Consider the following 59839-nt stretch of genomic DNA (forward strand, 5'->3'; position numbering starts at 1 on the left):
ATCCCCTGATTCTAGGTCCCCCCACGCAAGGGACTGAATATCATCCCTTACCAACAGGGCCACCCCACCCCCTCTGCCCGTCAGTCTGTCCTTACGATAGCACTTGTAGCCTTGAATATTCATTTTCCAGGTCCTGTCCCCTTGAAGCCACGTCTCAGTTATCCCCACAATATCGTATCTGCAAATTTCCAAAAGAGCCTCAAGCTCATCCATCTTATTTCTAATGCTTCGTGCATTCATGTATAGTATTTTAAATTTGTTACTGTCCTCACCCTTCCCATCAACACGTGCCCCAATCTCTGCATAAGGGGAGGCCTGCTTCCCTCTGGGACACCCTCGTCATTAGAGAACACATAGTTGGTGCAACTATAGTTATGCCCTTGGAGAGATATGTGCAACATTGTACCTCTCTTCAGCATCAGTCTGAGGAATACTGACAGGGATCAGCAGCCAAGGCACAAGAGGATAACTCTTCTCTCCCAGCAGATTCCACGTGGTTGATTCTACATGGTTGATGCTTCCTCAGTTCCAAGATGACGGTGAGATTTCAGGTTGCATTTCGAATGAATATGTTCACCACTCCTCATAAGCCCTTACAATTCCTCTCTGTCACCTCTCTGTGCCTACAGCTTCCCACCATTTCGGTTGATCCCCTCCATATCATAATTAATTTCCTTTATTGCCCCCCTTTTCCCTCGAGCCCATAATTATCCAGGGCCCATGCTCTCCTGACCCTGTAGCCTGCAATGATTGAGGCCACTTGCAACCTCACTTTCCCCCAGTATGAGACAGCAAGCACATCCAACCATGCTGTGCTAAGTGCAATCCTACCTCCTCCAGCTCTCCTCTTTGACTCTGATCTTACCTTCAGAGAGCCATTACTGCCAAACACATCGCCGTACATGAGATACCCATAGCAAAATAACATCTGCATTCTCCCTTTGACTCTCCCTTTTCCAGCCCAAATAGATAATCACCTATTCCCAGACAGACAGTGCCCCAATCTGATGTACGGGCAGTGCTCCCACCCCTGGAGAGATAATGTTTCACACCCATGCTGACAGTACCCCAATCCACAGGCAGACAGTTCCTCACTCATGGACAAACAGTGGTCCACCCTTACCCCAAAGAACTTCCCAGCTCTTCGCTGTTTACACTCTCACATGGTCATGAGCCACAGGCAACCACTCTCCCTTAAGCATTTGGAGTGGACCATGATCCTTGGATACACTCGGCCCTTTCCCCTTTGCTGCTTCCACTGTACTCAGAGACCTTAGAATACTGTACTTTTATGAGGACACAGCAGCACATACTTAACCTGAAGCTTGGAAGGTACATGCTTGTTACATATGGTCAGGTATCTGAAATGACAGTTTTCTCATTTGGGCAGAGGTTCATTGAGAAGGTTGGCAGAATCCAGTGAGTTGAGCTTTTAATGACATGCTAATTTATGCAAATATTTCTTCTTGAGACCAGCAGCCATGACTATCACTCAACTTTTGAGGTCAAAGACCTTCATTGCTAAAAGTTACCTTGATGGTGAGAGTTTGTTTTTTTGACACTTACCTGATTTTGACACTTGCCTACCATTCTTCTCACTTCCTCCAGGAGTGGATAATCTCACCCTATGTTTACTTACATTTATAATTAAAGGCACCGTAAATAAAATCAAAGAGATGATGCCAGTGCTTTCTGGTTAGCTCTCAGCAGAAATATTGTGGACAATTTAGCTTATTCTTCAGGACGGGTGTAAAAGGATTTCAAGAGGGATTCAGAGGATATTTGCTAGGATATTACAAGGATGCAAGATTTCAGAATATGACAACAAGCCAAAACAAATGAGGAATGTTCCCCTTGAAATGAAAGAGTAAGAGAATGTGTAATCAAGGTTATGAAGATAACGAGAGGTTACACAAGGTGAAAAGAAAAGGAACTATTCTCTCTGGTGAGAGGGTCAACAACTAGAAGTCTCTGTCAAGTTAACAAAACAATCTAAAGAGCAATCATAAAATGTTTTTCACTCCAGAATGGTTGGAATCTTGGTTTACCTCAAAGAAGTGATAGAAGCTAACTCCATAATAGAAAGCTGGAAGGATATTTGAGGATGAGCTACCTACAATGTTACAGTGAAAAAACAAGACCAAGTAAGACTGATTTTCTTAAGAGCTAACACAGGGCACAATGGACTTAAAGCTTCGATGATGCTAAAATATTTTTTGATCATAATCCTCTCTTTCTCGCACCAGTGCCCTGCATATTTTCTTCTGTTCTGTTTCAGTTATATTTTTCTTCTCAACATAATGAACAGTGACATTTTTGCATCATCTCAATGATATGATTCTTATCATTGGCTTTAAATTGATTTTCAGTTATTTCTAGTTCACATAGAATGAAAAGGAATCGCAGTGAGGAGACAGATTCTTCAACTGGGGCTATCTATTCAAAAACTATAACTTTTTATAACCCATTTCACAATTCTCCGGTTAAGTGATGAAGTCAGTGACTGAAGGTTGGAGTTTGTAGATGAAGCTGGCATTGTCGTTGAAGTTGAATACAATGCCTTCAGTCTTCACAATACTCAGATGGAGGAACATTCTGCTCATCCATGACTGGATGTTCAACAAGCAATTAGCAACAGTAAAAGGGTGAGGAGAGATAATGGTGAGGCATTGCTGGTGGTTGTCAGTGTGTATTTTGAGACTGACAGTGTTGATGAAGCATGGTGCTGGAAAAAGCACAGCAGGTCAGACAGCATCTGAGGAGCAAGAGTGAGACTAATACCTAACCAGATTCAAGAAATAGAGTCAGGGAATGGGTCTGGGTGGGTTACTCTTTGGAGGGTTGTTGGGCTGAAGGGCATGTTTCCACACTGTAGGGATTCTATGATTCTAAGAAAGAGCATCAAAAGAAGCCCTCATTCAAGCATTGATGATTCAACTTCCAATCAGCACTTCAATTTCCACGTAACAATGCCACCATTTTGTTTTACGTTTAAAAATAAGAAACTCTAACACTAAGAATATTTCATCATTGTTCCTACATATCTTTGCAGTTGTTCATTCAGTTAGCTTCTTGTATGTTATTAGATCCATCCTCAGAGGATGTCAGTGCACCACTGAGTTAATATTTTCATGTATAGAACACCTACAGTGGAAATAGAGGCCACTTGGCCCATTCCTGCTGAAGAGTATCACAAGCCCCCTCCCCACCCTATCCCCATAACCCTGCATTTCTTATGGCTAATCCACCTCGCCTGCACACTATGGACAATTCAGCATGGCCAATCCACCTAACGTTCACATATTTGGACTGTGAGAGGAAACTGGAGCATCCACAGGAAACCCAAACAGACACTTGGGAAATATGCAACCTCCACACAGTTACCTGAGACTGGAATCAAACCCAGGTCCCTGGCGCTATGAGGCTGCAGTGCTAACCACTGTCCACCCCAGTAGTTTGATTAGCATTTCTTTCCATATTTTGTTTTTGTTGTTAATACAATCCACTGTCTCTGATACTTGGTAATATGTAACTCACATCCCAACATGTGGTTCTTCTGTTGCGTTTGTCCTTTATTCAATGAGGAGTATAATCCTCTCTCTTTTCCCTTCAGTAACTTCAAGATGCGAATAGGAACATGTTCCACTGAGGAAATTTCACGACAGTACATCTATTACAAAAAAGAAATCAACGATGGGTTACAGAATAACCGTGGGAATGCATCAAAATAATCACAAAATAAATAAATGATTTAAAATGTGATTAACTCCTCTTTTAATTGCAAAGAAATGATTCAGAGTTCAGCTGCATTCTTGACTGGGCATTAGCAATGGAATCTGCTCCTGTTATTCACAATGATACTTGGAGGCTTTGGAAGATAAGCTTTAAAAATTTATCTCCGCCTTATTCACAATTCATGCCACATGATTTGTCTAATTATTGCTTAAAGCTGAATGATTCATCAATTTCACCACTTTTACTAAAACAGTGCGATAAATGGATTTTGATTAAATTCTGCACAATGGTACCTTGGTGGATTTGGGGATGTGACTACACTAGCCCTTCTTGGAACCAAAGAATTTCAATCATGAGGGAGATGTCATTTAATTTTATCATGCCTTCTTATCTTATCTGTGATGGCTCAGTAGTATTACCACTGGACTACTAATCCAGCGACCCAGATAATGTTCTGGGGACCTGGGTTCAAATCCTGCCATGGCAGAGAGTGAAATTCAATAAAAAATTGGAATTAAGAGTCTAATGAAGACCACGCAACCATTGCCAATTGTTGGAAAAATCCATTTGAACAAGAATGCCCCTCAGGGAAGGAAGCTGCCATCCTTTACTGGTCTGACCTACATATGACTCCAGACCCCCAACAATTTGGTTGACTGTTAACTGCCCTCTGGGCAATAAATGCTGGCCTATCCAATGACACCCTCATCCTGTGAATAAATTTTTAAAAATTCAATTAGTATCCATAACAAATATGATCTGTCAATGACAAGAAATGCTGTTTTATTCAATTATTTTGAAAAATAAATGTTCTACCTGTAATATATTCTTGTGTTTGCTTCTTAAACAAGATTAATTGATCAAAATATAAGTTTTTATAGGATGAAATGCCAGAAAAATTAAAATGAACTGAGACCTAATTGTTGATAACGAATCTACAATTATCATTCTTCATCCATCAAGTTTCAGCATCAATTGTGTTTTGTCAGTAACTGGACACTGTCACCTGGTAATAAATCTGATAGATTTACACTCCAGCTCTTAAATACATGTTTAAAAAAAACCTCTTACTTAAATTCATCACTCTCATTGGGTGACGTGCTCATTTTTATTTATTGTTATCTATGGATGTATATTTTCTGCTTTGATATTTCTCTGAACAAGCTTCATGGCAGTAGATTGAGACTTTGCTGAGACCCTAAGACAATACTTGATCAATCCAAATTTCTTCCATTATTCATTGTCTACATCCTAGAATAAGTGAATAAGCTCGAACTGTCATTGTGACAAATGACCTAATGGCTGCATCTTGTGTGGGAATTCTTTGGTGATAGGAACCATCCCTTTTTGTCTAGAATCCCCATTAGCCGCTCCTTCCAATGTGCCCATTGCTTTAGAGGGCTGGTCTAGGTTACTCATAGCAAATCATGAAGAAATTAAAGTACTGAATAAGCCTCCTCTCCATATTAATTCTACCTTTGGATTCAAACTATAATTTTTTGAACAGTCATGCAGTTTTGATTCAAGTCAATTATTACCAATGGCATAAAGGGATCAATATGCTTCTGCTAAATAATAAATGTGTTTGTAATTTACATTCTAAACAAGCACTTGAAAAGAATTAGTTCTAAACACAGAAGTTGAATCAGCAGCAGTTTAATTGGACTGAAAATGAATTGTGATCAGAGTGGTACTGGAAAAGCACAGCAGGTCAGGCAGCATCCGAGGAGCAGGAAAATCGATGTTTCGGGCAAAAGCACTTCATCAGGAATAGAGGCAGGAAGCCTCCAGAGTGGAGAGATTTTAAAAAATGAATTGCTACAACTGTGCTTTCAAAATATTTTGTTTGTGTAAAAGCTGAATTGTTTAAGAAGTTAAATGAAAAAGATCATCTGTCAATTTCCAAAGGTAGACATTGACAGCATCATTTTCTGCTCCTGGCTTCATGTCACCATACAGACTGCAGGTGTTAGACTCAAAACAGCAGTCGAACCATTTTTGGGCAGTGACATTGACAATATGGGAGTAAATGTTGTGGTACCATAGTTATAAAAAGTCAGCAATACTGGGGAATATCTAAAAGGAAATGACATTTAATAGGGGCAGTTCCCACCATTGAAAGGCATGATTGAATCTGAAACAACTCCATGCAGTCTAGTATCCGCTCACCAAGTCACCGTTTATTTAAAGGTGCATAGTATTTGACACTGATCAAGCTCCCTCACAGCCAAGTCTAAGAGTGAGCAGACCCTCTAGCATTCCTGTTTATATCTGCCCTAGATTCATGTCATTATGTTCAGCATCATTTGTGACTTCTCAGACACCTGATATAGTCTGCAGGAAGACCCACACAACATCCAGGCTACGGCTGACAAGGGGCAAGTAACATTTGTGTCACCAGTGCCAGGATAACAGCCATACAAATATTGTAGTTATAACAGAAGGTCAGAGTCTAGGGTTTTTGCAGCAAGTAACTCACCTCCTGTCTACCTAAAGCCTTCAAGATAAAAGTTAGGAGTGTGATGGAATGTTCCCCACCTGCCTGGATGAACGTCCAACAATACACATGAAATTCGACAGAATCAGCGACAAAGAAAAGCACTTGATTCTCACTTTAACCACCACAATCAACATTCTTCCTTTTTCATTACTGACCCATAGAAGAAAGGGAAGCAAATGCATGGGAATGACACCACCTAGAAGTTCCTCTCCACGCCACACACCATTCCTTCACTGTCACTGGATCAAAATCCTGGAAATCCCTACCAAACAGCACTGTGGATGTACCCAAGGCATGCAGCATCACAAGAAGGCAGCTCACCACTGTATCCTCAAGAGAATTTAGGGATGGGCAGTAAATGTTGGCTTCGTCAGCATCACAGATAAAATACATTCCAAAGCAAAACTTTGCTCTAGGATTGAGGGCAAGAAATTTATTAACAGGTTGAGGGAGATGACAGAGAGAGAGAGTTCAACCTCATCTTGTATTCTTGTCTCTAAAACTAAGAGGCAATTTTCAATCAAGAAGTATTCACAACTCAAGCCCTCACTTCTTTTCAAAGACTTACAGAAATATAATGATGTATCGTGCAATGAGGATATTAAAAGACGAGATAAATTATTTAATGGTTAACAATACGTAACATTTCAGCATCTACAATACAGCATCTAATGAACTAGCATTATTCCAAGAATTACAGGTAATTTAGGAATGCATACTTTCTTTCATTAGCTATCTAATATTTTGTTTCATAATGTTAACTATGTTTTGTTCATTAGAAAATGAAATTATCACAGATAACAAATGTCACTGAATCAGAAGGTTATCCAGCAGACTTCCCTATTTTTAAAGACCAGAAAACATCTTTTGGAAGGCAAACATTCAATAACATCTAGAGAGAAGTCTTTTCTCATACAGGTTGCCATTGTTTCATTGGCTACAAAGAATGGTGGCATGTTTTGCATTAAATTCACTTTTGTAGCAAGGATTAATGGTTGGCAGTTTCAGGAAGATAGAGAAACTGCACGTCCAGTCACATTGCACCTATCCTTCTTATAGAGGTCACATCTACCTCCAAAAGGGATTCCAATGGTCCAAAAATGTGAATCTTTGCCCCTTACACCAGATCCTTAGCCATGCACCTAAGGTTGCACCTGTCCTGGTGGGGAGATTTGCTTATGCTATTCCGAAGGCTTTAAACAGGTAATGGATGGGGGTGTGGGACCCAAGATATAGTGATTAAAGAGATAAGTCTGAGGCTGGTATGGTAGATAAAGGGATCAAGTCAAGGCTGGCAAGAGCAAGGTAGGACTGATAAATTAAACTGCATTTACTGCAATGCAAGAGACCCTGGTAAATCTCTTCTGAACTCTTTCCAGCTTGATAATATCCTTCCTATAACTAGGTGGCCAGAACTGGACACAGTATTCCAGAAGAGGCCTCACCAATGTTCTGTACAAACTCAACATGACTTCCCAACTCCAATACTTAAAGGACTGAGCAATGCAGGCAAGTGTGTTACTCACCTTTTTAACCACCATGCCTATATGTGTCACAAACTTCAAAAAACTATGTACCTGAACCCCTAGGTCCAGAATTTTCAGAATAGTCCAAGTTCCTGGACCTCTCATACATTTGTGAGGCACCACTCTGAAAGCATTTGGCTCCGTTACTGAGGAAAATATTTAGTCTGTCCTCATCTGCTACTTTGCTTACTTTCAACCAAATATGAAACCTTTGTTAACAAAAAAAACTACAGATGCTGGAAAGCTAAAACAAAAACAGACATTGCTGGAGAAACTCTGCAGGTCTGACAGCATCTGTGAAGAGAAAGCAGAGTCAACATTTTGGATCCAATGGCCCTTCTTCAGAACTGATTGTAGCTAGGAAAAAGGTCGGTATATATCTGAAGAAAGGGTAAGGGAGGGAAGGAGAAGGAGTAAATGACTGGTGGAGATGGAGCCCAGAGAGAGAGAACAGCAGTTGGGCAGACAAGGAATAGATAATAGGCAAAAGTGAGGACTGCAGATGCTGGAATCCAGAGTTTAGTTCAGAGTGGTGCTGGAAAAGCACAGCAGGTCAGGAAGCATCCGAGGAGCAGGAAAATCAACATTTCAGGCAAAAGCCCTTCATCAGGAATAGATAATGGTGAGCTGGAAAAGAAAGAAGAGCTGGTAAATGGGACCATTAGAGGGCGACACTGGGTTGGGTGTGATGAAAGTCGCCCATGTAACATCAAGGGTGTGCGGGGGTTAGGTTAAGGACATGAGAGAAGATGCTCAGGCCCTAAAATTACTGAACTTGATATTCAGTTCTAAAGGCTGCAAGTGGAAAATGAGATCGTGTTCTTCCATTCACTCCAAGCTTCACTGGAGACTGCAGCAAGCCTGAGACAGAGATGTTGGCCAGGGAACAGGGTGAAGTTTTGAAGAGGCAGGAAGTGGAAATTTAGGATCATTTTTAGGCACAAAGTGTACGTGTTCTGCAAAGCAGTCACCCAGTCTGTGTTACATCCTTCCAGTGTGAACAGTGAATACAGTTGCCGAGATTGACTGCAATGCAGATAAAGCGCTGCTTCACCTGGAATGTGTATTTGGGCCCTTGCATACTGAGGAGGGCGGAGGTAAACAGGCAGTTTTGATTAGATTAAATCAGATTAGATTACTTACAGTGTGGAAACAGGCCCTTCGGCCCAACAAGTCCACACCGACCATCCAAAGAGCAACCCTACACCTAACACTACAGGCAATTTAGCCTGGCCAATTCACCTAACCTGCACACCTTTGGACTGTGGGAGGAAACTGGAGCACCCGGAAGAAACCCACGCAGACACGGGGAGAATGTGCAAACTCCACACAGACGGGAGGCAGGAATTGAACCCAGGTCCCTGGAGCTGTGAGGCAGCAGAGCTGACCACTGTGCCACTGTTTTACGCTTTCTGCCATTGTATGGGAAGGTGCTGTGGGAATATGGGAGTGGAGGAGAGAACCAAGGTGTACTGGAGGCAACAATCCTTGTGGAAGGCCGACCAGGGAGTGGAGGGGAGTATGTGTCTGGTGGTGGCATCCGATGGAGGTAACAGGAATGGTGGCTAATTATCCTTTGGATGTGAATTCTGGTACAATGGGAAGTGAGGACCGGGGAAGATGCTATCTGTATTGTATGAGGGAAGAGGGGGGTGAGGGCCAAATTGTGAGAGATGGGTCAGATGCACCTGAGGCTCCTGTCAACCACAGCGGTGGGGAATTCTAGGTTGAGGAAGAAGGTGGACATTTGTGAATTGTCCAGCAAATATTGGCATCATCAGAATGGTAGCAATCGAGGAACTAGGAGAATGGAATAGAGGCATGTAGGCGGCACGGTGACACAGTGGTTAGCACTGCTGCCTCACAACGCCTGAGACCCGGGTTCAATTCCCGCCTCAGGCGACTGACTGTGTGGAGTTTGCACGTTCTCCCCGTGTTTGCGTGGGTTTCCTCTGGGTGCTCCGGTTTCCTCCCACAGTCCAAAGATGTGCAGGGTCAGGTGAATTCGCCATGCTAAATTGCCCGTAGTGTTAGGTAAGGGGTAAATGTAGGGGTATGGGTGGGTTACGCTTCGGCGAGTAGGTGTGGACTTGTTGGGCCGAAGGCCTGTTTCCACACTGTAATGTAATCTAATCTAGTGTCCAGGGATATCTACGCTTGGTGGGTTAACTCTGGTGAATGCAGGGTAAGGGGGTGGGTCTGGGAGGGATGCTCTTCAGAGGGCCAGTGTTGACTTGATGGGCCAAATGGCCTGCTTCCACACTTTAGGGATCCCTTCATAATGGGTGCCCATGGCCACACCCTTGACCTCAAGAAAGTGAGGGGAGTTAAAAGCAAAGTTATTCATTGTGAGGACAAGCTCAGCCGGCTGGAGGATGGTGGTTAGATTAGATTACTTACAGTGTGGAAACAGGCCCTTCGGCCCAACAGGTCCACACCGACCCGCAACCCATCCAGACCCATTCCCCTACATTTACCCCTTCACCTAACACTATGGCAATTTAGCTTGGCCAATTCACCTAACCTGCACATTTTTGGACTGTGGGAGGAAACCGGAGCACCCGGAAAAAACCCACGCAGACACTGGGAGAATGTGCAAACTCCACACAGTCAGTCGCCTGAGGCGGGAATTGAACCTGGGTCTCTGGCGCTGTGAGGCAGCAGTTCTAACTGCTGTGCCACCGTGCCACCCGTGGTTGATGGGTTTGCTTCAGGCCTTTTTTTCCAGGAAGAAGTGGCGAGCCCTGAGACCACTCTGATGGGGGAGTGATGGTAAAGCGGAGGTGGCTAGAATCCCCACAAACTAGAAATTCTGAAACACACATGAAGTATCAGAGGAATCAGTGATGTAAGTGGGAAGGTCCCGGACAAGGGGAGGAAAAAAATCGAGTTGAGGTAGTTGAAGAGATGAGTTCTGTGGAGCAGGAGTAGGCCGAAACATAGCGTCATGGAGTCACTGAGATGTACAGCACGGAAACAGACCCTTCATCCAACTCGTCCATACCAACCAGATATCCTAGCCTAATCTAGTCCCATTTGCCAGCATTTGGCCCATATCTCTGTAATCCCTTCCCATTCATATACCCATCCAGATGCTTTTTAAATGTTGCAATTATACCGTCCTCTACCACTTCCTCTGGCAGCTCATTCCATACATACACCGCCCTTTGCGTGAAAACGTTGCCCTTAGGTTCCTATTAAGTCTTTCCCCTCTCACCCTAAATCAATGCCCTCTAGTTCTGGACTCCCTCAGCCAAGGGAAAAGACCTTGTATATTTACCCTATCCATGCCCCTCATGATTTTATGAACATCTATAAGGTCACCCCTCAAACTCCGATACTCCAAGGAAAAGCACCCCAGCCTATGCGGCCTCTCCCTATAGCTCAAAACCTCCAACCTGGCAACATTCTTGTAAATCTTTTCTGAACCCTTTCAAGTTTCATAACATCCTTCCATAGGAGGGAGATCAGAATTGCACACAATCTTTGAAAAGTTGTGGAATTTGGGAAGAAGCAGGCTGTATGGGGTTAGGGAACTATAAACTTAGATACTGTGGGATTGAAATCACCAGTTCTCACCATAATAAATTTTTGTTCATTATTACACCAGTCCTCTTGCTAAGTTTGAATTTTCTCTTTGTCACAAACTGTCTTCTGTACCATTTTTTCATAATGCACTGTGCTGACTCACGGCATGTGTTAATATGACATGCACACACAAAACATTCTCTCAAATTATTCAAACTTCCTCAAAATCAATATTAAGAGTTTTTAAAAAGTCTCAACATTTGAGCACTCATTCTTTAATTTCTCAAATTAATTTTTAAAAAATTGTCTCTCTTTCAGTTCCTGACCTGACTGTTTGCATTGTTTGAATTTGTTTCTGTGTAGAAGACTGGAATATTATAAAAGTGAGCTGTCATTATTGTTACTTCCTCTCCCTCCACCAGGTTCTAACTTTCCATTTCTCGCCATCTACCCTGCCACAGTTTTCCGTGCCCTTACCATCGATGACTGCAATGTTTGATTCTTTGTACCTCATGAAATAAGACCTTCAAAGGGCTTGGAAAACACTTACTGAACAAAACATGAAGCTGATTTAGAAGCGCAAGGATGCCCTTAGAGTCATAGAGTCATAGAGATGTACAGCATGGAAACAGACCCTTCAGTCCAACCCATCCATGCCAACCAGATATCCCAACCCAATCTAGTCCCACCTGCCAGCACCCGGCCCGTATTCCTTCAAACTCTTCCTATTCATATACCCATCCAAATGCCTTTTAAATGTTGCAATTGTACCAGCCTCCACCACATTCTCTGGCAGCTCATTCCATACCCGTACCACCCTCTGCATGAAAACGTTGCCCCTTAGGTCCCTTTTATATCTTTCCCCTCTCCCCCTAAACCTATGCCCTCTAGTTCTGGACTCCCCCACCTCAGGGAAAAGACTTTGTCTATTTATCCTATCCCTGTCCCTCATAATTTTGTAAGCCTCTACAAGGTCACCCCTCAGCCTCCGACGCTCCACAAAGGTAAACAACCCCAGCCTGTTCTGCTTCTCCCCATAGCTCAAATCCTCCAACCCTGGCAACATCCTTGTAAATCTTTTCAGAACCCTTTCAAGTTTCACAATGTCCTTATTTCCTGTAACTAAAAAAAAGAATAGGCAAGTGTTGCAAGAATGGGGGACAATTGCTGTCTGTGATTGGCGACTGTCAGCTCAGTCTGTCTGTTCTGTAGCTGATATGTTGATGCCTGCAAGCTCCAAGTCTTGCACATTGATTTTGTCTGCTTGTGTTTAGTGAGTGTAGCAGCAAGTGAGGCTGCGCAACCAGAGGTTGGCAGCGTGACAACACCAACTTGCGTTTTTGTCATGCACATTCACATTGACAATAAAACTGAGGGCATAGCAGTGTGTGGTTTTTCCAGTGGATAAGGCAAAAATTAGTCATTGATCAAAAGTAACTTCACAGAACAGTGACAATCTGTTTAGAGATGTTATGACACAACTGTGGAATAGGAAGGACTTGAACTCAGGCCTTTTTAGACCAAAGGTAGCAGCACTACCACTGTGCCAGGAAACTCCCACTTAGTACATAAAATATCCTCGTTATACCAGTTAAACCTGACCTCTAACATTAACTTTTTCTTCCTTTTTACATGAGGCACTGAAATTAGATATCACAGGTGTTGGTGCAAACCAGCAACATACTCAGAGCCCTTCTGTTGAATTCTTATTTCCTGGTCGGGGTGTTAAAAAGTGGCTATATCTTAGGAGGCGGAATCGTCAGGCCTGGAAAAATAATTTGCCGACATGAGATCAAATCTCACAATCGAACACATTGAAACAAATAAATCCCCCGATCAGGTGCATCCCAGAACTTTGTGGGAAGCTAGGGAGATGATTGCTTGGCCTAGTGCTGAGATATTTCTATCATCAATTGACATGGATGATGTGCTGGAAGACAGTAGCGTGGGTAATACAGTGCTATTATTTAATAAAGGTGGCAAGGAAAACCAGGGAGGTATAGACGAGTGTGCCTGATGTCAGAGATAGATAAGTTGATGGCAGAGGATTCCAAGGGACATGATTTACACATATTTGGAAATGCAAAGCCTGATTTGAGACAGTCAAAATGGCTTTGTTCATGGGAAACCAGATCTCATAACTTTACTGAGATTTTTGAAGAAGGGATCACATGGAATCCAGGGAGAGCTAGTCACTTGGAGTTAGAAGATTGAGGGTGGTGGTGGAGGGTTGTCTTTTGGACTGAAGACCTGTGACCAGCGGCATGCTGCAAGGATTGGTGCTGGGGCCACTGTCTTTTGTCATTTATATAAATGTTTTGGATGTGAATATTAGTGTATGGTTAGTAAGTTTGCAGATGACACCAAAATTGGTGGACAGCAAAGAAGGTTATCTTGGTACCTTGACCAGGCTGGGTACCTTCATTTTAATTAATTGCCCCAGAGGATTGTGGAGGCCAGTAGCATATTAACACAGTGATAGTTAGAGTATTGATTGCCAAGAGGATCAAAGGCTACGGTGAGAAAGCGGGAAAATTGAGTTGAGATACCTAGTAGCCTTGATTGAACAGCAGAGCAGACTCGATGGGCCGAATTGTCTAATTTCTGCTCCTATGTGTAATGGTCGTATGATCTTATGGGCCGATGAGCCAAGGAGTGGCAGATGGTGCTTTATTTAGGTAAACGTGAGGTGCTGTATTTTGGTAAGGCAAATCAGGGCAGGACACATAAAGTCCTGGCGAGTGTTGCTGAACAAAGAGTGCAGGCTCATAGCTCCTTGAAACTAGAGTCACAGTTAGACAGAATAGTGAAGAAGGTATTTGATATGCTTGCCTTTATTGGTCGATGCATTGATAATAGGAGTTGGGAAGTCATGTTGCCTTTGTACAGGACATTGGTTAGGCCACTTTTGGAATACTGCATTCAATTCTGGTCTCCCTAGGAAAGATTATGTTAAAATTGAAAGGATTCAGAAAAGATTTCTAAGGATGTTGCCAGGGTTGGAGGGTTTGAGCTACAGGGAGAGGCTGAATAGGCTGGGGCTGTTTTCCCTGGAGCATCAGAGGCTGAGGGTTGACCTTATTGAGGTTTGTAAAATCATGAGGGGCGTGGATTGGGCAAATAGCCAAGGCCTTTGTCTCAGGATAGGAGAATCCAAAACTGGAGGCATAGGTTAAAGGTGAGAGAGGAAAGATTTAAAAGAGTCCTAAGGGGCAACCTTTTCATACAGAGAGTGGTGCATGTATAAAATAAACTGCCAGAGAAAGTGGTGGAGGCTGGTACAATTACGGTATTTAAAAGGCATCTGGATGGGTATCTGAATAGGAAAGGTTTAGAAGGAAATGGGCCAAGTGTTGGCAAATGGGACAAGATTAATTTTGGATATTTGATCAGCATGGACAAGTTGAACCGATTTGTTTCCGTGCTGCACATCTCTATGACTCTAAATAAAAGCTGACATCACTGCTGGGAAAATAAATGGATTGTTTTAAAACCAGATCTGACGATCTTCCATCCTTCAAAGAAAGAAAGAATCCTGTCCTGACCTACACATTTACACCCATAGCAACGTGGTTGCCTCTTAACTGCTCTCTGTAGTGCTTGAGCAATCTTATCATTTATATTCCGGAAGGCACATAACCTCTGCAAAGATTTATTCCATTTCAAAAACAATTATCCAATTAAACGTCCTAATTGGCTACCTGCTGCAGCTAGGAAGTCAGCCATCACTGCTGGGATATCGTCTTACAGAATAATATCTGGAGGTTGGATCATGGAACAGACGCAGCCCACTCTGGACTAATTGCATTGCATTAATGTTGCACCCCTGTTTCTGAAATGAGAGACTTGGAAAAGCTAGCCCAGACTGTATGATCCCACTTGTTGGGAAGAAGAAAATTGGAGATCCTTATTGCAAAAGGGAACAGTCCATCGTTCTGCACGCCAATGAAGAATAAGCATTCACAATGACTTGTGCTATCTAGATAGCATCGTAAAGTCATACAGCATGGAAGCAGGCCCTTCGCTCCAACCAGGCCATTCCAAACATAATCCCACACTACACTCGTCGACCTGCCTGCTCCTGGTCCATAGCCCTCCAAACATTTCCAATCATGTACTTATCCAAATGTCTTTTAAATGCAATTGTACCCACATCCAACACTTCCTCAGGAGGTCCATTCCACATGCAAACCAACCTCTGTGTCAAGCATTTGCCCCTCATGTCTTTAATAAATCTCTCTCCTGTCACCTTAAAAATGTGCCCCATTGTCTTGAAATCCTCCATCCTAAGGAAAAGACAACTGTCATTGTCTCTATTTATATCCTTCATTAGTTTATAAAAGACGTTGAGGAGTGAGTCACTTACTACAAATTTCTGCAGCTGTAATCTGCTCTGAAAACAATTATAATATTTCTGGTCAATTTCTGCCAGGGTGGCAACATGGGGAGATTCAAAATGATAAAACCATTGAACATCAAGAGGAAGGGATAAAATCAATCTAATTGGAGATGCAGTTTCCCGACCATGAATGTTACCTGCCATTTATCGGTCCATGCCTGGATGTCATACATGGAGAACAAAGAATGCAATACAGCAATCATCAGTGAACATCCCCACCTCTGACCTAATGATGGAAGGAAAGTCATTGATGAAGCAGCTGAAGATGTTTTGACCCAGGAATTCCTGCAGGGATAGTTTGGATTTGACATTATTGCCCTCCAACAATTACAGTCATCTTCCTTTGAGCTAGATATCACACTGGTCATTGGAGACATTGACCCGATCACCACTGACTTCAATTTTGCTCCAGTTACTTAGTGCCGTATTTGGTCAAATACTCTCTCAGTGTCAGAGGTAGAAACTTCATCTCACCTCTGAAATTCAGCTTTTTGATGCAAATATATCCAAGTGCTAATGATGACTGAGGTGAATACTCCTGGTAGAATATGAACTGAGAACTGCTGCCCACATTCTTAGTGACTACGTGCCACTTGCTCATACTGTCAGTAATACGTCTGTCTCTTTATGTTGATTGTGAATAGGTCAATAATGTAACATTTTGAGTTATTTCTTTTTAAGGACTAAACCTAGCTGGGCAATTTTACACACTGTCAAGGAATTGTCAGGATTATATAACAGCTTGGTTAGAGACAAAACCAGCTCTGGAGCATCAGGCCCATTTCTTTGCCTTATCCAATACACTTTTAAAGTCCAATGGAGTGAAGCATACTTGGCTATGGTAGTGGGGACCTTGGTGCGAAGTCAGAATGGACTATCTCCTAGCAATTCTGACTGCCGATGGCTGCCATGCTTCATTCTTTATATTTGTGAGCTAAGATGTGTATATATTGTGGATATATTTATGAAGCCTTCTCCTCTAGTTAATTGTTTAATTGTCCATTACCATTCACAAATAGACATGGCGGGACTGCAGGGTTTGATTTATTGGTTGTCTGGTTCCACTGATTCATATGCACATAGTTGTCTGTTTTAGAAGGATTCCTCCTTCTTTTTAGGTAGGCCTCATGCTACCCTACTTCTTCTTTTAACCAGGGTTGGTCCACTGGCTTGATAGCAAAGGTACAGTAAGGGATACACTGGGCCATGAGGTAACAGATTGTGCTTAAATATCATTTGGCTGCTGCTGATGGAACAATGTTGAGCTGCTGGATCTACTCTGAATCTATTCCATCTAACACAGGGCTTTCACCTTCACAAGGGCTAATCAGCTGCCTCTCCAACCAACATGGTCATGGAATGATGTGTCTGCTATGGGTGAATTGAGGAGGAGAAGGTGAAGTGTGCATTTCCCACATGCTGACTCTTTCACCATCTGTGTAAGTCCATTCTGGAAGCAATGTTCTTCACAATCCAGTCAGCTGCGTGTGTGTGTGTGGTTGGGGCAGGGGGGTGCAGTGGAGAAGCTGTCCTAGGTGGCTCTCAACGACGGACCTAAACATTCTGCATTCAGAGTAAATGCAGTGTCCCCCCTTGTAGTGATAAAAATGGAGCAGTACTGATCCATCAGCTGATTGATGACAGATGGCGATCAGGGTTTCATTTTGGCCTGCTATTCTGAAATTTTGTTGGGTCAAGAGTCAACAATGATTCTCAGAGAATCAACAGGAAGCCCGCCATCTGTCCAGCCTGTCAGACGGAATGAGGGGATTGTGACTTTAGCTTATAGGTCAGTTTCTGTGAACGTGACTTTGCTAAGCTGCTACTTGACTAGCCAGTGAACTCAAATTCACAAGGCATCATGTGGTATTTAAACTCAAATCTCCAGGTTATTAGTCTAGATTTCTGCATTTCTACTTCAGTTACATAAAGACAAACTTACTCAGCATAAAATGTCAGACATGGTGCAGTATTGTAGTGGTAGACTTGCCTTGACCTTTGGGAAAAAAACAAAATGTTTTTGTCACAATTGCTTTTTGATATTAATTCTTTGGCTAATTGTAATGCTGACAAGATTGGTAATTACTGAATGTTTATATTTATGTTGATTGTATTGCTTGCTAAGTCACGTTGGAGAACAGGTAAGAGCCAAGTAACTTAATGAACTAGTTAGCATCTTAGTGAACTAGTTAGGCTTCTACAATGCAAAATTTATTTTCTGTATAAGGGAGTGAGAGAGACCATTTTTAGTGGATTTATCACATTATGATATCACCATAGGAAATGTGCTCTTGAGAAATTTATTTCGCAAAATTATGTAACAGTTAATGAAGAGCGACTTTGTGGTGTTCTGCCTTCAGAGACTCTGCAGAAAAGCCCTATTGGACTCTAAATGTTCACTCCATTTCTTCCCCCACAGATGTTGCCAGTTAGTTGACATTAGTTTTGCTTGTTGTCTGTATAGGATCTTTCAAGTTCATTAGCTGCTGTTTCAGTGCATTGGTGGGTTTGTAGGCTAACATGATGCCAAGGGATCTGAATAGTTTGGCAGTCATTTCCAATTTCATCTCGGAACTTGAAAGACACTGTACAGACAACAAGCAAAACTAATGTCATTTACAAAATACCGTGCAATAACTGTAGCAAACACTACATTGGACAAACAGGCAGAAAACTAGCCACCCGGGTACATGAACACCAACTAGCCACAAAAAGACATGATCCTCTCTCACTAGTATCCTTCGATATGGATGAGGAAGGACACCACTTCAACTGGGACAACACATCCATCCTAGGTCAAGCCAAACAAAGACATGCATGAGCATTCCTAGAAGCATGGCATTCCAACTGGAACTCTATCAAAAAAACACATCGATTTAGACCCCATCTACCATCCCCGAGAAAAAGAACCGGAAGTGACTTCATCGCAGGAAATGACATCGCCACAGGAAATGGCATCACTAACCCAAAGAAACCCAAACATATAAATAGAAAGCAGGACTTATCAGCAGTGCTTCGCCTGAGGCCCACTGAAGATGTTAACTAGTAAGGTGACGAAACGTCTGGAAATGAACCCTCCAGCTCAGCGAGCAAACCTACATCCAGGAGTGGAAACGGGCCAGATATTCTTGTCCAAAGTCAGAATGGAATGGAGACAGGACAGAAAAGAAATAGCACAGGCTGCCTCCATGTCAAATGTTGGTAGCTATTCTTAGGATGGATGGGCACAATAAAGAGTAGGCAGCAAAATGACATTGCCCATCTTATTGGTAAGGTGGATTGAGGCAGTTAGTGAGCTCATTAGATGGCAGTGGTGGGTTGGCAGTAGTTGGACTACTGAGCCTGGAGGTTTGCCCACTTCTGTCTACTTTTTTCTTTTTGTTTCTTTTTACTTCTGCTTTTTACTTTGGCTTTTTAAAAAAGTCTTTTCTTTTACTTATCTGCTCTGGTTGCAGCAGCTTCAGCGAGAGTGAGCACTGCGTGGAATGGCGGACAAAAGTAGCAGCTCAGGCCCGGGGAGCCACAAGGCCAAATGACGAAGTTGAAGGTGTCCAGTGGCAGAGGCAGCAATGCCAGATTGAGCTAGACATGGCCCCACCCCAGTTTGAGATCTACCATTAGGAGAGGAGCAGGTGCCAGCTAACCTTTCTGGTCCAGATTCGTAGGCTGAGACGAGGCTTCAGGTCCGCAGCGAGGCCCGGGAGCCTGCTGCAGGGGCAGCAACAGCAGAAGGTTTGATCCCTGTGTAGGACCCTGTGGCATCGGCAGCAGTGCACTGATGAGGTCTGCTCAGCCTGAACTCACGGTGGAGGCGAGACAGTGCCGGGCAGCGACAACTCTTTGTGCAAGCGGCAACATCATGGCAAAGGGCCAATACAGCAGTGTAGTCAGTTTAGCAGCAGGGAAATGTTTTCATGGAGTGCAATATCTGTGAAACATCAGCAAAAGAAATTGCAGAGCAGTGGTAACACTTCAGGAAGCAATCTTTCCCTACCCTGGGTCCCAGTGCCTTTGCACACACCCCTCCTGAACATAAACGTCCTCTCCAGTTTTAAAGGCCATGCACAAACAACAGGCTCAGAAATAACTGCTGACTGAGGCCACAATGTGACACACTCCCCTGTTGTCATGCCTTCATTTCCAACCTTGCTGTGCTGCTAATTGCAGAATGGTCGCTAAAGGGAACCTGTGAAAACTGCACTTCACATTAAACTGGCAACCCAAGAGGTTTCCTGACTTGAAATTAGAGTAGCCACTTCTGTATTCATGGGGTAAGTCTGCCCTTCTCTGTCAATAGTATGATTTAGATTATAGATAGAACTGTATAGCACAGGAAAGGGCCCTTTGGCTCCCTCTCAATTTAAATGCATGTCCCCTAGTATTAGATATTTCAACTCTGGGAAAATGATTCTGTCTGTCAAACCTATCAGTGCATCCCATAATTTTATAGCCTTCTATCAAGTCTCCCCTTAGCCTCCTCCACTCCAAAGAAAACAATTCACATCTTCTAACCTCTCTGTATAGCTCATACACTCTAACCCAGGCAGTATCCTGGTAAACCTCTTCTGCCCCCTTCTCCAAAGCCTCCACATGCTTCCTGCAATGTGGCGATCAGAACTGAACACAATACTCTAAGTGTAGCCTAACCAAAGTCTTATAAAGTTGCCACATGATATCCTGACTCTTGTACTCAATTCCCCAACACATAATCTGAAGCATTCTATACACCTCCTTTACCGCCCTATCACTTGTGTAGCCACTTTCAGGGAGCTATCAACTTGAACCCGAAGATCCCTCTGTACATCAATGCTGTTCAGGAATTTAGGAAGTGAACTGATCTCTACCAAAGGTGAGGTGCATTGAACCACTGAGGTCCATTGCAGCACACTTGGTCTTGGAAGAATTCTAAACTAACCCTTATTATAAATTTTTTCAAGTAACGCTACTTTTCAGGTCACAAAGGGGAAAGTGGCGGGTGTGTTGGGAAAGGATCTCCAGATTGCCTTGCCAAATCTCCAGCTTCCAGGACCACCAAAACCAGAGATTTTCTTTCTGGAAAAACCAACCGAGAGCATAGAGTCATAGAGCACAGAAACAGATACTTCAGTCCAACCAGTCCATGCTGAACATAATCCCAAACTAAACTAGTCCCACCTGCCTGCTCCTGGCCCATATATCTCCAACTTTTTCCTATTCATGTACTTACCTAAGTGACTTATAAACATTATAACTGTGCCCACATCCACCACTTCCTCTGGAAGGTCATTCCACATGTGCACCACCCTTTGTGTCAAAAATGTATCCTCATGCCTTTTTTAAATATGTCTCTTCTCACCATAAAAGTGTGCTCCCTAGTCTTGAAATCCCCATCCCAGAGAAAGGACAACTACCATTAACTCGATCTATACTCCTTTTTGATTTTATAAGCTTGTATAAGGTCAACTCTCAACCTCCTACGCTTCAGTGAAAAACATCCCTGCCTATCCAGCCTTCCTTTATGACTCAAACCTTCCATACTCAACAACATTCTGGTAAATCTCTTTTGAACCCTCTCGAGCTTAATAGCATCCTTCCTATAACTGGGTAACATCTGGTCACAATATTCCAGAAGAGGCCTTACCGTTGGCCTGTATAACCTCAGCATGACTTCCCAACTCTTATACTCAAAGGACTGAGCAATGAAAGCAAATGTGCTAAACACCTTTTTAACAATTCTGTCTATATATGATGCAAACTTCAAAGGATTATGATCTTGAACCCCTAGATACCTCTGTTCTTCAACACCACCCAAGGCCCTACCATTAATTGTATAAGTCCTGCCCCTGTTTGTTGTATCAAAATCCATTACTTTGCATTTATTCAGATTGAATTTCATCTGCCACTTTTCAGCCAATCGACCCATTTGATCAAGATCCCTCTGTAATTTTAGAGAACCTTCTTCACTGTCATTTTGGTGTCATCCACAAACTTACTAACCGTGCTCTGTATATTGTTATCAATGTAATTTATAGAAGCGACAAGCAAAAGAGGAACCAGAACCAATCCTTCTGGAACCGCTGGTATTGGGCCTCCAGACTGGATAGCAACCTTCTGCCACCACTCTCTGTCTCCTGTTGTTAAGCTAATTATGTGTCCTATTGGCAAGCTCACCCTGAATTTCTGCAAGGGACCTCGCAATTGCCTCCCTAACTTCCCACAAAGTTCAGGGATACATTAGAAAAAGCCCCGGAAGCCTATCCTTTAATTCTCTAAGTCATCCAAAACTTCCTCTTCTGTAATGTGAACTGTTTTTAAAACATCAATATTTACTTCCCTGAATTCTCTCGCCTCCATTTCTTTCTCGCAAGGAAAAAGGAACATTAATATCTATTTAAAATTTCTCCTATTTTCTGGGGTTTAATGCAGCTGGAAGGAGCAAATCAGCATGGAATCATAGAAAACTCACAGCACACAGAAGGCATTTAAGCCAATTATGTCAATGTGAGAATGAGCCAGTGCTGAACAGTGCTCTTTCTGCACTGTAACAGCTCTGTGATACTCGCAGACATGATTCCAGTTTCAAGCTCTTAGAAATGGAATTTACTGCACTTCAAGTTCTGATCCAAGACTTGTTGAAATTCAGTGAAAGCGTTTGCCCTTACAACCCTTTCAGACAATGTGTCCCAGACTCCACTATTTTTTGGGGAAGCATTTTCTCCTTAATCTCTGCTGAATGACAAATGAAGTTGACAGTTCAGGTTGAAGAGTATTTCTATGACTTCTGACTTTATTTTTTCTGATATATAGTATCTTGACCCCTTCATAATAGATTATATTTCAAAGGTAACTCCATCCAGTCCTTTCTGCTCCAAACTCGTGTGTTCTTAACTAAAAGTAAGGACCACACATATTTTATTTGGAAATCTAAATCAGAAAGTGGAACTCTGTGGGAAGCTAGAGAAGTGGTTGCTGGGCCCCTTGCTGAGATATTTGTATCATCAATAGTCATAGGTGAGGTGCCAGAAGATTGGAGGTTGGCTGATATGGTACCATTATTTTAAAAAGGTGGTAAGGACAAGCCAGGGAACTAAAAACCAGTGAGCCTGATGTCTGTGGTGGGCAAGTTGTTGGAGGGAATCCTGAGGGACAGGATGTACATGTATTTGGAAAGGCAAGGACTGATTAGGGATAGTCATCATGGCTTTGTGCATGGGAAATCATGTCTCACAAACTTTATCGAATTTTTTGAAGAAGAAAATAAAAGGATTGATGAGAGCAGAACGGTAGATGTGATCTATATGGACTTCAATAAGGCATTCGACAAGGTTCCCCATGGAAGACTGGTTAGCAAGGTTAGATCTCATGGAATACAAGAAGAACTAGCCATTTGGATACAGAACTGGCTCAAAGATAGAAGACAGACAGTTGTGTGGAGGGTTGTTTTTCAGACTGAAGGCCTGTGACCAGTGAAGTGCCACAAGGGTCAGTGCTGGGTCCTCTACTTTTTGTCATTTACATAAATGATTTGGATATGGGCATAGGAGGTATAGTTAACAAGTTTGCAGATGACACCAAAATTGGAGGTGTAGTGGACAGCGAAGAAGGTTATCTCAGATTACAACGGGATCTTGATCAGATGGGCCAATGGGCTGAGGAGTGGCAGATGGATTTTAATTTAGATAAACTTCCCACCAGGGATGTGTCAAACTCTGTTATCTTCTGTGTAATTTATCCAAATGAGAATGCAGTTATCCTGTATGACGGTTATCAGAACTGTACTCTAGGTGTGCCCTAACCAGTAATGTCTAAACCGGTTCTGACGAGGGTCACTGGGCCTGAAATGTTAGCTTTGCTTTCTCTCCCCTGATGCTGCCAGGCCTGCCTAGCTTTTCCAGCAATTTCTGTTTTTGTGCCTGTAATTTCTAAAATCTGGGTTTATGTTAATGGGAATGAGCAATAGGAACTCTTCCAACAGAACCTTCTCCAGTAAATATCAGAAGTTAAGATTTTGACAATTGTTCTGGAGCATCAGCCATGAATGTCTATTCATTTCTTGAAATTTAGTGCTTCCCTTAAAGTTAATAAAGATTTCAAGTTGGTGGAATAAACGATCTCTGTTCTATAATCTACAGGAAGTTCATGTGCTGAATCTCCCATCAATCAATGGATGTAATATTCCTGCCTTGGAGGAAACTTGTCTGGAAACAGGAAGAGAAGTTAATTATAAGCAATGGCACCAGACCAGAAGCTGTACAAACTTCTGAGTTTTCCCAAGTCAAGTTTTGGTTGGAATTGCCCAGGCTCAAATTTCTCACCCCACTGCCAATCGATGCCCTTAAGTTTTCAATTAATGAACATTTTAGTCATTCATTTCCTCTGGACTGCATTTGTTTCAAGTTCCAGGATGAATGAGAAAATGTCTGAATACCTGACTGCTAAATTAGCGTGCATAGGTTGTCAGTTTGGCAGCAGTGGCTTCCTCAACCTGCACCAATTTGTGCATGATCAAGGGACCAGGCCTAGTGTAGGTGAATGGCCACTCAGACCTACCCACCTCATTTCCCCCACTCCTAGCCAGGCTAGAGATTTCTTACAGCTTCCTGCAGTCTATAGTTATCTTCTCCACAATGAATCACATCAGCAAATTTTGTTTAGCCCTCAAACCGTGGATCATGCACTCTAGATTTGTCTTAAACCTTAAATATAAAGCAAGGGGTCTAGTACTGATCATTGTAGAACCTCAATGGGCCTGCTTTCAAGTGACTAATTCACCTGTTGACCATCACCCCTTATATCCTGGCACCAAGTCAATTTTGAATTCAGTTTGATACTTCCCATGAGATCCCACTTATTTACCTTTCTGACCAGACTGCAACTTAGAATCTTGTCAAAGCTTTGCTGAACTCCAAGCAGACCATATCAAGGGTGCTTGTGCCCACTTTCCCATTTTAATTAGATTCTCTCCAGAAGTATCCATAAACTGAAGACGCATAAACACAGGAGGGAAACCAATAAGAATAATCCTCATATAACCAGTAACACTTCACCATTTTTCCACTCTTATATTCAGATGATAAGCTTTTTTCCCTAATCTGAGGTGGCAAATGCAAGGTTCTGAAGCTGAAAGTGTTAAAAATAATACATAATCCTTGCATGTGTTTTCGTGCAGAATATATGTTTCCAATAATTATATGTGCCTAAAATAGAAGCACCCTCATTCCATTTGAGACAAGTAATAGTACATATTTTAAATTATTCATATGATTTCTAAATTAATTTAGAATCTAGTCAAACTGGAAAGTGTCAACATTTTATGCAAATGTTTAAATTAAAGAAATTGTATATAAACCTGCACCCACAGAAGTATTCATACAGAAGGAATAGAAGGTCCTCAGGTCAGTATGACAAACTTCTCTGTTTGGGTAAACATGCTAGTTATGCCTTCTCTTTTGAACACTTGGAGAGATGAAAGTTAGCATAGTTTTAAGTCCTTTCTATCTTTTCAGGATTTATTTTTCTGTGGTTCCCTCTGGCTGATGTGGTACAGAAATAATTTCTTATTCTCTGTTTAGTTTCTGCTGCGGCACTTTTATTGATGTTCTACTTTGCTTTTCTGATCACTTTTTCTATCTACTCTTTGTAATCATCCAGGCTAAGTGCTTTTTTTACTGCCTCCTGAATTTGTGAAATTATATCTGCTCTCTGTTTCCTTTTTGATTTGATTATTTAAGACTTCATTCAGTAGTTTAAACTTGCTTATTTAGAAAGGTATAATTCATTCTTATCCTTATAATTCAGCCATAGCTTCTTCAATGCTCATTTTATTTTATTTTTTAATTTAGTCCTTTTGTTCTGTTCAAATATATGACTCTTGGTTTTAGGTATATCTGCCTCTCAAATCATGCTATATATGAATACCACTTCCAGAGATGTTGCAAATTCTTGCCATGTAAACTTTAATAGACTGGGGATGAGGCTGAGAATGAACACAGTCAGATTATGCTGACGGGGAAGGGGAATCTCAGAGTTAATATGCTCCTTCATCAGAATGGTTACAAAAATGTAGGAGTACTATACAAACTGTGGTAAAAGTTTGGCCAGGCCCAAGTCTTATTTCAAAATCTGATGTGTTCAGATATTTAATTGTCATAGAGTCATAGAAGAGTTGCATGAAAGAGTTGCATAGAGTCATGAAAAGGATGACATTTGGATTAGCATGGCCTTGCCAACTGTTTCCAGTTCACCCAGTCCTATTCTCCCGCTCCTTTCCTATAACCTTATGCAATTTTGTCTCCAGCTGCTTTTCTGACTTCCATTTGAAAGCTGCAACTGAACGTGCCTCCAACATCGTCTCAAATTGTACCTTTCAGATCCTAACTTACTCACTGCATAAAACAGGGTTTCCTTACGTCACCACTGGTTGTTTTACCAATCAACATGAAAATCACAAAGAATTTTACCAATCACCTTAATTTGGTGCAGAGCTGTATATTTTCATGCTTCCTATCAGATTCCATAATAATAGGAACTTTGATGATCACTGTTTAAGGCTTCCAGCCTTACATTGATCTCTCAATCTATGTCTGACTCATGTAATGCACTTCTTTCAGAATGGCCCCTCTGTGGTCCTTCGGTGTGCTCCTTGCTGGATTTGTTCTGCTTCAGACTGATGGAATTCGTGCAGGTAAGAGACTAAACTGGCAATTCAAATCTTTCTCATGTACCCTGGCAGAGAAGGAGCGATTGAGCCTGACTCTCCAGACCTGCCTGACCTCACCACAGACCAGATGATACTGAGGCTGGCTCCCCAATTGTATTGAAATACCGGGCAGACTTTTTATGACATGGTGCATTGGTGCTTCCTTCCATCCTTACTATTTGTCCCAGCATTGTAGGTTGTTTATAGACAGAGTAAGATAAGTAGAATAAGAAAATTATTCTACAGATACAGAATGATACAGAAGAACTTCTTAATAGCCAATATTCAACAAATGCACAATCTTGTTCAACTTGATATGCCAAAGGAAATTGCTCACAGTCAGATATTGAGTGAGTTTTGGACAAAGGGGTGAACAGCAAAGCAGGAATTTAATGTTAGGTAATGATGAGGGAATTTCACCTGACTCTCTCCAGCATTCAAATGGATTCATCATTTATTTTTTAGTTTAAAAACATCTTCCTTAAGTCAATTGATCGTGTTGATAAAAGCAAAATATTGCAGTTGTTGGAAATTTCAAATATAAACAGTTTTGGAAAAACCCAGCGGGTCAGGCAACATCTGTGGAGACGGAAACTGAATCGAGTACCACTTTTCTTTGGACTTTATTCTTAGATTGGTTAATGAATCATGTTAAAATCTGCAGCAAAAAAAAATCAGATCAATTCTAAAATAAATACAAGCTGCAAACAATGAATATAGGCAGAGAGTTTCAGCTGAGGCTAATGATGAAAAGTACTCTGGGTGTAATCTGGTTTTGCTAAGGTGAAGTTATTCTGAAGTATTCTGTACAAGTTCATTAGGATCATGTGTCATGATGAAAATAATGAAGGTAAAATTTCCCATGAATCAATGCAAATATTAGAACAGTCAGAACCTCTAACACCACACTACACAGATAGATTACCAGGAAATTAATTAGTTCAAATATTGACAAACAATTCATCGGCAGCCAGATAAAGCAGGACACTGACTGATGCAACATTTTTGATTTCACTAGTTTTTTTGGCTTCAATAGTGATTGGCTTCAAATTTTACATTCCCAGTGCTGATCAATTAGTGGAATCTAAGTTAATTTTAATTGAATTTAATCTAATTACTACAGTAGGAGAAATAAATCTGGGTAGGCAGTTTCAATTAATTGCTGAACACTGAGAGAGAGAACAATTGAAGGGGGAACTGTAATTGATAATGGAACAAGATATAATTGATCATAAAGAGGGGGCCAGATAGAATTGGAAGTGAGGAGGAGAGGATCTGAACTGTACAATGGGGCAAAGGGGAACTGGAATCTTCGAAGGAGGTGGGTGAGAAACTGCATTTTTCAGTAAAGGTGGGTGAAGCCATAATTTAGAGTGGGGAGATGCAATAACTTACAGACAGGAAAGTAGAAATTGTGAAGAAATGCAAGGCTGTTTCTATTCGACTGCCACAACCTTTCTCCTGGTAACACCACTGGAATTGCTCAAAGAGAATGCTGCTATTTTTGTCCTGCATTTCATTAAGTGGTGAGAACCTGGAAGCATTTTTTCTTATTCATTGGCAGGGTGTCAATGCGAAAGGCCAGAACCGGCATTTATTACCCAACACCCTAAAGGCCCTGAGGCCAACTAAAGGTCAACAACATCACTGTGGATCTTTTGCCCACACCAGACAAGGAAGGCATTAAAGGACATTAGTGAACAACTGGGTATTTTTTTCCTGACATCTATTTTATGATCACCATTAGACTCCTAATTACAGATATTTGTTGAATCCAAATTCCATTTTCTGCCAAAGCAGGATTCCAATTCAGGCCCTCAGCACATTGTCAGGGTCTTGGGATTCATATTCCAGTCATAATACCACTAGGCTATCATCTCCCCTAACTGGATTTGATCATCCTAATCTGAAACCTCACATAAGCCAGTCTATTTTGTGAAGGCTATGTCTTCACTGGAGGCTAATGGCGAAAACTATCATCTGCTGACTGAAGGCTTTAATGTCATTTACAAATTAGAGAACAGTACTGCCTGCACCAGTCAAAGTCAACACTGATCCAAACTTTTTTGTTCCTGGTTGCTTCCAAGCAACATCTTGCAATTTGTTTGTTTAGTCAGGCAGCAGCTGACCAGGCTGTCAGGAAGTTAAGGAGGGTTTCAAAAATCATATTTACTCAATGGAACCAGATAAAAAAAGAGAAAGAATGCTATTTATTCCTAAACTGGAAGACTTCTTACATTAGACTGAAGAACTGACAGCCTGCTCATGGGTCCCTGATATTTGAGTTGCTCGGTTTCTCAGTGCAGGCCTTCCGCTGAGGAATAACACATGTCCACTCCCATTTTCACATTTTAATTAGCAGTTGTTGTTTTACCCAGTATTGCTACTTTTGCAATAGGCAACTTCCGACAAAATGGGTGTCTTTGACCAGACTGACATGGTTAAGATGCCATAACAGTGTTGGTAAATGAGTAACAGGGTCTTGTAGAGCTAGATGTTATTAAAATGGCTGATCTCTTCCTGCAAGTCCTTGTATTATAGTAAGACAAAGTAAAGCTTTTTCAAAACAGAGAACTGCAGACGTGAAGATTTGAAACAAAAACAGAAATTGCAGGAGAAACTCAGTAAATCTGGCAGCATCTGTTTGAAGAAAGGAACTTAACATTTCAAGTTTGTTGACTCTTCATCGGAACCATTCTGTCTTTGAAAAGTTTTTTTTTTCAGTTGTGCAAATTATAACAGTTACCCTGGAAGAAATGCTTCAGTATGAGTGAATTGCAATTCTTTTGGAGGGTGCATGAAGTTAAGAATACTGTTGATGGATATGGCTCAGTCTTTAGAAACCTTATTTTTCATCTTGATTAATTGTCTCAGTCGCTCCTGTCTCTCTGCCTGTAAAGAGTAAGAAATACTATACCATTTTAAGTGATGCATTTATCTACAAGCTACTTTTTCTCATTTTCTGTCCAAGTGTATATTAGGAAAATGTAATAATATTTGAGGACAATAAAAGTCAGCTGCTTAGCAATATTATAGGTGGCTTCATGTACTGACCTTTTTGCTCAATCCACCTTGTTTCTCACTCCAAAAAATGTTAATGCATCTAGAGTCATAGGGATGTACATCACAGAAACAGATCCTTCAATCCAACTCATCCATGCTGACAAGATATCCTAACCTAATCTAGTCCCATTTGCCAGCACTTGGCCCATATCCCTTTAAACCTTTCCTATTCATATATCCATCCAGATGCCTTTTAAAAGCTGTAATTGTACCTGCCTCCACCACTTCCTCTGGCAGCTCATTCCATACACACACCACCCTCTGTTGCCCCTTAGGTCCCTTTTAAATCTTTTCCCTCTCACCCTAAACCTATGCCCTCTAGTTCTGGACTCCCCCACACCTTGTCTATTTACCCTATTCATGCCCCTCATGATTTTATAAACCTCAATAAGGTCACCCCTCAGCCTCCGACGTTCCGGGGAAAACAGCCCCAGCATATTCAGCCTCTCCCTACAACTCAAACCCTTCAACCCTGGCAACATCCTTGTAAATCTTTTCTGAACCCTTTCAAGTTTCACAGCATTCTTCCAATAGGACGGAGACCAGAATTGCACACAATATTCCAACAGTGGCCTAACCAATGTCCTGTACAGCTGCAACATGAGCTCCCAACTTCCATAATCTATGCTTTGACCAATATTTACCTGTGACTCTACTTTCAAGGAACTATGAACTTGCACTCCAAGATCTCTTTGTTCAGCAACACTCCCCAGGACCTTACCATTAAATGTATAAGTCCTGCTAAGATTTTGCTTTTCCAAAATGCAGCACCTCACATTTATCTAAATTAAACTCCATCTGCCACTCCTCAGCCCATTGGCCCATCTGATCAAGATCCCGTTGTACTCTGAGGTAACCTTTTTTGCTGTCATCTGCGAACTTACTAACTATACCTCCTATGTTCACATCCAAATCATTTATATAAATGACAAAAAGCAGTGGACCGAGCACCAATCTTTATGGCACACTGCTGGTCACAGGTCTCCATTACTTGGTTCCATTTGCTTTATCTCTCTCTTTTTGAAGTAAATTTCAGATTAAAACCACCTTTGGTCTTTCCCAGCATGTTTGACTGAAAGTTGTTGTTTCTATTGTAGGTGATGACAAATTCCTGGGCAGCCCATTTGTACAAACAGCTTTACGTGAAGCCATTGAAAAGGTGGACAAAGCATATAAGGAGACCCGAATTATGTAGGTTCTTTGCTTCTGTAACAGTGTCATGTTGGCTTCTCCATGGAAAGCTCAACTCGTTGAAGTTGCATGGAATAAGAGCTATCATGTTCATGATGAGAACACTTTTTGTTTTCTGCTAATTTGTTCAAAGATCGGGTATGGTGCATAGTTAATGTTCTTCTCTCTATATTGACATTAAAAATTTAAAGGAATACTGTCACAGGTTAGGGACATTTGCAGAGGGTCCAGAGCAGGAAAGCTCCAGCACAATTGCTGATATTACAATGCAGGAAATACAACCAACACAATAACTTTAACTCAGGTAGTCATCAACCAGCTAGGATTTCCATTTCTGGTAACTGTTAGATACCGGAATATTGGGAATAATGAAGATATTTGGTATGAATAGGCCTGTAAAAAGTGCCTGCACTGTTGAATAATCTGCTAACACTCATTAATGGTCAATTTTGTGAATTGGCCCATATTGGCCAGAGAATTAAGCTTGGCTTGATAGGGAAGTGTTCTGGAGAAAATTTACATGATAAAGAAGGTTTGCTGGAGTGATTATATTTGCATCGAATGATGCTCCATGAGATAAGGAAATCAGAAAGATTAATTTTCAACATTGCTGACTTTCCAGCAATAAATATTAATTTCTTTATCACAAGAATGCTATAAATTGGGCATACTGACCTCTGAGGCAGACTCTCATTCTATGTTTATGGTACATGAGCCTCTGCATTATGAGGGACACTTGCTCAGTTACAGTCAACCTATCCCAACTTCACTCAAAGAATAAAGTTCTTTAAGTATTTATAGCTGTGTACGATGACACCATATTCCCAGCCAGAATAATAATTAATTAATTCTTCAGTCAATCAGGAAGCTACTCTGCTACCATCATGGTTTTCTGTACTAACTGGAATTGGTTGGAGAGATCATTCTGCCTTGATCAGAAAGCATTGCTATATCTTTATTCATCAGTCCTATTTGTGAACATAAACTCTGTTTATCTTGGCAGTGCAATAGAGGAATTATAGGCATGTACTTCTTCTTGCATGCCTGGTGTTGGGAAATTTTTAGATTCAAGAGAGGCCATATGCTTCCTCAAGTCTATGTTCCAATTCACGAATCTGGACTTCCAAATCTAATCCACTTTCATGTGCTTCTCCATATTCCTTGATTACCCATGTCTAAAAATCTGCAGGTTGCTGTCTTAAATGTCTCAAAAACTGAGCATCCACTGTCTCCAGAGTAGAGAATCTCAAAGGTTCACAATTTGCTGAGAAAAGACATCTCATTCCGAAATGGTTCACCCCTTATACTGAGACATTGATACCTAGTTCTCCACTCTGCAACAGTTAAAAAAAATTCTCAGTATTTAGTCTGTCAGACCCATTAAGAGTTTTATATGTTTTGAAGCGATCACATTTCATACCTCTCTACTCCAGAGTATATGAACATACACTCAACTTCACGTTTTAGGGCAGACCTTTTATCCAGCGAATCAATCTATTGAATGTTTGTTGCAACTATTCCAAGACAAATACATCTTTTCTTGGTAAGGAGACCAAAATTACAACCAGTTAGCCAGGTGTGAATTCACTAAAGTCCTGTATAACAGCAAGTAAACTCCAATTGCTATGTACAGACAATTAGTTTGCATTTCTAATTCTTACAGTACTTCAGTCAGGATCTGAATTCCTCATTATCTCTGTCTGATCTCAGTCTATTATTTTCCAGCCAAAAACAGCAGCTAAGCAAAAGATCCTTGAAGCCTTCTGACCTCCTGCGTTTCTTCAAAACCCCAGTGGCAGAAACCAGGGTTGCAGTGCGATCAGCAGAGTACATGGAAAACACACTGCGCCTCATTCAGCAGCATGTCCATCGAATCCACAAACGCTCACTGAATGTAACAGGTCAGTTAGAGAACAAGGGACTGGGACCTGGAGCAGATACAGATGGGCTTCCATTGGCCCAGTCTCCTCCTTCTAACGTTCCCAGTGAATGATGGGTTGGTTTTAGAAATCCCTGTGATTTTACAAATCCATAACAAATGGTGCTATGTGAGGATGACTCAGAAAAGCCGGGTTTGCAGGAGGATGATGCAGGCAGAGGTCAGGGTGAGTGTGAGCCAGGGCAGAACAGCGCTGGTGATTGAATTCAGTAAACCGAGATGCAATATCCTGTCTGATTTTTAGCAGCTTACCCTGCATTTTACCGGATTGCTCAGTTCAAGACTTGCTTCTTGTGTCAGATACCTGCCCCAGTGTTCTGCAGTCAGTCTGTCCCATCCTTTCAGCAGGAGCAGAATCAGGGTGCATTTCCTGGGTACCAGCTCCAGCTGTTGACCAATGTGAGAAGCTGTACTCTCATAAACATCTCCGGAAGCAGTCTGTTTCGAAGCTGGGGAGGGTCTCCCATCCAAGGGGATAGAAGAATAATGGACAGTCAGAGGTCGTAACCTCTAACAGTTCCAAAAACCGAGGAAACAAAACAAAGAACTAGATCATAGCGTTGCTTTCTCACGGGAGAGAGATGACTGGTGGTGAGTTTAACCTGAGGATCACCACACCTCAGGGGAGAGGAAAAGTTGAGAAGGAAAGTCTTTCAAAATAATCTCATCCAGTGTGGGAATTGAACCCACACTGTTCATTTCACACTACATTGCACTCCAGTTGTCCAGCCAACTGAGCTAGAACAAGCAAAGCAAAACCTACCAAAAGGTGAAAGATAGAGTCAAATGAAATGGAAAAATGTGCAAATGGCAAAAGGAAATCACAGAGGCAAAGAGTTAGAATGAGGAGAGATTGGTAGCCAACAAAAAAAACTACCCCAAACTCTTCAATGAACACTGAGATAGTAATATGAGGAGCAGGGGTTACCAGAGATAAAGGCAGGATTTACAGCTAGTTAGAATACATGATTGAGTTGTATTGCATCTACCTTTAAAACAAAATTCTGCCAATGTCACTATGAAAGAAGAAGTAATTGAGATGCTGGGTTGGTGTCTAATTAAAAATTCATGGAAGTGAGATATTTAGGTAAACCAGCTACACTAAACTTTGAAACATCGCCATGTTGTTGCTGAAGCCCATAATCACACAACACCAGGTGTTGTGTGATTTTTAACTTTGTCCACCTCAGTCCAGTACTGGCTCCTCCACGGCATGAAGCCCATAATCAGGAAATCTGATGTATGGAACATCAGCGTGGCTATATTACCAGGTCTGGAGGTGATGGTTATTAACAGTAGCAAGACAATTGGTTCAAGAATTTGTTAACTGTACCTGTATCTGCCCTTGCTGGATCAAAAAGTCAGAATATTGTCCAATGGGTGTAATTTGTGTGTGAATAACTCAGAGATCAGAACGGTAATGATTGTGTGTTTCCTGCAGATTTATTAGAGCCAGCTGACCTGGATGCCATTGCACGTATCACAGGCTGTCTAATCATACGTCAGCCCCCAACCTGTAAAACCGGCTGTTTTGAAAACCGATACAGGACCTTCACCTCTGTGTGCAACAACAGGTAGGAGCTGTTAGTGACAGCTGTCTATTTTTTCCACTTCAGTAATCAACTACCAATTGTAAAACTTGACTATATCCATTTTCATTGTAATGTTTATTATAATCAAGCTATAAGTCGAGTCTATAAAATAACACAGCCAATTCTTTTCAAGATCCCAGTGAGGAAAGGACAGATGCACACTTCTATAAAGACTATGTTTCTGTGCATTTTCATGTAATGATTCATTCAGAATTCCTGATGTAGTGAGATTTGGCCTTGGTCTTAAATAATGACAAAGGACCTCAAAGAAGTTAGGATGGGTCCCAGTGTCTTTAAAAGAAACCCAAGTTCCTAAATAATTGAAGAATTAATTTTGAAAATGTCAATAAATGAATATGGGTGTAGCTCTTAAATCAATTAATTCTGTGGCAGATTCCACAGTCAATGTACTTTGAATGAGATTCAAAAAACAATTAAGTAAATTCTAGTGCACTTAAACCAACTCAAAATGAACTCCAATAATTCATATTAGACCTTAAATGTAATAAAAATGTAAAATTAATGATAATCTAAATATCAATGGCTTGTCATGGATTGATTAACTCAGTGGGCTTGTTTATTTAAAGCAATAAAATACATTGTAAGTTAAAAAGCAGACATTATAGATGAGCAATTGATTTTGGTGATAAATTGTCAGGCAGGGATGCAATTTTGTACACAAACAGCTCATGGAATCTTTAAAGATGAATTCTCTTAAAGGCAATGTGTACAGAAACGTCACAAGGTCCTTCGCAGGAACATTATGAAAGCAAAGTTAGAAACTGGATGACCAAAAGCTTATTCAAGAATTTAAGTTTTAAGGAGAATCTTAAATGGAAAATAAGAAGGGGTAGAGACAGGAAGATTTAGGAAGGGGAATTCCACAGCTTGGAGATTTTTCCCTGCTTTATTCACCTGCTCCTGGAGATTTCAGGCTGCAGGTTCTTTGTATTTCTAATAAAACCAACAAAAATTTTCATAACTTCCATCTATGATGAATTTGTTTTAATTGTTCTTCAGTTATTGGCATTTTTCCACATTCAAACACAAGTCCAATATTTCTTCCATTTCTGAAGTTACCTTTACAAAGCATAACTTCCATGATTGTGCCAAGAATAACTTCATTAGGTCTTGACCTTGCATAAAACTTAGGTCTTTGTAAACTGCTGTCACACTACTGGTCAATGTTCCTTCTCTCAAGGCACCTTTTGAACCTCTGCTGGGCTCACAATTTTTCCAGCTGCTTTTCATTTTACCAATACAATGCTCAAGGTTCTTTTAATCTTTCTTATTGTTTGGTCAGAGTTCCAAATTCAGCATCTACCTAACTCTTCTTCCTTATTACACTTACACTTCAGTGAAATCAGCCTGGATTCAAAATGATGAAGTCTTTTTACTCTTTCTCCAATTATAAAATCCATTTTGGAATCAAGGTATGACAATTTCTTGGATTGTCTCAACCCATCTCCGCTTCTTCTCAGTTTTAGTGTGGATTATTGTGTGGACTTTGGAACTGAACTTGAGGCCCTCAATGATGATTGAATTGACTGTTGACATTTTCTAATATTCTAATACTAATGGCTATGAACTCCAATAAATGTGCTGATGTTACAGATAAAGGCCATCAGTTACGTTTAAACGAGCTTCATGTTTGTTATTGCCATGAGTATTAGTTTGGTAAATGGCTGGAAAGGGCCAATTGCTGATTGGTTCCCTGTTCTCCACCCAAGGTGATTCCCCTTTTTAATGAAACCAATGGGAAGGGAGAGCAAGTGAGGTGAGCAATCCTTCCCAAAATAACAACTAGCTCTGAGCTGTTTAGATCAGGGACAATAATCATTTATGAATTCTGCTTAAAGGCATTTTGTTAATTACTATGTTAAATGAAAGGAAATTTCTGCAGAAAACTTCCAGCAGTCACTTGCTGTTAGTCCTTCACTTATCGCAATACCAGTTGTGCCAGTTCCCCTCAAACTAATTTCTTCTTTTGGATCAGGTGTCCTGCGTGTAAAGAAATGAATGTTTTGTTTTTCTGATTTCCAGGAGGAAGCCTCGTCTGGGATCATCCCACACTGCACTCACCCGATGGCTCCCACCTCGCTATGAAGATGGGTTTTCACTTCCACTGGGCTGGACTCCAAGCAGACGAGTATCAAGATTCACTCTGCCACTGGTAACTATGCACACTTCAGGCAGAAATAAATCTGGTTCACTGAAAAACCTACTCTCAAATGTATTGAACCCCACCTTCCAGGAAGCAGGCAGTGGGTGTGTTAGTACAGTGTCCTTTCACTTAGCAATAAATCCAATCCAGTCAGATGGGATGAAGCTCATTTCTCTCTTTTTATCCTGTAACATTCCTTTATGACTTATCCCTGCATCGAATTAACCCAATTCCTAGAGAGTACAGGCACAGAACAAAGTATTGTTCCCTAATGCAGTGCAAACCGGCTGCAGGTTTGCAGTTTCATTTGGAAAGACCACACTGCAGACCAATTGTGAAATGGTCTGTCTGTGAGACAGTCAAAGATCATTTCCATCTTCTTTTGAGTATCTCTGGCGCTGCTGTGATGAGGTTCCAGCCTTCAATAGTATTCCCTTATTTACTAACACAGCACAGAGAATAGCAGATGAGCATGCCGAAAAGGTGGTGTGATGATAGATTAACCTTTGTATTGTTTTCTTGTAATGAAGGTATTCTATTTCTCATCCAGGCTCGCCAAGTGTCAAATACAATCCTGAGAACACCCAATGAAGCCGTGGTCATGGATACAGAAAACTCTCACATGCTAATGCAGTGGGGTCAGTGGCTTGATCATGATTTGAGCTTAAGCCCTCATTCTCCCAGCATCCAGACCTTCAATGATGGCATTGACTGTGAAAGAACCTGCGTTCAAAGAAATCCCTGTTTCCCAATACGGGTGAGAGCTCTGTTCAACTTCATTCTGAAATAGCGTTTTGAGTCTTCACTCTGATTTCCTGAATAGAATGAAAGAAATCCTGGATCAATAATCTATCCAAGTATTCTTGGACAAAATCATCCAACAAACACAAAATTCACCCATAGCCAAATTATCTGATGATAATAATTTGGCAAATTATGTTTTTCAAGACATGTATGTAATGGGCTAAAATTTTTCTGAAGCAATTAAAGAGGAGAGTCCTAATTTATAGACATCTCCCAGAACACTAAGAAACTCACTAGTTCTCACTAAAAAAAAAAGGCCATTGATTCTTTCTTATCCATCTGAGTTAGCTGATGATGCTCCAATTGAATCAGAGTCAAGAAGTATGGCGCTTGAAAAGCTTATGGAGGGCTTTTGGTCGAAATGTTGACTCTCCTGCTCCTCGGATGCCGCCTGACTGGCTGTGCTTTTCCAGCACCACACTTTTTGACTCTGATCTCCAGCATCTGCAGTCCTCACTTTCTTCCAATTAAATCAGAGTCCAATGGGAGGTGAGAGCTGTAGAAATCAATGAAAATTGATTGGCTGTAATTAATGTTTGCTGGTACCCTATTGAATCTAAGGTCAACGTAACTAACAAGTTAATAGATTACTTGTCGGCTCAGTTTCCTGTGGACAACTAGCTCCTGGCAGACGAAATTTTCAGCGGAAAATATTTAGACCCATTATTTGCAAGGGCAGAGGATCCAATACACGAATACACTGCACTCCAAGGCTGAGATTTTACATGGCAATGGTATGTTTTCCACCATCCTTTCCTGAAGTGAATGTCTGGGGCTGCCCCTGGCTCCACCAGCTCTGGTAAACATAACTGAATTTTACATTGTGCAGAGAATTAATTTCCTCAAGTTGTTGTCTCCACTTCATCAAATCTATTTTTGTTCATTGTTAAGTTCAACAGATACCTCCCACAGCGAACATCTCCCACCAAAATCAGAGGGGCAATAATTCTTCGGTCCTTGTAGCACCACTAAGAATGGTGGTGACTGATGGGAGTGCAGCCAATCCCAGAACAGAATATCATAGGTAGGGTCGGACTCAACAAAGTCAATAAGAAAGGTAATGTTGAGTATACTGGTGATCATGATTGCAGGAGTTCGACGTTTGAGGAGCCATGGCTGTGCCAGAAGGATGTCCCTCTGTGCAGTATAGGGCAGCTGATCAGAAGGGACCCCTTCCCCCCTTCATTCAAGTTCACTGGAAGGCAATGTAGCATGACTGGATGTGGCTGAGTGCTCATGTGCCAACAGAGAAAGGCCTTCAATTAATCAATATTTGACTCTTAGGGACCCCAAAGGTCCCAAGGAAGCACAAGCTGTTCACTATCAACCCCGCTATCCATCCATCCACAGCAAAATGCCAGTAGCACTATGGGAGTAATAGACATGGCAGATTTTATACCCCACTTCTTCAGGAGTGCAAAATTCCAGGTCTATTCCTTTAACCTTTACTATTCTGATGGCCAATATCTCCAGTTTGTACCATACTATACCGTATTAAACCTTAGCAGTAGAGGAATTGTTGCAGCGTGGCCAAAGTTTTTACCCTGTAACTCCAGACAGAAACTTCACTTCATTCTCTGTGTTCTACAGCGAAACGATTTTACTGCCTAACTAGCTGCAATATCACTAATCTGCTCAGCACGAAGCTCCTTTCTATTCCTCTTATTAATGTTTATAGAACAGTTTGTGGTTAACTGTTTCTGAAAGTACTCTGCATCTTTCCTAACAGATCCCTCCAAATGATACCAGGATCACAGATCCTGACACATGCTTGCCTTTCATCCGGTCAGCTCCTGCATGTGGCAGTGGTGAGCTGGGTGCATTATTTGGAGATGTCAACACTCGTCAGCAGATCAATGTACTTACATCTTTCATTGATGTGAATGAAGTCTATGGCAGCACGGACTGTGTGGCCAACAAACTCAGAAACCTCACTAATGAGCTTGGCCTGATGGCTGTCAACGAGGAATTCTCTGACAATGGACGAGAATATTTACCATTTAACACCTTGTCAAGCAATCTTTGTGGAAATATGGCGGAAAGTTGTTTCACAAGTGAAAATTCAACTCCATGTTTTCTAGGTGGTGAGTAGCAGGAAATCCTGTCCCATGCTACCTTCAAATGGGATATTCCTTCCATATACACAGCCTTACAATGGTTTAACAGACATTGTAGGAATTTACTTAGAAAGGTGTGAGTCAATATTGTTGTAAGAATTCGTTGAACAGCAAGAACTGTACACCAGACCTTGCGTGGGTGCGTGCACGTTCTGAATTGGAAGAACATCAGTTGCCATATTGATAAGCATACAGATAAAAGCACCAAATTCTGGGCTGATGTTCCCAGATTATAAGTAGTTCTGCCAGTCTCTGTATAATACAGCTTTTGCCTGCTTCTGTAGTATGTCCAGAGTCTGTGTAGAAATCCAAAACTACTGTGCAGCCCTGTGCTGCCTTTTCTCCTAGTAGTCATGGGCAAGTGAGGCAGATCAACAAACCATTGAGGTTGAAAATGGGTAATGCTAACAGCAATACTTAGTTAGGCCAGCACTTTCTGTTTTCATTTCAGATTCACAGAATCTGCAGTATTTTGCTTTTAGTTGAATGTTACAGAAGTTATTTGGAAATGTGTTTATGACTGTTTAAAGCCCCAAGCCCCTTTCTTCACCTAGAAACTGGGAACAATAAATTCATTTTTGTCCCCCCCAATTCTCAGAACCACAGATCTCAGTAGCATCTCTAATACATGGTTCATTGTTTATGGACTCAATATTAGTATGTGTCAGGGAGAAATAAGAGCTCAAGTATCCTAATGAGATTTAAAAGGAAATGCAGGATTGACTTATAAATCAGATGTCAAGAGTATGGTGCTGGAAAAGCACAGCAGGTCAGGCAGCATCCAAGGAGCAGGAAAATCGATGTTTCGGGCAAAAGCCCTTCATCAGGAATGAGGCTGTGGGCTAAGGGGGTGGTGAGATAAATAGGACAAGGGTGGGGCTGTGGGGGAAGGTAGCTGAGAGTGCGATAGGTAGATGGAGGTGGGGGTAAAGGTGATAGGTCAGAGAGGAGGGTGGAGCTGATAGGTAGAAGGTGATAGGTCAGAGAGGAGGGTGGAGCCGATAGGTAGGAAGGAAGATGGACATGGTCATGAGGGCAGTGCCGAGTTGGAAGGTTGGAACAGCCATAAGGAGGGTGGGAGGGGAAATGAGGAAGCCGATGAAACCCACATTGATGCCATGGGGTTGGAGGGTCCTGAGGTGTTCTTCCTCCAGGCCCAGGACCTGCATGTCCTCGGCGGAGTGGGAGGGGGATTTGAAATGTTCGGCCATGCGGCAGTGAGGTTGGTTATTGCAATCTGAAGCGTTCTGCAAGTAGGTGTCCTGTTTCCCCAATGTAGAGGAGACCGCAGCGGGTGCAACGGATACAGTGAATGACATGTGTGGAAGTGCAGGTGAAACTTTGATGGATATGCATGGCTCCTTTAGGGCCTTGGATGGAGGTGAGGGGGGAGGTGTGAGCGCAGGTTTTGCAATTCCTGCGGTAGCAGGGGAAGGTGGCGGCGGGGAGGGTGGGTTGTTGGTGGGCGTGGACCTGACGAGGGAGTCATGGAGGGAAAGGTCTTTACGGAAAGCAGGTAGGGGTGGGGAGGGAAATATATCTCTGGTGGTGGGGTCTGTTTGTAGGTGGCAGAAATGGTGGAGGATGATGCAATGTATACGGAGGTTGGTGGGGTGGAAGGTGAGGACCAGGGGTTTCTGTTGTCGTTGCGGTTGGAGGGGCGGGGTTCGAGGGACGAGGTGCGAGAAGTGGATGAGATGCACCCCCTCGGCTCACAGCTTTATTCCTGATGAAGGGCTTTCACCCAAAACGTCGATTCTCCTGCTCCTCAGATGGTGCCTGACCTGCTGCGCTTTTCCAGCACCGCACTCTCAACTCTGATCTCCAGCATCTGCAGTGTTCACTTTCACCTTAAAAATCAGAAGGACAGATATGGACTTTTGATGTCCAGAAGGAGACCAATGGATCATCTTGAGTAGGACAAAAAACAGAGGTAAAACCTGGCTTGTTGCAGAGATAGAGAGAACAATTTCGCACATGAAAAGTGAAATGAATGAGAGGAAAGATCCTGTTAGCTAAGATGGTAGATGGTAAGAGGGTGAAAGGACAGAAGTCAGCTACATTTTTGAAAACTCAGAAGAGAAGATTTCTCATTGAGAAGTGCAATCATGTTTTGTGTTGGGCCACAGTTGTTAAAAATAGATGCGGAGACCCACTTTAAACTTTACTAAGGATGATTCATTGTTGCTATATTGAAGGGGTAGCACCATCCAGTTGTGAGAATGCTCTCTAAGGTTCATTCTCATGTTTCCTTAAACCCCTTGTTCTCCTGTTCATACTGCTTCATCTAATCCATACTCAGGGATCTATTCTGTTGGATATTTCTCTATGCCTCTGTCTCTATCATTAACAAGACAATGGTGAGCCCAACACTGATCCTGTTCACAGGGGATGTACGTGTCAATGAACAACTGGGGTTGACAGTTATGCACACATTATTTCTCCGGGAACACAATCGTTTAGCGAGAGAGTTGAAGAAGCTGAACCCTCACTGGAGCGGAGAAACAACCTATCAGGAAGCGAGAAAGATTCTGGGAGCTTTTCAGCAGGTACAGAGAAAATGTCACTGGTAACGTCACGGTAATTCAACTCACTAACTAAATTCCAAATCCCATCACAGAAAGTTGTGGAAATGTATTTTAAAAATGTATAAGTTTGCAGTATCATCAGATTTTGAAAAGTAACCCTTTCACCCTGACCAGGTCTGGCATGCATGCAACATCTCATCTTCCCAGGGGAACACTCTTAGGTAGGATTTAATTAAGTCTGTGATAGGGTTAGAGTTAAGGTTTAAGGTTAGGTTTAGGGTCCAAAGAATGGATTGTATGTCAATCTCCCACCTCTCCCACATTTAAGATGCCTGACAAACTAGACCCATGAATGAACTTTGCTCAATCATGGTTGGTTATCAATTAGGCTCATAAATGATGCTTTTGGCACCAATTATCATGAGCCCGATAGAGTTTCCTGCTGCCTCAAGAATTAAGTTTAAGTAGCACTGCTTTCTCATACGTACATGCTTGCCTACAATCTTTTGGAGGTGAAAAGGGGATGGAGAAACCATGTGGGTTCTCCTTCAGTGGCACTTCATGCCCTGCCAAGGGACCTAATATCACTAAGAGAATTGTTTCCTGAAGACAAGTCTTCTATTCTCACTTACAACTCCTCTGCCCCCTTTTCCTTATCTCATTACCTGTCAGCCCACTTTTAGCCCTCACCTTTGGTGTGGGTTCAATCATTGATCCTGGGCATTGATTGGCAACTGGCCCTGTTCCTGGTGGTATCAACAACAATGATGTGATGTTGACCTCTAATTGACTGGGAGCTCTAGGCTAGTAATGCTTTCCAAGCCCAGGTCCAATATCCCAGTGAAAACCCACTAATGCCAGGTTAAGTTCATGAATTCAACATTCCTAAAGGAAGAGCGAATTGGGACTTACCACCAGGTTTCCATGAGCAGGCAAGACTAATGTTGCCATCAGTAAATCCATCCAAGATCACCATTACTGATACCAAACATATTTCTAGATTTATTTACTAAGTACATTTAAATAATCTACAGTCATTGGATGAACTCAAACCTCCAGAGCATTAAACCAGGCCTCTAACTACTAGATCAGGACCATAACTACTTGGAAACCACTGGATATTGATGATAATAGTCACAGAGAGAACAATTGAGTGGATTCCAGATCTACCTTGTGGAAAGTTTAAAGAATCAAAATTTGTTTTCTTTGGGAGACAAAGACAGGTCAAGGTGTGCTTGATGAAAATTATGAGGGGATTTGGCAAAGGTCCACGCAGGCAAGTTACTTACAATGCATAAAGTTGCAAATCACAACAGGAAACTCAAAATTAATATTAAAGAATACTAGGACGAGCAAGTCCTGTTGTGTGAAAGATTTCAACATAAAGATAAATGGAGTTGGGGACTAAGATACCTGGGAGGAACTTGAAACTGAGAGTGGTTGCTAGGTGAGGTCAGACAGGAAATATCCCTGTTCAGGCATCACATGGCCTGTTGTGTTCTGTGAGTTCTCCTTGTTGAGGTAAAAGGCTGAACTTAACAATTTCAGCTCCTAAACCGGATTGTTACTTCCTGAAGTCTCATTACCTGCCCAGGTCTCAGGTAAACGGCAATTTGCTCTCACTCTCACTCCCAAACCTCAACAGTGGCAGAACCTTAATCCTTCTGTCTATGCCAGAGCTATAACCAATAACACCCAGCGACAAACAGATCATTTTCGAGCCCAACACTTACTCATCTCTTTCCAGGTTATTATTTTTAGATCTCATAATACTGATTACTTTTCTATTTCATGTTTCTCACTGTTACAGATAATAACCTACAAAGAATATCTTCCCCTGGTAATCGGAGACGAGGCAACACAAATATTTGTCCCATCTTATGAAGGCTATAATGACTCTGTCGATCCCGGTATTGCCAATGTTTTCTCAACAGCATGTTTACGTCTTGGTCATCTCATGATTAAACCACTGGTGTTCCGCCTTAATGAAAACTACCAGGAACACCCTCAATTTGGAAACATTTACCTGCACCAGGCTTTCTTCACTCCCGGGAGACTGATCCAGGAAGGTAGGCAAAATCTTTAATATGACGGCAGCAATCTCATCCTGAGAGATTGCAGTGAGACTGAGAGCAGCCTTCCACTGCAGTAATGGGCAAATAGTCTCATGATTACACTATAACTAGGTTCTAGCTGTAAGTGGATAAATTTAATCCTGGAAAAATCAGCACCTCCAACAGTTAATGTTTATGTCCAGAGCTCTGGAAGATGGGAAGATAGAGTAAAAAATAAAACAAAAACAGAAATTGCCAGAAAAGCACAGCAGGTCTGGTAGCATCTGTGGAGAGAAATCAGGGTTAATGTTCCAGGTCCAGTAACCATTCTGATGGCAGCGAGGTAGATGTCAGGATATATGCAGAGAATGGGGTGGGGAGGGGGTAAGGAGTAAAGGATAGGTGGGGATAGAGCCCAAAGAGAGAGAATAATTGGACAGACGAAGGAGTGGATAACAATCTGGCTAGGAGGGTGAATAGCTATTAATGGAGACAGTTAGTGACTAACAATGGATTGTGTGTATTAGCAGAATATGTGATAACAAGGCCTGGTGTGTGGGGTTCAGGGTAAGGACATGGGAGAGCTCAAGCTCAATACTGAGTCCAGAGGGCAACAGAGACCCCAAGCAGAAAATGAGGTGCTGTTCTTCCAGCTTGCTTTATTGAAGCACTGCCTCAAACCTGAGAAAGAGATATTGACCACTGCCCCTTTGTATGGCTGGTGTCCTTCCCTGGTCTGTTTATGCTCAGTCCTGTAAGGCAAACAGCAAGTAACCTTTGTGCTGCCTCCTGATTTAAATGAATAGAACAACAAAATAGGCATGAGCTGTGCTGTTGGTTGATTGAATATTACAAAAGGAGTCAGCAAAGAACTGCATTCACATACAAAGCTTCTATTAATTGCCTGTACTGTAAAGTTAAAGGTAGCGAAGGTAGGAACAGACTTGAGACCCCCAGATTTACTGATTCCATATTGGAGGCCTTGAAAATGTTAAATCAATTGGCCAATGCCAGTGAACAAAAGAATATGGGGCTAGTACAGGAAAATGGAACTCATATGAAAAGACAGCCATGATTACATTGAATAATAGTTAAAAATCACACAACACCAGGTTTAATTGGAAGCACTAGTTTTCGGAGTGCCGCTCCTTCATCAGTTGGTTGATGAACCATCATGGGCATGGACCTGAGTTCCCTGAATATGCAGCGTTCCCAGGATCACGATTCATTAACCACCTGATGAAGGAGCAGTGCTCTGAAAGCTAGTGCTTCCAATTAAACCTGTTGGACTATAACCTGATGTTGTATGATTTTTAACTTTGTACACCCCAGTCCAACACTGGCATCTCCTAATCATTGAATAATAGGACTAACTGAACCGTTTAAAGAGGCTGCTCCTATTTCTTATGCTTTTAAATACTGATGCTCAATTGCACATTAAAAAGCAGGATTAGAACTAGGAAATGGATTAAGACATCCTGTTTGACTGTTTGCTGTCTGGTACTAGGTGGAGTTGATCCCCTCATGCGAGGATTGGTGGGTAGTCCAGCTAAATTGCAGACACAAGGTATGATGATGCACGACGAATTGCGGGAGAGACTGTTTGAACTAACCTCCCGGTTAGGCATGGACCTGGGTGCCCTGAATTTGCAGCGTTCCCGGGATCACGGGCTCCCAGGTAAGTGGAAAATAAACACTGGGTAGACTCCAAAATGCAAATTTGTAAAAATGTGAAGTATTACAAGAATTTCAGTGTCTGGAGCCACATTATCAAAAAACCAGCAGGAACATATTGGTTACAGTCCCTGAGATAAACTGATTTCCCTCAACAATGATGTGGAAAGGTAGATGTGAATATTGGTGTCCAGTGCAGGTTAGCGGAGAGCAATCTAGTCTGTGGAAAAACACATTCATCCAAACACTTTGATCTATATGTCAGTTAATCATATTTATCCAGGTATCTTGTAGTATCGAGGCCAACAAACAAACAGAAGTTGAACAACCAGTAAAACAGTCACAACTTTAATTGTTCAAGTAAGCGAGCCACTTAACACTTAGTTACAGTATCTTCTCTGTTTGTCTCAAGACCCACCAGATCTACCTCTCATATTTGAACTTGGATGGGTTGGTGAAGCTTGCAAGGTTTTCTTTATCTCTCTCTGTCAGTCTTCCTCTGCAGAAGATGGGCGGCACGGTGGCACAGTGGATAGCACTGCAGCTTCACAGCGCCAGAGACCTGGGTTCAATTCCCGCCTCAGGCGACTCTTTGTGTGGAGTTTACATATTCTCCCTGTGTCTGCGTGGGTTTCCTGCGGGTGCTCCGGTTTCCTCCCACAATCCAAAAATGTGCAGGTTAGGTGAATTGGCCATGGTAAATTGCCCGTAGTGTTAGGTGAAGGGGTAAATGTGGGGGAGTGGGTCTGGGTGGGTGGCGGGTCGGTGTGGACTTGTTGGGCCGAAGGGCCTGTTTCCACACTGTAATCTAATCTAATCTAAAAGATCAGAAGTTACATGACACCAGGTTATAGTCCAACGGGTTTATTTGAAATCACAAGCTTTTGGAGCACTGCACCTTTATCAGGTGAAGACACTTCCCTTGACAAAGGACCATGTTCCAAAAGCTTGTGATTTCAAATACACCTGTTGGACCTATAACCTGGTGTCATGTGACTTCTGACCTTGTCTACCTCAGTCCAACACCAGCACCTGGACATCATTCCTCTTGGGTGAAACATCTCTGTTGGTGGACTTTCTGCCGCTTTTCCAAGGCCAAATCCAGGATTATATATCAATCCTGCACATTTTGTGAAGGTTCAGATGAGCCCTCCAGTCTGAGTGCAGTCCTTAATCATTAGAGATTGTTTCAATGTTCCATTCTCGGGAACAGTAATACCTTTGATTGTTTGAATTCCTTCCTGTATTTTCTTGTCCTTACAGGTATTATAGATTATAGATTTGGAAACTGCTGCTGAAGGAGGCCAACTTAGTTAATATATTCCATCTTGTGTATGCTACATATTGCTGTCCATATGTGCTATTCATAGAGAGCACAAATGTTTCATAGAGCTTATCAAGTGGATTAGTTTATTCTGTATTGTATTCATCTCCTAGAGTATTGTTGCCGGAGCGGCACTCATCCAGGCCAGTAGAAAGTATTTCATCACACTCGTGATTTGTGCCTTATGTACATGGTTGACAAGCGCTGGGGAGTTAGAGGTGAGGTACTTGCCTCAGAAATGCCAGCACCTGATTTGCTGTTAATGACAGTATTTATCTTGCTGGCGTCATTCAGTTTCTGGTCAATAGTAATCTCCCACGAAGTTGCTGACTGTTAGATGATCATAATATGATTGAATGTCATGGGGAGATAACTAAATTCCTGTCTTTTGGAAACAGTCATTGCCTAGTACTTGGGTGGTACAAGAGTCCCTTGCCACTTGTTAGTCCATTGTTCACTGCAGATGAACTATTATAGATTGTGTCATCATACCAGAGTAATTACTCCAGGCTCTGGACTAAGTAATTCCAGTCTGTTACCAGTACATGTTCCAGAGGGTGCCAGTGAAGGAAGCAGTTTATGGCATTGCAAAATGAGTGCTTTAAAATGTGGCTGTTTGTCAAAAGAACTTCCAAGGATCAGTCATAAATTGAATATGGTAGTCCATGGTGTATGAACTGACAACTCTTGTATTCACACATCATTTGCCAGCTCTTCATATCTTCAGACATTGCCATAATAGACAGACGCTAAGTAGAAACTTTTCAATCACTCTACACACATCTCTTTCTGGTTATGGTGAGACACAAGTAATAAGTTTTTACATTCAATGACGCTTTGCTCACTTTGTTTCAGAAAGGCATTGACAGAGCACTAGCAGCAAATCATTAGCCAACCATCAAACCTCAGGCATTGTGCACCCATAAACCAAAGTTTGTTGTGTTTTTTTTTCTGGTATAACCATCCTAACTTTGAAACATTTCACCACTTCAGTTTTAGAGTTATAGAGTCAGAGAAATGTACAGCATGGAAACTGACCCTTTGGTCCGACTCATCCATGCCAACCAGATATCCCAACCTAATCTAGTCCCATTTGCCAGCACCCGCCCCATATCCCTCCAAACCCTTCCTATTCATATACCCATCCAAATGTGTTTTAAATGTTGCAATTATACCAGCCTCCACCACTTCTTCTGGCAGCTCATTCCATACATGCGCCACCCTCTGCTCCTTAGGTCCCTTTTACATCTTTCTCCTCTCACCCTAAGCCTTTGCCCTCTAGTTCTGGACTCCCCGACCCCAGGGAAAAAACTTTGTCTATTTACCCTATCCATGCTCCTCATAATTTTATAAACCTCTATGAGGTCACCACTCAGCCTTCGATGCTCCAGGGAAAACAGCCCCAGCCTGTTCAGCCTCTCCCTGTAGCTCAAATCCTCCAACCCTAGCAACACCCTTGTAAATCTTTTCTGAACCCTTTCAAGTTTCACAACATCCTTCCGATAGGATGGGTTGGGTCAAAATCCTGGAACTCGCTCCTTAATGGTATTATGGTGCTACCTACTCAAAATGGACTGCATCTGTTCAATAGACAGTTCACCACCATCCTCTCTAGGGTAACTAAGAATGGACAATAACTGTTGGCTCAGACAGAGATGCCCCCATCCCATGAAGGAAAAGAAGGAAAAAAAATTGACTTTTGTACTTTACATTTTACTCTCTTTGTATTCACAGGTTACTATGAGTGGCGGAGATTCTGTGGCCTTCCAACACCTAGGGGTAGGGGTGGTTTGAGGCAAATTCTCCAGAATAGGACATTAGCAAATGAGCTCCTCAACTTGTATGGAACTCCAGAAAATATCGACGTGTGGGTGGGGGCAATCTCCGAACCTTTCGTAACAGGTGGCAGAGTGGGCCCTTTGTTGGCTTGTTTAGTAGGACAACAATTCAAGAACCTGAGAGATGGCGACAGGTAAGGGACAATAATACCAGTGCAAGAACAAATGAAAGCTTTCACATTCATCGCATTGTGGGTTTACACTTCACAATTGTAGATCAGGGATTAGAGCTGCCAAAAATTGCCATCTGGCAGCCAAATTTGTGATTGATTGTGGTGATGGTTTTCCATCATTGTGCAAAATTATGATGGGAAGAAAAAGGCCATGAAGATGAATATGTCTTGAAGGTAAAGAGAGGCTAAAATGATTGGGGTAAAGGACAAGACCCAAATTTACTGGGAGGATAAACAAATATAATTTATATGACCTTTTCCAAAGGATTGATTTTAAATGTTGGAGATGTTCATGTTGATTTTAATATGATCTGCCTATGGAAATATGGTAATGTTGGGCTTAATCCCAGCTCTGCAATTACTGCTGCATTCCTGGCCAAAATCATTCACCCTCATTTTGCCTAGAAGCTTCTCAAGAGAAATTCAGGTGTCCTTTCATTCAGAAGTGAACCCTGTAATGTGTGCAAATCAAGTCCATAAAATTCAGATCAGACACTGAATCACTTTGGAGAGTGGAATACGCATCATTCACTTTCCATTTAGTTGTGCTGGGCAGTAAAGCAGGAAATGCAAGAGAATTTTAGGCATTAATAGGACCTGATTAAGTTAAAAACAGGAGATATCTAATGACAGGAGTGAGAATAGTGTCTTGTAAGATTAGATAAGAACGGTGTTCAGAATGTTATGGTTTTTAGTTCCCATAAGTTAGAAATCACATTTAGCCTCTAAAATACTTACTGCTTACCATGTGGTTGCTAGACTAAATAGATTACTGACTGCAAGGCAGCAGGGAAATTGACGATATACATTTGGAAAACAATTCAGTCATAATATAACAACAAAGAATCCTTGTTAATACTCCAGACTGAGAAACTGAATCTGTGCCTTCAATCGAGGCAGCACAGTGGCACAGTGGTTAGCACTGCTGCCTCACAGTGCCGGAGACCTAGGTTCAATTCCCGCGTCAGGCAACTGACTGTGTGGAGTTTGCACATTCTCCCGTGTCTGTGTGGGTTTCCTCCGAGTGCTCTGGTTTCCTCCCACAGTCCAAAGATGTGCAGGTCAGAAGAATTGGCCATACTAAATTGCCCATAGTGTTAGGTAAAGGGTAAATGTCGGGTATGGGTGGGTTGCGCTTCGGCAGGTCAGTGTGGACTTGTTGGGCTGAAGGGCTTGTTTCCACACTGTAATGTAATCTAATTCAGAAAATCCAAATCCCTCTCTCTCATCATAATCTTACATGGACTCATTGAATATCCGTAACCCTCCCAGCTTTACCTACAGTTCCTATAGTCAGGAATGCCAGGATACTGTTTGTAATCAATAAATTAGCTCTGATCTGAACCTTTCAGAGATTTGACAATGAAAAATCTCTCTTTGTTTTTCAGATTCTGGTGGGAAAATGATGAAACGTTTCCTGCCCACCAGCGTCAGGCTCTTAAAGACATCTCTTTGTCCAGAATAATCTGTGATAACACAGGGATTAATTTCCTTCCTCAGCAAGCCTTTAGATTCCATCCATTTCCAATTGGATTTGTAAACTGCAGCGAGATCCCACAGGTCGACCTGAGTGCATGGAGGGAAGATGTGCAAGGTATGAAATGATAGGACTGGGCTCAGTCTTCAGAGAGCTGCCATTATAAGTCAGTTAATTTTGTGCTGACTAAATCTGCCAGTGTAATCAAAGAGAATAGGATATTCAGCACTTTGAGCCCATCTTCAGCACTGTATTAATTCTCTGATTCTGGTCTAAATATGGTATTGTGATGTACACAATGCTTCAAATATTCTCAGCAGCTCTAGGCTTTCTTTCTCCTAATTGGCAGCACGGTGGCTCAGTGTTTAGCACTGCTATCTCACAGCATCAGGGACCCAGGTTCGACTCCGGTCTCGGGTGACTGTCTGTGTGGAGTTTGCACATTCTCCCCGTGTCTGCGTGGGTTCCTCCGGGTGCTCCGGTTTCCTCCCATATTACAAAAGATCTGCAGGTCAGGTGAACTGGCCATGCTAAACTGTCCATAATGTTAAGTGCATTAGTCAGGAGTAAATGTAGGGAAATGGGTCTGGGTGGGTTGCTCTTTGGAGAGTCGGTATGGACTTGTTGGGCTGAAGGACCTGTTTCCACACTGTAGGGAATCTAATCTAATATGTTTGCTCCCTCTACAGTGACCCCCTGTGGCCCAGTTCCTGTTGTTCCTCACGGCTTTTTCTCAATCTGTGAGTCTTCAGTCAGGTATAGTTGTGAGTCCGGATTTAGTCTGGTGGGAGGAGACACGATAACCTGTTTGAGTAATGGAGAGTGGAACCAAGAACCACCTGGCTGTACAGGTAAGAGCTGAAATCCAGAGACTCAGAATAGGGAGTACCATTGGAAGGTATTGAGTGAACAATGTTAAATAGACACAATGTGGATGTGCCAGCGTTGGAATGGGTTGGACTATATTCAGAAGTCACACAACACCAGGTTACAGTACAACAGGTTTGTTTGAAATCACACAAGCTTTCAGAGTGCAGCCCCTTCATCAGGTACAGTGCAAAATAGCCTGGTGTCATGTAACTTCTGAATATAGACACAGATGTATAACTTTCTGGATTAGTGGTGCTGGAAGAGCACAGCGGTTCAGGCCACATCCAAGGAGCAGCGAAATCGACGTTTCAGGCAAAAGCCCTTCATCACTACCAACCTTTTGAGTGCTAATCTGTGATAACAGATCACATGACAAATTGTCTCTCATTGGCCTTCTAATTCTGTAAACGTTGATACTGTTTCCAGAGAATCAATGCTGCAATGTTAAATCAATGTTGAATTTTATGCTATCCAAACAAACATGGTGATTTACTGTTACAATTCTTTCAGATCTCCAAGAAAGTTACAAATCTCCACACTCCAATGGATCAATGGAACATGAAGTTAAACCTGAAACACCCGCCTTTTCAGTCGAACTTCAAACAGCCAATCTGACAAGTAACACACCAATTCCATGTGAGAGGGAGATCTTCAATAATCAAGGAGTTTTCAACTGTGAAACTGGAATCTTCACTTGTCAGACACCTGGTGCTTATCTATTTTCATTTCACTGTGAAATGGGTCGAAATCCAGTAATTGCTCTTCAAAAAAATAATGTAACAGAATATACTGCAGATCTGGAGGGTCAAAGAGCTAGGATAGGTATTGTATCAGGAAGCACCATCATTTCGCTAAGTATTGGTGATCGAGTTTGGTTAGTGATTGACAACGGTATAATGTCACCTTTCAGTTATTTTTTGGGCCATATGTTGTATTAGTGTGTTTCCTTTGCTTCTAGATATATATAACAATCTTTACATGTACATTGTTAGAAGGATCTGCTCCAGGATTTCCACAGTCACCAGAATTAGGCAATCAGGAGCCTAATTTACAACAGACAAGTTGCTCTCCATTCTCTTCCTGACTGATGTATAGAACAAAGCTATCCTTGTTGCAGATGTCTGATCTCAGGATCTAGTTCAGTCTCTAATTCCTTTGCCTAAGCATTATACCAAGATGATGCTGGGATTATTCAACCAAAGAGCTGATATGTTAACAGTGCAATTGAGGATTACATTTTCACAAGCACCATTTCTCACTGAAATACATTCACAGATATGAAACACACAGCAAACATTAATTGTTTAATTCATTCTCTCAGGATTATGCATTCTGTTTTATTTTATCCCCAGTCCATCATCTGTTCTGTTGAAGGAATCGTAAAAGAATAATCCACAATAGAATGCTAAGTAAGGCATTTATCAGCTTTCTTGAACTCAAGCAAATAGGTTGAGTGAAAATGCTCTCAGTCAATTGTAACAGGTCCCATTAATACAATAATGTCCCATTTGATGCTCACACTTTATTTGTCCATTTGAAGGACATCCTTTTAAACAGTAACTATCACACCATTTTCAATCACCTTAATACTTCAGAATCCCTGTGGAATGTCTTAACATTAACTCACTCCTAATTCTTCCTAGCAAAACAGTCAATGTTCCCGATTTATTCCTTTACACTGCATGGGGAATGGCTCCAAAAGATTCACATTGTCAGTGAAGAAATTATTTCAAATAATTTGTAAAACTTTCTCAGCATTAAAATGTCCTATCTTTAAAATTGATAATATTACCAAGCCTTTCCTACAAATGTGCTCTCTCTCGACCGCAGAATTCAATCTGTCTCTATCCCTCACAGCTGTATTCTAGTATGCTGCAGCATACGTCATAGATGTACCAAGGTGTGTACAGATCGGCCTGATTCTTATCGTCATTGTATCAACATTGGGATTACTAACATCACACCTCTTTGCACTTGCTCCAGAGTGTTAGTAATTATCGTACACAGAATACAATCCCCAATTTATCAGTGCATTGTAAAGTCACAGTGTAATCTATTAATTTTCTATCTGTTTCTCTAGTTATATATTTTAGCATTGTATTAACCTTTGAGATCATCTCAGTACATTGAGCAGAAATTGGAAGTGACTGGTTCACTATGCCAGAATCTCCTTTTTAAAAGCCTGTTCTGCAGTTGAATCTAAGTCCCTGCAAACTTTTCATTATGCAAATATTGTCACCATGAAAACTTGTTTTGCTTCCTGAGTGCTCAATAGTACTCTTTCAAGTTTTTAGCGTATTCTCTGTCTCAGTTACTCCCTCTGTTTCAGTAACAAAGGAATGAAACATCAAAAATTTCCTGTTAAATTTGTGCCTGATAGTTTTCACCTGGACCAAACTCTCAGCCCTGCAAAGCGGTATAAACATCTGGTTACAATATGATGGTTGACTTTCTGGTCTCAAGAATGCAATTCTATGGAGATGTTAATAGGACAATAAATTTTCATGTATGACTTATAGCCATCCTGTATAAGAGCTGTTACATATGCTGGGCTGTAAATACTGACCATAGGGCACTGACATGACCGGTTTCTAGAACAGAATGTTTTTTGTGAATCTGTTATAGTTAATAATAATCATAATATTGAGTCAGGATATCTAGTTATGATAATTTACAGACTCTTCTGTGAGATTGAATATCTAATATTAATAATAAGGACAAAAATAGTTAGTCATTGTATCTGCTCTAATCTGACTTCTATATCCATGATGATATTGTACTTCAATCACTCATTGTTAGTGATTGAATACTGTGGGAGAAACTGCATCTGGTGAATTTTATATCCCCAGCTGCTGTTTAACATTAAAGAGATAAAGGCATTCATTTGAATTCTTTAGCTTCATAGTGTTATTAACCTGTTCCTATTTATTATTATTCTGTCTGTTCTCCTCTGACATGTCATCAAACCAGATTCATAGTACTGCTTTGTCAAAAGTTGGTTGATGCCCTGTGATAGCCCTTGGCTAACAAGAATTCTCCTTCATGCCCATTAACAATCTGAAGATGGTACTTATTGGCAGAGAGAAGTTAAGGTTTAAAGTGGGATAAATATGCTATCATCAAACCTTGTGGCACAGTGTTAGGGTCTCTAATTCTCAACAAGAGGAAAGAAAAACAAGGAACTGTGGATGCTGGAAATCTTAATCAAACACTTGTAGATTGCTGTCGAAACTGAGAGAAAATAGAGTTAACATGTTGAGTCCAGTGACCCTTCTTCAGAACTTCACAGGTTGAAAAAGCTATTTGTCCTGTCATCAGGTTAACAATAAATTTATGATGTACATTACTAGCTGCAGCTTCAGCCCTCTCATTACCCAATCCCCACTGACCATTCCTCTCACAGTAAGATCCATTTATTGTAGGTACACTATGAATGGTTTCTTCAAGATAGATCCTGATGAACTCTGAAGATTGATTGTTTTTCTTCATAAGCACCTGATTTATATTCTTCAGCTTTCAAACATATATCACTTGTTCTAAAAAAAAGATTGAAGTCAATTATTACCATCAGTATGATTTACGCAGATCTATATAAGTATGGTTGATGTTGAAAATGTTTCATTTATTTTCTGAGAAATTGTAGTGAATCCATTTTGAAATAATTAGTCAACAATTTGTAAGATAGATTAGTTGAATCACCATTTTAAAATCTCTTTCAAATGCTTATTTCAATGGAAGCTCAAAAGTATCAAAAATTAAAACCTTGATTATATGAATTTACAATAAAGTTGCATGCATTGTGTTCACTTCAGTGTCACTCAGTTTCTGTTCCATTTCTTCTGCCCTTTACAGATGATTGCAATAAATTACTGTAATTCGGTTTAACATATTTAGAAAATTTGACTAATTGTGATGTGCGTGCATAAAAATAAAACATATCTCACAGAAATTGGTATTAACTCACTCACCAGCTTGCTATATTCATTAATACCGGGTTCCGATCATTCATTCATAACCCTTTACTAACCTACTATTTACGATAACAAGGTTTCATCCATTCATTCATAAAACTGTTTTTCTGTTGCATCCAAATTCAAAAAAATAATTCTTTCAAACCCATGAGTGCATTTCCACACCTTATCGGCATACAGAACAATACCATCCCCATCAAGTCTCCACAAAACATTATAATATTAATCGGCCATTACCAACCATCTCCTGGACCTGAGTAGATTAAGTACCTGCTAATTACCTTTTAACTGGCCATTATCCCTTTAAGAAATTAACTGACAAAACAGCACTTGCATGAATGAAAGGAACTCTTACCAGCAATTAGTAAAGAAATCTCACCACACAGCTGCAGTAAACAGTTTGGTATCTATGATTTGGAGGAGCCAGTGTTGGACTGGAGTAGACAAAGTTAAAAATCACACAATAGCAGGTTATTATCCAACAGGTTTAATTGGAAACACTATCTATCGAAGCGCTGTTTCTTCATCAGGTGGTTGTGAAGCAGGACCATAAGAATTTATAGCAAAAGCTCACAGTCTCATGCAGCTGAAATGATACAGTGAACAAACCTAGATTGTTAAATCTTTAATCTAGAATGGATTTGCTGGTTTCCGTTCTTTAATAGGTAAATCCCAGAATTTTTTATTTCACATTCTCAAGATGACTACCTTAAGTTACGAATACAGGCTCAGCCATATACTTTAGACATCTTTTACTTCTCTATCAATTGTTTCAGGTGGAAGTGAGGTCTGCAGATGCTGGAGATCAAAGTTGAAACTTTATTGCTGGAACAGCACAGCAGGTCAGGCAGCATCCAGGGAACAGGAGATTCGACGTTTCGGGCACAGGCCCTTCTTCAGGAATCAGAAGAAGGGCCTGTGCCCGAAACGTCGAATCTCCTGTTCCCTGGATGCTGCCTGACCTGCTGTGCTGTTCCAGCAATAAAGTTTCAACAATTGTTTCAGGTGTCTTGTTAACTCTACATGAGCTTGAAGAAGTAATATCAAGGCTTTAGCTTCTATGTTTCACTTCTTTTAACTAGCCTCTTTGCAAACCAGGTGGGTTGATGGGGTTCCAATGAACTTTAACCACTTAGTCAATTAATTTCTTATGTTTGTCTGCTCAGAATTTTGTTTGGGATCCCTCTAGACCCCAGTCCCACTGTGGTGGCCATTATTGATTATAAGAGTAGTGGGCTCACAAGTGGCTGGATCTGTGAGGCCCCTTATCCCATCCTTGAGGCATGACTTGGACACTGCCACTGTGTTCCTAAAACTGGGTGCACATCATAACAGAGAAAACACATCAGCATGGCTCATTCTGCAGGCAGCAAAACTCAGACACCCTTCCACACTGCTCCCGTTCAGTGGGTCATGGAATGCCACTCACTGGCTGCTCGCCCACTAGAGCTCCAAGTGACTGTGACTATCTGCTAGCGTAAGGACCACATCAAATCGCGGCCACGATCTGACCTTTTCATTTCAGTCCTACTACAAAGCAACCATACTCGGAGGTCTCATAGCTATGTGCCCAGTTAACTTGACCATCCCGGAGGGTTCTACATCAGGATGACACTCCAGGTAATCGTCATCATCCACGAGTCACATCACTTGTTATCCTGGTAACCTTTCAAACTGAGTGGATCCAATGAAAGATTCAAGTACAGGATTGTGACAGGACACCAATCAAGCCAGGGATACAGATCATTACAAATATAGTGTACTCCCACAGTCTCACTCGCCAGTGGTCCATGCCTCCATTTTTAGCAGAATGTTGTAGGGGAATGACAAAACAAATCACTTGACACCCAGTGTTCACTTGTAAAGAGTTTATTGATGTTAGACCGGTGGGGAGAAACCTCTGGGGACTTGCGTAGCTTCTTCACTGAAACAAAGGGAAAACATAAACTTTAACACATTTGTTTTCAGCCTGCCTTTGACAATTACATACTAGTCATACTAGTAATTGATTACATACATATCCAATCAAGTTAATCATGTGACTGCATGGTTAATGATCAGCAACATTATGGATAACCCTATGTCTTCCCTTGATCTCATGATATGTTCATGATCACAACAGTCTCAGTGTCTAAAGCTGACCATCTACAGGAATCCAATTAAATCCCTTGATGTTGAACACATTATACGTATACATGTATATACAAATATGCAACTACAATCACCTCAAAGGTCTTAACTAATGTGAGTCAAGCTTTTTACCTTCTATTCTATATTGAAGACCAATTGAAATTAGATTGTGACGAGGGCTTTCGTCAGTGCTTACCTCATCAGAGCCCTCTTGGTGTAAATAGTAAATATGTTTTTTATTTCTTCTTAATAAGACCCTATTATGTGATTTCAAGTAGACACTTATCTGGTTGGCATGAATACAATGGTCACAATTGTGACTGTGTAAATTACTGTCTCAGCTAACAATCTTCTTCAGCCATTTTTATGTCAAGATCATGGGCAGCCATTTTATGTTAGCTGAGAAAAATGGGTATCCCTAACACTTACAAAGGGAAGGTAAGTATCAGCTATGAGGGAAATGTTTACTGTCTGGGAGGAATGTAAAGTTGTTGTTACAAACTTTCAGAATGGCACAAGTCACTTTATTTAAAATTATTCCTCACAGATTTTATTTCACTTCTTGCCATAACTGGTCTACTGGCCTTCACAGGGTTTAGTTTGTATATTATCTCACTGTACTTCTGCAACAACAACAAAAACAATACTTACTGCATCTGAAGTCATCTTTTTGTCAAGGGTAGTTGATAATAATCTTGCTTCTTAAGCTCAATTCTTCCTTCAGCTATTTTTTTGCTATATTCTGCAATTCAGCCATTTTGTTGCCACTTTGCTGTAAATTGCCACAGCAATTCCACCCTTTCAGGAATGGCCAACCTTAGACCTACTAACCGACCTATTTGCCACTTTACCCTGCTGGTATTTCTTGCTGCCTCTGTACTGGGCATTTGGTGATCCTGTCCCTTTGTTTCCATCCTTTGAGGGAGATCCCATATAAGATGTCATTTTTCCATGTCACATCAATATGGGTGAGGTGGTATTGTAGTGAGGTATCCCCTTAGAATGCCTACATTTCCATCTGGTAGTGGAGGTAGGATCTCATTTCTGCAGTTACCCCTGGAATCATCAGAACCATCCCTGTGCCGGTGGTTTCATTTACCTTGCAGCTGGGAACTTCAAGGTGGCCCTTGTTAAGCCTTTTAGGGTACAATCACCCAGTGTCCCCTTTATTTCTAATTAGCTCAGCTAGCTGTGTACTGTTGATCCAAACAGGTACCTTCACCATTTGCAGCTGCTTAAGATTGTGCTTCATCTGAACTATCATCCATAGTCCATATGCATGTCACTATCATCCGTGCCTAAACTTCCTAATATCCTCCCATTCTCGATCAAACAGATGGTTAATCACTTTAGCAAGGGCTCATTCCCATTGCTCTCCATCCCAAACCAGCCTGATCTTCCTGGTCTCCTCTCCTCTGATTCTGAGGTCTTTCACAATTCCCCTGAGCCGTTCCATGTTCTCATTTATCTGTCGAGAATCTACTGCCAGGTCTTTGTTCTCAAGCTGCTTCCACCATTCTGCTTTTGGGGAGCCTCATGTCTCAGTCTTAGCTTAGCTGGTGAAGTTCTCATCAAATCAGATGTCACTTCCTTGTCACTAACAGTTTGTTTTTCCCTGGTTTGATTCTAATGTGCAGTTTGTCATCCTTACTAAGGTAATGCAGAAGGTTATACAGTATGATAATTTCTATAAGTTGTTTTAATTGTTTTTTATCATTCTTCCTTTGCTCTTTGAGTGAGATGTTCTCGTCAGATGATTTATACGTGTATAGTCCTACTCTGAGCCCCACCCACAACTCTCTGTCCAGCACATCATTGACGTCATAGATGCTGCTTCCTTCTCTCTTTTGGAAATGGAAACATTTAATTATTTCACTTCCAATTTCCACTCCACTCTCACCTTCACCTGGTCTATCTCTTACTCCTCCCTTCCCTTCCTCAACATTTCTGTTACCATTTCTGGGGATAGGCTAACCACTATTAACCAATACAAACGCACTGACTCCTAGTTAACTTGACAATACATCTTCACACCCTGCTTCTTGTAAAGTCTCTATTCCATTCTCCCAGTTCCTCCATCACCATTGCAACTGCTCTGATGATGCCAATTTTGACAAGGAGGCCTCTAAAATGTCCACCTTCTTCCTCAACCAAGATTCTCGACCACTGTGGTTGACAGTGCCCTTAGCTGAGTCTGATCCATCTCCTACACGTTGACCCTCGCCCCCATCTTCCCTCCCACCACAGTGATAGGGTCGCCCCTTATCCTCACCTACTATCCCACCGGCATCCACATCAAGTGGGATGTCACCACCATGCACATATCTCCTTCCCTGTCAGCCTTTCACAACGGTAAAAACAAGGACTGCAGATGCTGGAAACCAAAGTCTAGATTAGAGTGGTGCTGGAAAAGCACAGCAGGTCAGGCATCATCCAAAGGGCAGAAAATCGACGTTTCGGGCAAAAGCCCTTCATCAGGAATAGAGGCAGGGTGCCTGCAGAGTGGAGAGATAAATGAGAGGGGGGTGGGGTTGGGAGAAAGTAGCATAGAGTACACTAGGCAA

The 59839-nt window shown here is 41.5% G+C and overlaps 1 protein-coding gene across 1 annotated transcript; it reads left to right on the top strand.

Annotated features, from left to right (window-relative positions):
* The first annotated feature begins 26272 nt into the window (after window positions 1-26272).
* LOC122564096 (eosinophil peroxidase-like) lies at window positions 26273-54980 on the top strand. The gene is made up of 14 exons (XM_043718657.1): window positions 26273-26351; window positions 30527-30620; window positions 32346-32521; window positions 34001-34133; window positions 36195-36324; window positions 36866-37072; window positions 38849-39203; window positions 41625-41785; window positions 43575-43833; window positions 45326-45496; window positions 48551-48788; window positions 50216-50421; window positions 50994-51155; window positions 51685-54980. The coding sequence occupies exons 1-14, from the start codon at window positions 26279-26281 to the stop codon at window positions 52110-52112; spliced, it is 2793 nt and encodes a 930-aa protein (XP_043574592.1). The 5' UTR covers window positions 26273-26278; the 3' UTR covers window positions 52113-54980.
* The last annotated feature ends 4859 nt before the right edge of the window (window positions 54981-59839 follow it).

The sequence above is a fragment of the Chiloscyllium plagiosum genome, chromosome 28, assembly GCF_004010195.1.
Source record: "Chiloscyllium plagiosum isolate BGI_BamShark_2017 chromosome 28, ASM401019v2, whole genome shotgun sequence".
Lineage (NCBI taxonomy): Eukaryota > Metazoa > Chordata > Chondrichthyes > Orectolobiformes > Hemiscylliidae > Chiloscyllium > Chiloscyllium plagiosum.

What these genes read in the sequence shown, in the direction of transcription:
- LOC122564096 (XM_043718657.1), top strand. Translation starts at nt 26,279, where the DNA reads ATGGCCCCTCTGTGGTCCTTCGGTGTGCTCCTTGCTGGATTTGTTCTG. An exon ending in ACGCTCACTGAATGTAACAG is followed by an intron (nt 32,522 to 34,000) that starts GTCAGTTAGAGA and finishes TGTTTCCTGCAG; the next exon opens with ATTTATTAGAGCCAGCTGAC. An exon ending in CGGGAGACTGATCCAGGAAG is followed by an intron (nt 43,834 to 45,325) that starts GTAGGCAAAATC and finishes GTCTGGTACTAG; the next exon opens with GTGGAGTTGATCCCCTCATG.